The sequence below is a fragment of the Tamandua tetradactyla genome, chromosome 1 (genome assembly GCF_023851605.1).
Source record: "Tamandua tetradactyla isolate mTamTet1 chromosome 1, mTamTet1.pri, whole genome shotgun sequence".
Taxonomy (NCBI): Eukaryota; Metazoa; Chordata; class Mammalia; order Pilosa; family Myrmecophagidae; genus Tamandua; species Tamandua tetradactyla.
In genome coordinates this window covers 42,619,384-42,683,202 of record NC_135327.1, presented here as the reverse complement: position 1 = coordinate 42,683,202, position 63,819 = coordinate 42,619,384, and the positions used below count along the sequence as shown (strand labels likewise).

The 63,819-nt window shown below is 43.9% G+C and overlaps 1 protein-coding gene and 1 non-coding gene across 4 annotated transcripts; both read right to left on the bottom strand.

Moving 5' to 3' along the window:
- Positions 1 to 17,530: 17,530 nt before the first annotated feature.
- On the bottom strand, positions 17,531 to 40,238 carry OVOL2 (ovo like zinc finger 2). 3 transcript variants are annotated; one of them, XM_077114922.1, is made up of 6 exons: positions 39,844 to 40,238; positions 39,643 to 39,762; positions 38,949 to 39,341; positions 38,075 to 38,295; positions 27,290 to 27,479; positions 17,531 to 18,545 (listed from the first exon to the last, which is right to left on the bottom strand). In XM_077114922.1, the coding sequence occupies exons 3-6, from the start codon at positions 39,046 to 39,048 to the stop codon at positions 18,241 to 18,243; spliced, it is 816 nt and encodes a 271-aa protein (XP_076971037.1). In that variant the 5' UTR covers positions 39,049 to 39,341; positions 39,643 to 39,762; positions 39,844 to 40,238; the 3' UTR covers positions 17,531 to 18,240. The 3 variants fall into 3 exon arrangements, with proteins under 3 accessions (XP_076971037.1, XP_076971041.1, XP_076971049.1); XM_077114926.1 differs by lacking the exons at positions 39,643 to 39,762; positions 39,844 to 40,238 and having other exon boundaries at positions 38,949 to 39,496; XM_077114934.1 differs by lacking the exons at positions 39,643 to 39,762; positions 39,844 to 40,238 and having other exon boundaries at positions 38,075 to 38,272; positions 38,949 to 39,053.
- A 14,808-nt stretch (positions 40,239 to 55,046) lies between these two features.
- Positions 55,047 to 55,153, bottom strand: LOC143652813 (U6 spliceosomal RNA). The gene has a single exon (XR_013160874.1). It is a non-coding gene; the product is annotated as a U6 spliceosomal RNA (small nuclear RNA).
- Between the last annotated feature and the right edge of the window lie 8,666 nt (positions 55,154 to 63,819).

Sequence of the window (63,819 nt, the reverse complement as noted above, 5' to 3'; positions counted from 1 at the left end):
CAGAAATGAGAGTTAAAGCAAAGAAACTGGTTAGTCTACATCAGGGGTTGGCAAACTATGACCCCTGGACCAATTCCAACCTGCTGCCCATTTCTGTACAGCCTAACTTAGGTAAAAACCTAAGAACGGTTTTTACATTTTTTAAAATTAATTTTTAAATTAAAAAAATATACATATAACAACAAACAAATGCAAACATTCTTAACTTATGATCATTCTGTTCTACATATATAATCAGTAATTCACAATATCATCACATAGTTGCATATTCATCATTATGATAATTTCTTAGAACATTTGCATCAATTCAGAAAAAGAAATAAAAAGACAACAGAAAAAAATTCATACATACCCTACTCCTTACCCCTCCCTTTGTTTTTACATTTTTGAATGGTTGAAAAAACTCAAAAGTAGAATAATATTTTGCGACAAGTGAAAAATATAGGAAATTCAAATTTCAGTGTTCTTAAAGTTTTATTGGAACAGTCATGCCCATTTGTTTACACATTGTCAGTGGCTCCTTTCATGCTATTTATTGTCTATAACAAAGTTAAATATTTGCAACCCAGACTGCATGGCCTGTAAGAGCTAAAATATTTACTATCTGGACTTAACAGAAAAATTTGCTGACTCCTGGTCCAGAAGAGAGATGATGGTGGCTTGGATGAGAGGGATGACCCAGGAGCTGGGAAGGAGCCAAATTTGAGATGTGTTTTAGAAGCTTTATTAATTTCCTAGGGCTACCATAACAAAGTAGTACCACAAAGTGGGTAACTTAAAACCACAGAAATGTATTCTCTCCTAGTTCTGGAGCCTGGAAATCTAATGTAGTGTAGGGAAGGCCCATGCACCCTCTGATGCTCTAGGAAAGCATCCCTCCTTCCCTCTTCCCAGCTGAGGGGACCATGGAGACAACAGGCTCTGAGGTCAGCCCATGGTCAGCAGTTGGTCTGGGTCCCTCCGTGCAGTGGTAGTACTGGTCTCTGGAGCCGCAAAAGAACAAGCCCCAGTGCACAGGCCCTTTTCAAGCCTCTACTTGCATCGCGTTTACTGATGTCTGTTGGCCAAAGCCTCACACAGTGAAGGCGAGAATCAAGCCATAGAGAAATAAAGCCCACCTCCTGGTGGGAGAGTGGCAAGGTTGCACTGCACTGGTTGACCCAGCTAGTGGCATAGACGTCCCAGGTGCCATTCCCATACAGAAACTCTAAACACCTACCAAAAACTATCCGAGCCACCTTCCTCAAAGCTCCAAAAGACAGTTAAAGGGGTATAGTAACTGGACAAGTGCCAAATCAAGAAAACACAACCTAAAAATGAGGCAAAGTTCATGATACCTCTCAAGCCTCTTCCCCACTCCACCCCTAGCACATGTAAAGCCATCGTGTGCTCCCACTGTGGGTCCCTGGAACACCAGGGAAGCAAGGTGACACCAACGCACAGCCTGGCATGTCTGCAGATTGGCACTAATCTATCGAGGGGAAGCCCAAAAGACTGAACCAGACACTTGTCTCAGGCTCACACTTCCAGAATTTGTCCTTCAGGAAGAAGCTGCTTGCAGACAGCTATGGCAGAGTAAGATGTAATCCAGGCTGTAATGGTTCTGATTGCCCTGTTTTCTGTCTAGTTTATTGATTCTTTCTTCTGCTTGTTCAAATCTGCTTTTACATGCCTCTAGTGTATTTTAATCTCTACTACTGTGCCATTCATCTTTGTAATTTCTCTTATTTATCTTTTAATAGGTTCAAATTCTTCTTTATGCTGACACATTGTCTTCTTAATACCCTTCATCTCCTTGAATTGATTTAGGAGAGTTGTTTGAACTTCTTTGATTAGTTGTTTCAAATTCTGGGTCTCCTCTGAAGTTTTAATTTGTTCCATTGACTAAACCATATCTTCCTGTTCCTATAGCTTGTAATTTTTTGGTGACATCTAGGCATCCAACTATATCTTGAGAACTCCCTCTTGTCTAGGGTTTTACGGTTGATTGGCTTTGGGTTAAGGTTCTTCTATGACACTTAGTCCAACTTATTCTAGACGTTTAGAGTAGCTCGTGTTTAACTGAGCAGATTGCATCTGATTCTTGCCCTGAATATGTGGTACAATTTTAAGATTGTATTTTTTGTCTAAATGTTTCACTTCCAGGATGAAGCTTCCTTTCTCTGTTCCTTCTCCGGAACCCTTGATCTGTTTTGTGTGTGTGTGTGCAGGATTTTCTTTCCAGCTCTTAGGACCTGTTTAAATTCTCTCCCTCACTCTATGCACTATTTTTCTTACTCTTTTCAGTTGTGATGCCCTTCTGTCTTACAGAAGGGATTTATTTCAAAAGTGAACTGTATTTCACCTCTGTAAAGGAAAATGGCCATCTCTTGCCATGAATAGAGGACAGCTGGAAAGAAAGGAAGGGAGGAAGGGTGGGAAGAAGGAAACAAGCCAGTGCTATTAGTTCTAACTTGGACTCTTGCTTTCCAAGAGTATTAGAGGTAAAAGAAGGTATTAGAGGAGTTATACAGTGTTCTAGTTTGCTAGCTGCCAGAATGCAATATACCAGAAATGGAATGGCTTTTAAAAAGTGGAATTTAATAAGTTGCTAGTTTATGGTTCTAAGGCCAAGAAAATGTCCCAATTACAACAAGTCTACAGAAATGTCCAATCAAAGGCAAACAGGGAAAGATACCTTGGTTCAAGAAGGCCGATGAAATTCAGGGTTTCTCTCTCAAGTGGAAGGGCACATGGCAAACAGTCAGAGTTTCTCTCACATCTGGAAAGGCACATGGTGAACACAGTCAGGGTTCCTCTCTCATCTGGAAGGGCTCATGGCGAACATGGCATCATCTGCTAGCTTCTTCTCCTGGCTTCCTGTTTTCATGAAGCTCCCCGGAAGACATTTTCCTTCTTCATCTACAAAGGTCGCTGGCTGGTGGACTCTGCTTCTTGTGGCTATGTCATTCGGCTCTGCCCTTTCTGAATCACTTTCATTTTCCAAAGTGTTTCCTCTTTTATAGGACTTCAGAAACTAATCAAGACCCACCCAAATGGGTGGAGACATGCCTCCACCTAATGCAGCTTAACAACCACTCTTGATAAAATCACATCTCCAGGGAGATGATCTAATTACAGTTTGAAACATGCAATGCTGAATAGGGATTAGAAGAAATGGCTGCCTTTACAAAATGGAATTAGGATTAAAACATGGCTTTTCTAGGGTACATACATCATTTCAAACCAGCACATATGGATAAGGTCGGGTTTAATAAATGAGTATGATTGCTGAATCATTATATCGCTATTTCTTTTCATCTCCAATATCTTAGAACAGCTAGAAGAAAAAGCCTAAAATTGTGAAATTGTAACCCATACCAAACTCTGAAATCTGTTCTACAACTAATAGTTGCAGTGTATTTTGAAATTTATTGCTTTTTGGTATGTATGGTCTTTATCACAAAAAAGAAAAACAAAGAGAAGAAGGAGTGTAATAGAAAAGATAGGATTTAACAAATGAGTATGACTGCTGAATCATTATACTGATATTTCTTTTGGCCTCCAGTGTCTTGGAGCATCTAGAAGGAAAAATGAAAAATCATGAACTGTAACCCATACCAGACTTTAAAATCTGTTCTATAACTATTTGTTAAAATGTCGGTGGAAATTTATTGCTTTTTTTGATATATGTTATATTTCAGAATTTTAAAAAAATGTTAAAATATAAGAAACATTTAAAGATTAAAAAAATAAAAAGAGGGTATTAGTGAGAAAGACTGGTGCCAACACAGGTTTCCTTCTCAGCATCATTAGGCAGACAGAGAAAAGACTCATTTTTGCTGTGTGCTTCAGCGTTATCTAGAGCAATCTGTGTGCAGTATATGAAACTGTCAAGCGACCTAGGAGACACTGAGGTTAGCCAGAGGCAAGAGAGAGCAGTGCGGGCAGGTGACCACTTCCCACCACCGTGAGGGAAGAGCAGGGGATGCGGGACCTGAGCAAGTCCTAAGCCTGCCTCCTGGATCTGCCGTGGTGCAGCCTCTCACCGGGACATGGGGCCCGGGGGTCCTCGGCTGAGAAACGCAGCCCATTGCATCCTGCCGGCTCCCAGCGGCGACGCAAGGACCAGCCGTGAGGACAGAGAAGTGGGCTGCAGAGGCAAGGCCGTGGGAGCTCGGCTCCTGAGGGGCCTTGCACAGACAAGGGTGTTGGCCAGGCAGGGCCGTGGCAGCTCCAGCCCCACCTGGCTCCAGGCCCCTCTGAATTGTCACCCGGGCATGTCCGCCAGTCCTCCTGCCTGCCAGCCCCTCGGGTGTCACCCCAGGAAGTGACCAGAAGGTCTCCACTCATTTCTCCTGCTTCTTCCTTTTTAATATATTTTTAAAATAATTTTATTGTGGTAACATATCTGCCACATAAATTTTCCTATTTTAACCACTTTCAAAGATACAACTCAGTGGTATGATTACATCGACAAAGTTGTGCTACCCGCACCAACACCTGTTAACCAAATTTGCCATCACCCCAAGCAGAAAGTTTGTCCCCATTAAGCACTGACTCCCCACTTCCCACCCCATCCCACCCTCTGATCTCCTTTCCATCTCTGAACTGACATATTTCCACTCCCTTCCATGGGCGGCAGCATCTCAGCTAGTGAATCGCATGCCCGGGGGCCTCCCAGCTGCAGCCCTCTGCAGTGTGGAAAGGCTTTCTGAGATATGAACTACGCGTTTAACAGGGAGAAGGCCTCACTTCTGACCTCCAGATTCCTGCCCCAGGAAGCTTCCCATCCCTTGGGGCTGGTTTACCCAGCACCTGCCTCTGCCAATGGTACCTGCCACACGCATTTGCACTAGACCAGGAGCAGGGATCCAGCTGATATTCCTTCTGACCCCAGCGGCAGGCACCTGGGCCATGCCCGGCCCTGTCCTCATCCCCCCTCAGCCCTCGCTGTTCTGGAGGGTGGTTTTCACCAAGCACCTGAGACTTCTGCCAGAAGGTTTTCTCTGGCAGCCAAAGTCCCATGGAGTTAACACTCCTGGGAGAAACCCACGACCAGTGAAAAGTGGGAGCTGGTGGATAAATCTCCTGGCTTTCTTCTCTGTCCCTTGGGTGGGTCAACTGTGAGGCATCTTCTACATCATTGCCCCGAGTTACCCGCACAGTTACCTGCTCACTAACACACCTTGAATTGCATTTCTTTCTCCCCAGTTTTACTTCTCCACTTCTTATCATTCTTCCTGGGGTCACCCCCAAAGTCTTTTCTTGAGGTCTGCTTCTGGGGGCGCCCAAGGCAGTTGGTTAGTTGGTTAGTTGGTTGACTGGACATATGGATGCGTATGCCAAGCTGCAAAGAAAGACATGGAATCCAGCTTGCCGGCCATCCATTAGCTCATGCTGCTGCTTTCTCAGAGTCTAGACTGGGCTAGAGCACGTGCACAGCCAACACCTCCAGCACAGGAAAAAGCACTTCTCAAACTGTCCCCACCATCCTGCTATTTGTCATCCCATCCATCTGCTGTCCCCACGAAATACTCACCCACGTCAGCTAAAATGGTACACTGGGCTTGGAATCGACAGAGGAAATGTCAGGCCGATGGTACAGAGGAGAAAATGGAAATAGCAACTGTGTGGACCGTGGCAGCTGCACAAAGCTGCCCCTTTCATAGTAGGCAGGACTGAGCCCAGGAGGACTCTTGCTGGGGACTCACCTTTAAGGGGTACAGGCACTTGCCCTGGGAGTCAGGGCCCTCCTTCCATGTCCCACTTGGTACCCACTATTCTTTGCCCCCTCCTCCAAGAGTCTTTGCATGAGCCAATGGTTCTCGCCTCCTCAAGAGAACAAGAGAGGATTCCCCAGATACAGAACTAGGTTTTGTTTGCGGTCACTTATGGCTAATGAGCTTTTTGTTTTTGTGTTTACCTGTTAGTTTTCTAATCTTGTTTTCCATGGAGCAGGAGTTCAATGCCCAAGATCAGCTGCAGGATGTACTTGATGGAACAGTGTACCGTCATGAGCGGGCACTGGGCAGTTTCTCTCAGGGGAAAAGGGTCATTCTAAAACTAAGTCTATTTTGATCTTAGAAGATTGGCTACTTATATTTCATCTGGCCCACAAATATTCACTGAGGACCTGTTATATGCTAGGCACTGTTCTAAGCTTGGGGAATAAGGCAGTGAACCAAACAAAATACCCCACCTCATGGAAATTACAGTCTATTGGGAGAGATGGTCACTAAGTAATGCACATAGCCATGTTAGGACATTAAGAGTGCTGTGAAAAGACAACAAAGCAGAGCAGAGGCTGCGATTTGAATTGGGGTGGGCAGGGAAGGAGTTCTGGTTCTCAGTTCCAGCATGGTGAATCACACCAAAACTTAGTGGCTTAAAACAGCTGTTTATTATTTCTTCAGATTTTGTGAGCTTACTGGGCTCAGCGAGGTGGTTCTCTACTCCACGTGGATTTTCGCTGGACTTGCAGTCTCATCTGGGGCTTAGCTGGGCTGAACCATTCAGAACGGTTCACTCACATGTCCAGCGACTCGTAGGGACAGCTGGAAGGCTGGGTTCAGCTGGGATGTTGAGACAAGTGGGCCCCTCTCTCCATATAGTCTCAGAGCCTCAATGGCCTTTCTAGCCTCAGTAGCTGAGGCTGAGCTTCCTAAAGCTCCCAAAATACAAAAAGTGGGAACTGCCAGGCCATCCTAAAGCTGAGGCCAGAGCTGGCCCAGCCTTACTTCCACCATATCTGTTACACAATAAGAGTCCCCTGGCCAACTAGGGGTCAGGGTGGGAGAGGACTGTCCAAGTATGTGAACTCTGGGAGGTGTGGTTCTTCGGGGGCCGGCTCCCCAGAAGACCACCATGATTGCACAACTTTTAAGCAGAGACCAGAAAGCTATCCCCTGGGCCCCTGTGTATGCCCTGTCCACATTCCTGACCTATGGAAGTCATAGGTTTTGGCATAAAACCTACAGCCATAGTAGCTGGAACTCCTTATTTAATTTTGCACTATGGTGTCTAATATAGTATATACTTAATTGCTTATTCATTATCTTTTTCCCTAAAGAGAATGTGATCTCCTTGAGGGCAGGGACTTTATCTATTTTTCCTATCTCCAATATCTAGAAAGGCATCAGGCACTTGATAAACGCTTGTGAACAAATGGATCTTTGCTAATTAAAGCAAACAGCTCCTTACTATAATTCCCCGAACCTTCTGCCGAGGCATGTGACCTTCTCCTGGAGAAAGCGTTCTCTGGTGTATATTTTGGATCAGCTTTCTGCTAAAAAATATCTCTTGCCAGCCATCTGGAAAATGATAAAGTTGGATCCATACCTCCCACTGTGCACCAGGAAATAGTCCAAATGGATCAAAGATATCTATGTGATAAAACCTAAGTCCTAGAAAAAAGCATGGCAGAACTCTGATATAACCTTGGAGTGGGAAGGCCTTTCTGACTACAACTCAGTCTCCAGCAGTCATAAAAAATAAAAAGAAGAAGAAAAAGAAAAAGATTGATTAATTCAAACTATATAAAAATCAAATGCTTCTGTTTGGAAAGAAAAACAGCAGGAGCAAAATTAAATCGGGACAAACGGGGAGAATCAGTCACTCTATTACAAGGGGCTGAACTTCCTGGTTTGTTAGAATAATAATTTCTAGAAGTTGGGCCGAAAAGAAAGAATGACATGCCAGAAGGAAAACGGGCCTAGAGGCAGTTCACAAAAAGGGAACTATGAATGGCTTTTCATCATATGAAAAGATATTCGGCCTCTTTCATCTCTACCCATGATCAGAGGAAGGTAAAATAAAACTACACTGAGAAACTATTTTCCCCTATCAGATGAGCCCAAACCCCAAACCATGGCAATATGACTTGGCATGGGGGTGAGGAGCCAGGCACTCTCACTCTTTGCCAGTAGAACTGCAAACAAGTCTGATCCCTGTGTACAGGGCATTTGGGCCATAGCTACCAACATTACAAATGGATATGCCCTTGGACCGCTCAATTCCTTTTCTGGGAATTAATTCCAGATACATTTGCACATATGTGAAATGGCATCGGTATGAAGTTACTCATTGTAGCATGATACATATTAGGAAAACATTGGGAACAAGCCAGAAACGATGGGACAAATAGCGTAAGGCTCACTAATATAAAGTAACTATAATGAGAACATGCTGAGAATTGAATTTGGGAGCAAAGGTTATCAGGGAATAAAATGTGGGCAGAGATTGGGCAATCGATGATTAAGGAGTATAGAATGTTCAATAAGGCTTCTTGTAAAGGTTCCTAGATTGTAAGCTCTTACAGCAGTCACATCTATTCCTGAGTTGTAACTGTTATTTCTAAATTCCGAGATGCTGAGCCCTTTGTGTATAAGCCAATAAGTTCCTCGGAACTTTGGGAATCTCTGTGATACCTGAGACTCAGAGTTAGTGTTCTGCAGCTCTGAAAGTCAGCATTACTCCATACAGCAAGTGTTACAGGAGCTGAAACAGAGATCAGACTTTAACTAGAGATATGAATGAAACGGATTTGGTTAGGACTAAGGTAAATCAGAATACTGGGCAATGGATGATACTGATTATAGTTTAAAACTTCAACTTCTGTGAGAGACCAAAGAAAGAAAGGTTCATTTGATAGAAAATTTGTATTTTAACTGTAGCTCACTATCTAATTTACCCTGTATGGTCAGTTTATTTATATAACATAATTACATAGGAATGAGATCTTGTCATTCAGCACAGGTTAATGTAATATCCCAATACAACCCAGAGTATTTTGGACAGAAAATAAAAGCATTTGCAAAGGCTCCTTGAGATACTGGGGGAAAATATGGAAATATTAAACCTTCCCACCTCGGAAATCTCTGATATTGTCCCAATTTAATAAGTCAAGCCCTTGATCTTGAAGCTTGCTCTTATAAAGCTTATTTCTGTAGTGGAGAAGCTAAGCTTCCCCATAGTTATGCCTAAAAGTTACTTCCAGAAAACCTCTCTTGTTGCTCAGATGTGACCAGTCTCTCTCTCTCTCATTCCAAGTAAAATCATTGCCCTCCCCACGACATGGGATATGATGTCCAGGGGGGCAAAGTGGGACATGATTCCCAGGGATGAGCCTGGCCCTGGCATTGTGGGATTGAGAATGACCAAAAAGGGAAAAAGAAATGGAACAAAATAAGTTTAGTGGCTAAGGGATTTCAAATAGAGTTGAGAGGTCATTCTGGAGGTTACTCTTATGCAGGTTTTAGCCAGATATTTCAAACTACCACATTATGCCATGCCCTAACCAACAGTATTTTTGAAAACCCTAGGGAATGCCCTGGGCTCTATCTAAGTCTCTATAAAAGTCATTCTCAGTAAGTTTATTTTCTCAGAAAGTTAAGGCCTCCAGGTTGAGCCTAGGCCAGATAAGTCTTAAAACTTAGTCTCTCCAAAAACAACAACCAAGCTTATTCCTCTACCCCACAAGGTCAACACCTCTTTCCAGCAGGAAGAAGTTAAAATGGTTATTGCCAGATATCCCTGAAGACTGAGAGAATGATCAAATGAGAGGAAGGAGGTGTAACGGAGAGAGTAGGATTTAAGAAATGAATGTGACTATTGAGTCATTATATAGCTATTTCTTTTCAGAGTCTAGTATTTTTGAATAGTCAAAAGGAAACACCTGAAATTGTCGAACTATAATCCAGTAGCCCTGATCTTTGGGAATGACTGTAAAACTACGTTGTAAAAAAGAAGTCTGTCGCCCATGTTTGTATGATCTACATCTGGATGTTCTGTGTACACACACACACACACACACACATATATCTGTCACGACTACACTGTCTTAGTTAACCTACCTCTATCGTAAGTCTTAAAATTAGGTAGATTGCAATATTAGTGCTCAAAAGAGGAAAGGATAAGGTGTATGGAATGTATCGGGTTTTACTTTTTTCTCTGGAATAATACAAAGGTTCTAAAAATGATCACGATGATGAATATGCAACTAAGTGATGATAATGTGAACCACTGACTGTACAGTTTGGATGGATTGTATAGTGTGTGAAGATAGTTTAATGTAATGCCAGGATATATCTTAGTATAATATAGTAAGCAGATAATCAAAAAGTATTGGCAGGGCGGGCCGCGGTGGCTCAGCGGGCAAAGTGCTTGTCTGCTATGCCGGAGGACCTCGGTTCGATTCCTGGCCCCAGCCCATGTAACAAAAAACGGAAAAACAAAATACAATAAAACAAGAAAATGTTTAAAGATGTTTCCCTTTCTTCCTTCCTTCCTTCTCTCTGTCTTTCCTTTAAAAAAAAAAAAAAAAAAAAAAAAAAAAAAAAAAAAAAGTATTGGCAAAGTCCTTTGAGGGATGGGAGAAAAAATATGGAACTATTAAACTTTACCATCAGGGAATCCCCTGATACTGTGTCAAACATTAGGGACACCCCAAAAAATAGGCCAAGCCTTTGATCTTGAGGCTTGCTCTTGTTAAGCTTATATAGGTAGTGGAGAAGATTAGCCTGCTTCTTTTTTTTTTAAAAAAAAATAACTTTTATAGGCATGCATAAGAGTTACTTCTGGAGGACCACTTTTGTTGCTCAGATGTGGCCTCGCTCTCTCTAAGCTCAACTCTGCAAGTGAAATCATTGCCTTCCCCCCTACGGAAGATATGACATCCAGGGGAGAAAGTCTCCCTGGCGACATGGGAGATGACTCTCAGGGATGAGCCCAGCCCTGGCACCATGAGATCAGCAATTCCATCCTGACTAAAAGGGGGAAAAGAAGTGGCTGAGAGAGTTCAAATAGAATTCAGAGGCTACTCTGGAGGGCACTCCTATGCAAACTTCAGTTAGACATTGCTACCTAGCATAACTTGCTAAACCCCATCCAAAACCATTCCAGCCAATCCTAAAGAACACCTAGGGCAATATATAAAATTTTACAAAGGTTCCATTTGCTAGGTTAACTTTCCAGAAACCTACAACCTCCAGATGGGTCCCTGGACCAGATAAATCCTGAAACCTAGAGGGCCCAGCCAGCCTCTTCGGAGTTGTGGTAGTTCCATTTCTTTACCCATATTATTGACAGCCCCTTCCAATATAAAAAAGTTAGAACAGCCATAGTCCAAATATCCCCAAAAAGTGGGATAGAAAGATCAAGGCGATGGTGGAGTTATACAGAGAAGGTAGGGTTTAACAAGTTAATATGATGGCTGAATCATTTATTGATATGATTTTTAGTCTCCAGTATCTTAGAGCAGCTAGAAGTAAAACCTAAAATTGTGGAATTGTAACCCATACCAAACTCTGAAATCTGTTCTACAACTAATTGTTGTGCTGTGCTTTGAAATGTGTTGCTTTTTTGTATATATGTTATTTTCATAAAAAAGAAAAAAGTTGATTGTGATGATAAAAAAATATTTAAGCCTTCTAGCCTCCTATATTCTGAAGCAGCTAGAAGGAAAAATCTGAGCGGATGGTATAGTAACCCGTGACAAAATCTGGGATGTGTTCTGTAACTAATTGTTGAAGAGCTCTGAAAATTGCTTTTTTCTTTCTTTGCTTTATAGATATTTTATATTATTCAATTAAAAAAAGTTTAAAAAACACCATGGGAGCAACATAAATGTCCCTCAATACTCTTAACCTAATTACGGTATATTTACACAATGGATAGGTATAAAGAGAAATGAGAACAGATGTTAAGTATTATTGTGGAAAGAGCTCTAAGATGTATTATTAAAAGAAAAATGCATGGGACCAAATTGCAAAGTGTACTTACTGGCTAATTTTTTTAAGTGGGAAAAAAGAATGCATATGTTCCTATTTGCTTAGATAGGCATAAGAAACTTGGGAAAGTTGCACAAGAAACTAACAATTGTGGTTAATTATGATGTGAAAGGATGGGCTTGGCAGAAGGGGAACAGGTTTGGAAGGGAGACTTTTCCCTGTATTCCTTTTTTTAAAACTTTTTTTTGTTGTTAAATACAACACATATACAAAGCAAAGAAAGCGAAAAGCAACAATTTCAAAGCACATCTAAACAAGCAGCTGCAGAACAGATCCCAGAGTTTGTTATGGACTACCATTCCATCATCTCAGATTTTTCCTTCTAGCTGCTCCAAAACACTGGAGGCCTAAAGGAATATTAATAGGGTGATTCAGCAGCCATACTCATTTGTTAAATTCCATTTACTCTACTATACCTCCTCCTTTTCCATCAATCTCTCTCCCATTCTATAGGGATTGCTGGGGGATACCTGCTCCGACCCTTTCATGTTGAGAAGGGGTGTCCGCACTGAAGGATACGGGGATGCAGTCAATAGATAATCCTGGAGAGGCTGGTCCCTTCGGGTTTCAGGATTTATCTGACCTAGGAACCCTCTGGGAATTATATGTTCCAGGAATGCAAACCTAGTACAAGAAACCTTTACGAAGTCTCAGTTCAAGCCCTAGGTGTTCTTAAGAAACAACAAGAGTGATGTTGATTGGGGTTTAGCCACCTATGACCATTAGCACTATCTAACTGCCTATTAACTATTGGCCATAGCGTGCATTTTTAGTTTCTCCCCTCTATTCCTCTACCACTGACTCCTAGTCCACTATCGAACCATTGAAATAGTTCTTGTGAGAACTTATTTATAATCATAAATTTAATCACTGGGATACATGGTATTATATATCTCCTTTCAGTCATATTCACCTTCCATGTGGCATTGTTTCTTATAAACCTTCTAATGAGTTATAATCACTTCTATCCATTTCCTTGCATTTAGATTCAACTTCTTAGGGTAGCTTTTCCTCTGTCTCTAGTTTCTGTGTATATCTAGGTCTGCTATGTTCTATAGGGTAGCCTCTGAGCTTACCTTTAACAGAGTCATAACAAAACCATACAGTATCTGTCCTTTAGTGACTGACTTATTTCACTCAGCATTATGTCCTCAAGGTTCATCCATGTTGTTGTATGTTTTGGGGCATCATTTCATCTTACTGCAGCATAATATTCCATCGTATGTATATACCACATTTTATTTATCCACTTGTCTGTTGATGGGCACCTGGATTGTTTCCATCTCATGGCAATTGTGAATAGTGCCGCTATGAACATCAGTGTGCAAATGTGTTCATGTCACTGCTTCAGTTCTTCTGGGTATAATATACCGAGCATTGGTATTGCTGGGTCATAGGGCAACTCAATATTTAGGTTTTCTGAGGAATTGCCAAACAGCCTTCCACAGCAGCTGCACCATTATACATTCCCACAGTGAATAAGTGTTCCAGTTTCTCCACATCTTCTCCATTTGTAGTTTCCGGTTTCATGGCAGCCATTCATATAGATAGGTGTGAGGTGGTATCTCATTGTCGTCTTAATTTACATTTCCCATATAGCCAATGAAAATGAGCAGCTCCTCATGTGCTTTTTAGAGATCTGTATTTGCTCTTTAGAAAAGTGTCTACTTATATCCTCTGCTCATTTTAAAATTGGGTTGTTTTCTTTTGTTGTATAATTTCTTTATACAGGCACAGGATATCAAGCCTTTTTTCGATATGTGGTTTCCAAATTTTTTCTTCCAATGAGTTGGCTGCCTCTTCACCTTTTTAACGAAGTCCTTTGAGGTACAGAGGCTCTTGATGTTAAGGAGTTTCCATGTCTATTTTTTCTTTCACTGCTTGTGCTTTAGTTGTGAAGCTTAAGAAGCTACCTCCTATTACTAGATCTTAAAGATGTTTCCCTGCATTTTCTTCCAGAAATTTTATGGCACTGGCTCTTACATTTAGGTCTTTAATCCATTTTGAATTAATTTTTGTAAAGGGTATAAGGGAGGGTCCTCTTTCATTCTTTTGGCATTGAAATCCAGTTCTCCCATGCCCATTTATTGAAAAGACTATTCTATCCCAGTTCAGTGAATTTGGGGGCCTTATTGAAAATCAAATGTCAATTGTATTCCTTTTCATATTTATTTTTATTTCTCCCCAAAACGCATACTTTTTAACAAGTGAATCATTCCTTTGGCTCCACAGCAAGTCCTTTATTAAAATGCAGATACTCCAGGGAGAAGCAGCCAGATCCGGTGGACTTTTACCCACCTTGGAAACTTCAGATTTGATAAACTGTTGTCTGAAGTATTAAATCCTGTTGGTGCCAAGTGACTCAGCTCCCAGCTGCTAAACCGCTCCCAGCTGGTCTTGCTAAAAATGCCCAGGAGGTTATGTCTTTCTCCCTTGTATCCCGGGAGCAGTTCACAGCAGATGACTGGCCCCCTGCATCAAAGGGGGCAATTCTGTTGTGCCACTCACACTCCAGCGCTCCCCATGGGACCAGGTTGAAGCTAGACTCCAGCTGAGCCCACATCTTAATAACTTTTTCTAGTTCCAGACTCGGTCTTATCCTGCTTCCCTTGTCCTTACTGGCTTCACCTGGGAGCCCTTCCTTACTAAACCACTTACCCCAGAATCCCTGTCTCAGGCTCTGCTTCCAGAAATCCAAGCTAAGGTACTGACAAAAGAAGCCACACTGATCGAGACCATCCCTTTCTATCAGCGTTTCCACACTGTCTGACCCAACACCAACTGAAGGCAGAGACTCTGCACAGGTTGATGTAGTACAGGTTAATAAGAGGTTTCCAAGAAGGGAGATAAAATATTGACGATAGGCTCATGGATCTGCATCCCCGTCTCCTAATATCTAAGGCTCCAGGGCTCCCAGCCTGAGGACCAGTGCCCTGAACTGGGACACTTCGGTTGGATCTCCTGACCCTTGACTGAGAACAAGTAGGCAAACAGGGTTGGAGGGATGAGGAGGAGGTTAGAAGTGTGGACGGCAATTGGCTTTGTCTACTACGGTGAGACCACGAGATGTCCTCCATAACATTTCCCTCCATTCTTTCATCCTAAAGAAGGTGATACCTTCCAGCCCTCCAGGGAACATGGCTAAACCTTCCCATGGAAAGTAGGTGGAAGGGAAGGGCACCCCATCCAGGCTGGCAGCTTCGAGAGTGGGTGTGGCTCTTCCACACTTGCAGCCAGCCCTGACTCCCTGGTCTCCATGAGCAGGAGGCTGCTGTGACTCACCCCTGCGAATCGGCCCGAGGGTGTTTTCCTGGTCTGGGAAGCATAGTTGGCCAACGCACAAGGAGAGCTGGAAGGGCCCAGAAACTCATGCCCCTACTCCAGGACCTCAAGCAATGACAGCTGGGGAGTTAGTGGACAAATAGTTCTCCATGCCCTTCCAGTGGGCTAATGCTGAAGCATGTTCTAACCAGCTCTGAGAGGTCCTGGTGGGATTAAGCTCCAGCTGCCCTCAGTGGTGACTTCCATGATTGGATTCTTTCTTGGGTGTCTTCTCTATCCTGTCACATTTCTCCACTTCTCTGCGGCTGCTTCCTGGGATCCCCTCCTCAGCAATCTACTTCAACTTGGATCCCTGCCTCAGGATCTGCTTCTGGAGGAACCCAAACCAAGACAGCACTCACACATTGGCGGAAATTCAGGGAGACCCACAGTGACATGTGTAGACCATGTCATCTGAGGCAAGAAATCAGAGGCCCCGTGATGGTGGAACTCCCACACGAGAAAGGAACAACTTTCTCTCTTCTTTAGCCTCAGAATTTGTTGGGAATCTTTGTTACATTGGCTGCCTCTTATCTCGGCTAGCATACCCACCTAGCACCCATTCCCTTGTCTCATGATGGCACTCTGTTTTTGTGTTGGGAAACCACCTTCTTCCACTCCCAGCTCAGGGGCGTGACTGACCTGCTCCCCCAGCCTTGATTCAGGAGTAGCAGGAGCATATGGCCCAGGTCTGGGCTGACCTCACATCTTCTAGAGCACTGCCGGCCCAAGACCCAAATCAGGCCAATCAGGCAATCAGCCCAAGACCTTAGGTTGAAAGACACATCTGGAGTATCACCGTCTAGAGCTATGGATTGTCATCTTGCTTCTGCTTGAGCCTGCCCGAAATAGAAACCGCTTGGGGGAAAAACTGAATTATAATACAGAAAGATGAGAACTGCAGTGCGTCTATTTAAGTACCTAGATCGGGCTACACCTGAACGAACCCTTCAGCTGACACATTCCCTCTTCTGCTAAAGTCATTTTAACTGGGTTTCTGCCACTAGCAATCAAGAGTTCTCAATACAATTTGATCATGTGATTATGAAAACCCTGTGCCTGATGCTCCCTTTATCCAAGGTATGGGCAGATGACTAATAAATAAGTACAAAAGAACAAATAAATAATGGGGGGGGGGGTTGGGGGGAATAATGGGTAAAAAAAATTCATTAGATAAAAATACTAGTGGTCATTCAATTCCTGGCCTATGCATTTCCCAAAACAAACAAAAAAGAAACCAACGAAAGCAAGCAAGCAAACAAACAAAATTCAACAAATGGTGCTGCAATAATGAGACTCACATGGAAAAAGAATGAAATGTGACCCCACCCTACAGCATATAAATAAAAAAACTACCAGTGGTCAATGAGAGGGAGGAGTAAGGACTATGGGATGTGTAGGTTTTTTCTTTTTATTTATTTTTCTGGAGTGATGCAGATGTTCTAAAAATGATCATGGTGATATTGTGAGCCACTGATTGTATACTATGGATGAACTGTATGTGTGTGAAGATATCTCAATAAAAATATTAAAAAATAAAATAAAATTGAATCACACAAAAAAGGCCGGCCCTGAAGACAATGCCAGCAGTTCCCAGACTCCCCAGTGCCCGTCCCACCGGCCCTGGTGGCTCTCCTGCTTTAGGGTTGCTTCATCCGTTCATGGGATCAGCAACACCTCACTCAGGAGTGCGCTGAGGATTTCTCTGGAGAATGCCTGCCCAGTGAGCGGTGCCCACCTGGGTGCCCAACATGTCTTGGGTGCTCAATAAAAATGTTTGTTTTTCTCTAACAGAAAGGAAAGTGCTGATTCAGAAAAACGAAATGCTGACTCATGTTACAGGAAGTGCCGCTTACAATGTCAGATTTGGCACAATGCCTGGTTGAGAGCAGGGGAGGAACTGAGGAGAAAACGTGGAAGGGCAGGAGGAAGGGGAAAGGAAGGGAATGGGGAAGAAGGCCGGGTAGGAAAAGGGGACAGCAAACAGGGAGAAGGAATGAAATAAGAAAATGGCCTCATCTTCCAGACACGTCCCTAGGCCAAGGAGTGGCCCAGCCTTACAGCAAGATTTTCTTGATCTTCGAGGATGGAAATGAACCTGGGGCACTCAGCCAAGGGACAAGGGCAGGCAGTGAGCAGACAACGTAATGTAGCTGTCAGCTCTTCCTGTCCAACTCAGGTAGCTCCTCGTGGGACTCGTGTGAATACATCTCTCAAGGGATAACCCATCATGGTTTCAGGAAGGTTCTGGCCCCTTCCTGAGGCCTCTTCACCATCACATGAAAGGACAGTGGAAACCACCCCTCCCCACCCCCTATGGCGAATGTGCTCTGGTATTTGCCAGACACAAGGAAAGTCGCCTTCAACCAGCAAGTCCCAGCCTCAGAAAGCCACAGGCAGCTCTGTAGTAACTCCAGTGCCATAAAAGGACTCCAAAGAGCTTGGGATTCACCTGCCTTTATTTAAGAGTCCTGCCCTGCTGAGCCTGGCGCCTGTGCCCACTGGCCTCATAGGCAGGCTTTTAGTCCTATTTTTTTTTTCATCAGCCATTGTTCTTCTATCTACCATTCAAGATTAGCTTCTTCAGAGCTACACCCCTCAACCCAATACAAAATAATCAACCCCACAAATAATCTGAAGTCAAATGTCCTCCAGTGAGCCCTAAGCAGGGAGCTGTCCCTGAACACGCTCCTGCTTGGTTTAAGAAAAGTTACATAAGAACATTTTATTTATTAAAATAATTTCTGTAAACTCTTTCAGAACAGTAAAATTCATTTTCTTTGCTTGAGTAGCATTTCAAGCAGACGTAGTTTTATTTCAAGGCACCATAAACCGATGGCCTCTCGAAGAACCCTGTGTGTAAATCCTATAACAAAACCAAAAAATCCTGGAGGGCGCACACAGCCATCAGGAGAGTGGGAAACACCCTTGGCGACTTGGCTGTGTCCAGTAGGACACGTGGGGCAGGACCTGGCATGGCTATCACAATCGATGACCGCAGAAGGGACCCCGCTGGTGAGGTCCCCAAAGTCAGAGAGATGAATCAAATGAACACTTCCGATCAAGAGGCAGTGAGTGGGGCGGGAGGAGACCTGCAAAACCAAGACCATGGAAACCCGGCAATGCCAGCTTCCCTGCTCTCCTTCCCGCCTCACTTCTCCTCCTCGCTCAGGTTCCTCTGGAGTGAGGTCGTCAGCTTGCTCTGCAAAATAGCTGCCAGTTTTTTGGATGTCTTTTTGAGGAACGCGCTGCCCGGGTGGGCACTGTTCACGTGCAGGTACAGGTCCTCCTGGGTGGGGCCCGTGTAGCCGCAGTCCTCGCAGACATACAGCTTGTCCCGGCGTTGCTTATAGGCATACTGCTGCTGCACCCCGTGGATTTTCTTCAGGTGGGACTCCAAGGAGCAGCGCTGGGTGAAGGCCTTGTTGCAGACGTCACATTTGTAGGGGCGGATGCCTGCAGGGACGAGGGGGCAGACACGTCACTAGCTCATCACAAAGCCTGGCCAAAGCCCCCGAGTCATGCAGGAGGCCACCATAAATCATCCCCACCAGGGGTTCAGGGAAAATGATTAAAGAGGGAGACAAAACTGTCTACAAAGGATGCGAACATCAGGACTAGCAAGCAAGACAAAGATGGACGTAAAACGTAGCAAAACAAGACAAAAGAAAAAAGCGCTGCCTGTCTGGGGGGACTTTCCTTAGTCCCGCTTTTATGCCTCAATGTTTTAATTTTATAATAAGCAAATAAGCTTTTTTTTTTTTTTCTGTTTTTGTCTGGGTTTTTCCAAACATAGGCGGTGAGACAAGGGTGGCAGTGCGAGTAGCTTCTGTAAGAGGCGATCCCAGGAGGCAGTGGGGAATGAGGCAGGGAAGGGGAGGTACCGGACACGGGGTAGGAGGTGCGGGTATCAAGCCACTCGCCACTGCGGGCAATGGGAGCCCCATCCCATCAGGATGTCCCCCGCCCCTCCAGCAAGGAAATCCTCAGGCAGAGTTGCAGGGGTGCCCAGAAATGGCAAGGACCGAGGGCAGCAACAGGGTACTCACAATGAGCAGTTAAGAAAAGCATTTCCAAACTTGACCTCATGCTGGCTGTAGAATCTGGCTAATGTGAGTGGGCCTTGTCCTCTAGATGGACAGTCCATCTGTACTGTCCACACCATGGAGCTCAGCCTTATGGAACCTCATCATTTACAGACACACACCTCATTTCACTGTGTTTCACTTCATTGCACTTGGCAGATACTGTATTTTTTTGCAAACAAAAGGTTTGTGGCAAGCCTGTGTTAAGCAAGTCTATGGCACCATTTTCCAAAAGCAGGTGCTCATTTTGGGTCTCTGGGTCATATTTTAATCAAGGTATGTACATCGTTTTTTTAGACATAATGCTATTGTACCTTAAATAGACTACAGTATATGTAAACCTAACTTTTTAATATGTACTGGAAAACTGAAAAAATTCATCCCACTTGTTTTATTGCAGTAGAACAGAACCCGTGATATCTCTGGGGTGGTCTGGACTCACCAGGATCCTGTGAGGTCAGAAAGTCTGATAAAGAAATAAAAGTGCAGTCAGGGATGGGGTGGAGGGCGGTGGAAATGACTATTTTAGATGAGTTTGAACAAGGCTTTACAGATTTGCTAGTCATCAGAATCACCTGGATAGCGTGTTAAAATTTTAATTCATTTCTCCACAGATTGAGTCAGTGGGTCTGGGGCAGGCTAGGGGTTGGGAATCTGTATTTTTAACAAACACCCCTGGATATTCTAATGTTTGAACTGGCTTTGGGGAGCCACCAATTCAGGTTGAAAGATTCTGGCCCTGGGCTTGTCTGGGGTCAGGTAACTCAGGGGCAGGGCAGAGACCCCAGGCCACTCCCAACTCAGTGTCATCCACTGTGAAGGCCACAAGAGCCTTACAGTCAAAAGGACGGTGGAGGACCCAGGACAGAGAGAAGCCCATGAACCCAAAGCCTCACAGACAGATTCTAAGGAAATGCCACCTACAACTGATCAGCGAATTGTATCGAGCATTTGTTGAGGGGAGAGTAACATGCTCAGCATTGCAGAGAAAGAAATGAAATTTTAAAAAAAATCATCATTTCCCACTCACATACCTCCCCCTCCAAAAAAAAATTATTGTAGTGAGGCCTCACTTAAACTTGAAAGGAGGTTGCAGAGGGCTGCAGCAGGGCACAGAGCCGCAGAAGAAGAGGCTCGGGGGAGAATGCTGGAGGTACGAGGAGGTCAGGATAGTCCCTGCCTGGTGGAACCCCTAAAAGCCAGAGACCCTGGAGTGGGATTAAGAAGCTGCCATTTTATTTTTTCATTAAAAAAAATTAATTAGATGCTTAAATCTAAAAGTAATCTCAAATAAAACCACTGCACAGAGTTTAAGGTGAAAAATAAAAGATACCCCTTCATCCCCATGAATCTCCCATTTCCCTGACCCCACTGTCAATGGTTTCCTGTGAATTATTCAAGTTTTGTACAAATCACATATAAATATTAAAATCATATACTGAATTGCTCTGGGTGTGGCCTGAGCACTAGGGCTTTTAAAAAACTCCCTAAACAATCAATAGGCTGAGCCCTCGATCTTGGGGTTCACCCCTATGAAACTTATTCCTGCAAAGAATAAGCCAAGCGTATTTATAATTATGCCTAAGAGTCACCCCTAGAGAACCTCTTTTGTTGCTCAGATGTAGCCTCTCTCTCTCTAAGCCAACTAGGCAGGTGAACTCACTGCCCTCCCCACTATGTGGGACATGACTCCCAGGGGAGTAATTCTCCCTGGCAATGTGGAATAGAACTCCTGAGATGAGCCAGAACCCAGTATCATGGGATTGAGAAAGACTTGACCAAAGGGGGTTAGAGAAAAATGAGAGACAAAGTTTCAGTGACAGAGATTTCAAACAGAGTCAAGAGGTTATCCTAGAGGTTATTCTTACACATTATGTAGATATCCCTTTTTAGTTTATGATGTATTAGAAGGCTGGAGGGAAGATCTGAAACTGTTGAGCTGTGCTCCAGTAACCTTGATTCTTGAAGACAACTGTTTAACAATATAGCTTTTACAATGTGACTGTGTAATTATGAAAACCTTGTGTCTGATGCTACTTTCATACAGGGTATGGAGAGATGAGTAAAAAAAATATGGATAAAAAAATAAATAGGGGGCAGAAGGGCTAAAATTAACTGGGGAGATGGAAATACTAGAGGTTAATGAGAAGGAGGGGTAAGGGATATGAGATGTATGAGTTTTTTCTTTTCTCTTTTTCTTTTTTCTGAAGGGATGCACATGTTCTAAAAATGATCATGGTGATGAATACACAACTATGTAATGATATTGTGAACCATTGTTTGCACACCATGTATGGACTGTATGTGTATGAAGATTTCTTAATAAAAATATTTTTTAAAAAATTTCCCCAAGAAAGTCTCGTGCGCAACAAAGCATGAGAACTCCTGCCTGAAGCAGCAGGCACAGCTCTGATGGTATCTGCACAGACGTTTTTCCAAAAGCATAGACAAGAAGCTTTGGCGGGGTGGGATAGAAGTTCAGGCCAGGGGACTGGTTTCCAGGAGAGAGGGGCTGGTTCCCAAGCCTGTGCTGCAGAAAGGGGTCACCTGGCTGGCCCCCACTCCCACCCCGACACTCGGCAAGGATGAAGTGCCCAGAGCGGAGCCCAGAACAGGCCGAACTGACCTGTGGGCCTCACCTGGATACCCCCAAGCAAGGACCGACCTTGTCAGCGATGGGAACTGACCGTGCCCTGTGACCGTGCCAGACAGCACTGATCCGCGGATGCCCCAGGAACAGAGCCCAGGACCATTGCCAGACCAGGCATTGTACTTGCATACCTGATGAATCCACCAATATCACTACTCTTTTAAATCACATGCAAACACAGATCAAGGCTCTAGATACCTTCCCACCTACTTTTAATTTTTTTGATCTGCTTCATTGGTTACCTTCAGGAATCGGGTCTTGGTTTGGCAAAATTATTCAAACTGGACTAACTATGATAATTCTCAAACTTTAGAAGTGGCCTCCCGTATGTCATTTCAGCATCATGGATCCACCCTGTTAACTGAGACTATGGTCAAAATGCTTAACCTCTCTAAGCCTCAGTTTCCTCACTTGTAACAGGGGATAATGTTTGTAACCACCCCCCACCCCACCCCATCCCCACCATGACTGCTGAGGATCAATCAGGATTTCACCTGCAAAGGACCCAGAGAATAGTAAGAACTCAATGGGGACAGTTTCAAGAGCTTACAATTCAGGCAAAGAGAATGCTAATATGGTTTCTTCATAAGCTGGTCGGTGGGCACCTGCATATTTAGTATTTGTCTTTCAACTGTGCACATGTGTACTGCATTATTTATTTCACAATTGTTTTTAAAAAGGAATAGTTTGTTTTTTTAATGTGGTCACAGTAGGTATCTGCAGGAAAGAGCAGGAAACTTCCTTCACCATATTTTTGAATCATAAATCTGGATTACCCAGTCCAAAAAAATCTTGTTTATTGGGTTATCAGAAACAGTCTCTCCTTTTCAAATCTTCTATTCCTAATACCAACTCAAGCTTAGTAGCATACATGCCCAAAGAAAATTTTGCAATGGAGCTTTCTGCTTGTTTTCCTTGCCAAAGCTCAAGTCCTCTTTTATGGAGTTTTATCCCAATTTGAACTTCATCAAGAATCTGGATTTTTACAGGCAGGCCTACTGGTGAATGGATAGTTAGGGCAACCTCCTTGGAAGGCAATTTGGCACTACCCATGAAAAATTGTAAATGTTTACCCTCTAACCTAGCAATTCCACCTCAAGGAAAACGTGCAGATAGGCAAAGGGTATACAAGAATGTAAATAAAATGTGAAAAAGGAAAAAAAAAAAGCCCCAAATGGAAACAAGTGTCATCATCTGGGGAAGGGGGAAATGATGGTGTCTGCATATCTGAAATTTTACATTATGAGGTCATATGAGGAAATACTCTGACAACTACTGAGGAGAGTGAGATGTGTCTACCTCAGTTGATATGAAACAATTTCCTAGACATATATCATATGAAAAAAAGCAACATGCATTAAAAACTTCAAGAAAAAAAATTTTTAATGGTGCTTTGCACTGGGGCTTGGAGTAAGGAGGGAGACTTAGTGTGTTTTTCTTTTCTTGTTTCCACATCTTACCTCTACAGTGAAAAATAAGTTTAAATAAAATTATCAAAGTGAAATAAAAGTGAGGAAAGACTGATAACTGAAAAGTCACAGGTGTTGACAAGAGTGTCTCCATCTGCTAGGGGCGGGGTTACCTGATTCTCCTTTCCCCACCAGCCCGGCTCCCAAATCCACCCCAACCTCCATTTTCCCCAATCCAGTCAATCCTTCTCTTTAGCCTCCAGACAAAGCCATCATTGTTCTCTCCTCTCCAATCAAGAAGGAATTTGTTTGCCTTCTCATCCCTCTCCCTAGCACCCCTAGACAGAGATAAGGCAAGGGGGCACCCCAGGGGGTGGGGCCAAGGACACCCTGCTGGCCTGCATAGCCCCCCACCCCCGCCGCCTCTGGCCCCTCCAGCCCCCTCCCGCTCCCCTGACCTCGCCTGATCCAAATTCCTCAGCGTTTCTCTTTGTAGCTCAGGAATGTCATGTGCCGTGAACCGCCTCCTTTATTCCAGGCTGAGGGTGTAAAGTTATAACCCAGCACCGGTCAGCTACCTCCCTGGGCCGCGCCCCCGGCCCTCCCCAAGCCCGGAGCCGGGAACCCCACAGATGTGTTGTCGGGGTGCCTCTAGGTGGCTTACTTACACTTTCTTCTCTATAGCTTTGTATATTGGCTAGAATCTTAACAGAATTTATTGTCACTGGGCAATAGAGAAAGATAAAATGTTTTCAGCAAAGGCTACACTTGAGCAATGAGCCGGCTTGACGTGTCAGGGCTGAGAAAGGTGACCCATGGACCGCACTCCAAGCAGCGAGAGTATAAAGCACCCAGTTATCATTTTTACTTTAAAAATGCAGATCCCCCCCCCCAAAAAAATATCAAATAATTCATATCAAATTACTATGTGTCATGGCGCTTTCTCTCTTCTAATCTTCAATAAGACATCATTTGACTAAGACACCCCCCCCACACATATACACACACCTCTGTTTTACTCTTTTCTTAGGTGAAAGTCATATCTGAAAAAGAAGTCCTGTTCTTTTTTTTTCTGCTCTGACATTAAAGTAAGACATTTCCAGGCCCTGGCTTCCCTGGATCTTTTTGAGAGGCTTTCCTGGGTGGTGAGTCCCGCCTTAGGTGCCCAGTTCCCCCATAGGTGCAGGGGATGGAGGGAGACAGGAGGGTCTCCCTGGCTCCTGGCCCACTGCCTTTGCCTACTCCTCATTATATAACATCACTGCGATTCTCAAACTAAGGGCCCTGGGATCCCAGAGGGGTTTTTAGGTTGGCCGTGGGCTCACTGGGCTGTAAGCAAACATCACCCCTCATGCAGCTAGCTGTCTGCGGTGTTTGTGTTCACAGTGTCTATGTCTTTGTTTCTGGCCCAAATACAACATTTACTTGTGATGGTCAATAGCAAAAATTCAATATTCGCATCTCAATCAAAAGCAAGACTGCACCAGCCTTCCCATCCAATTCTTGGTAAAGGCTTTTGGAGCTAGTGAGGGCGGCTCATATGAACTAAAGAAATGTCTGTGGACCCCAAACTTGGGGGACCCCAAACTTTTATATGAAGCTCAACAGGTGGTAGGGCAGGCCTATCAAGCCAGGAGGCCAGGCCTGTTCCCCATCTCAGACCCAGGAGCAGGGGTCCCTTTTGTGCATGTGACCAGGTAATTTGTCAGTAAGCTCCTCTGGCTGGTACATGTTTGCATGGAAGCAGCTCGCCACCAGAAAACCAATCAGGTACCAGGAAAAGTTACCAATTATTACAACTTTTACTGTTAATAGTACTTCATATTTATTAAGCACTTACAATGTGTGAAAAACTTTACAAGCTTTTCTTTGCTCTGAAATCTCACTAGCACTACTTACGTGGTAGGTACTAAAATCTATTTTAAAGATGGAAAAAACTAAGGCCAAAGGATAATTAATTTAGCTAAGGTCACACAGTCACCTAACTGAACAGTCAGTCCCTAATACTACCTGGTTAATTCTCCATTCTCAATCACAGCTGAGACAACTGCAGCAGCTCAATGTTCACTGCAGCTGAAGGTATATGATAGTTAGCAATGCTCCCTGAACCCCCACTGCATTGTCCTGGGGGTCAGGGTTGAGGGAGTGACCAGGGATCCTGCCTGGTACAAGTTGAAGATAAAGTCCATGGCTTCTAGGACATCCTTGGACAGAGATGAAAACCTGGGCTGCTCTCCAGGGCAACAAATGAGAAAATGATCGAATGAGTGGTCCCCAATTTGCCCCAGACCCTTGGGTCTGTTGCCTGCATCCAGCTTCCCGACCTACCAATGGGTTTATCCACAGCCCTCAGGACCCTACACCACTCTCCATTCTCCAAGCGACCTAAGGGCAAACCCACCCATTCACTGGGGCTAGAGACTAAAAAGGAAGCCTATTAACCACACCCAAAGGCGTACACACACTCTAGGATTCCATTTAAACTAAGTTAAAAAACAGGCGACAGTCATTTATTCTGTTACAAATCATCATTGGTGGTTTCCCTTGGAGGGAGGAGGGAAGGACTTGGGGGCAGTGCAAGAAGCCTCCCTTGGGGGGAGGCGTCTGAGGGCTGCAAATATCCCATTTCTTGAGCTGGGTGCTAGTTACACGGCTGTGTTCCCTTTAGAGGAATTCATAAATTTTTCAAGTATGCACTTATGATTTGCGTGCTTTTCTGGATGTATGTTATACTTGGATGAAAATTTCACCTCAGACAGTTTTTTAAAAGGAAAAAAGAAAAGAAACTTTTAGGATCCCAGCCTACTTCTTAAGGTGGAGGACACTCATCATGCCATGGCCAACACTCAGATTAGGAACAACAAATCTGAACACAGAGGATCCAAGAAGGGCTCTGTGGTGAAAGGGGGGTGGGAGGTGTTAGGAGCTGAGGTCCCCAATTGCTTAGGAGCAGTTTCCCACCCCTACCTAAACCCCAGGGGAAACCCTAAACTCTGAAAAGTCTTAAGGGGTCAGGGGAATTATAATAAATTTTATGAATCGACAGGAGGGATAGGAGGTAGCCTGTATGGGATTGAATGGGTTTGGATGGGATAGGATGGGATGGATTGGGATGGGTGGGATGGGATAGGGTGGATAGGAATGAGATGGGATGGGTTGGGAGAAGATGAGATGGCAGGGGATGGGGGTTTGAAGATGGGATTTAAGGGCTTTACATGAAGCCCATCAAGGTGAGAAGTTTAGATTTCATCCTGCTCAGAGTAGGAGATTTAAGCATGGAAGTGTCATTCGTAGATTTTTCCTCAAGGGATCACTTTAGCAAAGATGTAGAATGTAGGACTTAAGAATCCTGCAGGCTAAATGTTTCTGAGATAAAACTAATGAGGCTTGTGACTAATCAGAAGGGCCTAGATAAAGGTCAAAGGGCACCCCTAGGACTCTCTGTGAAATGGAGCCAGTCAGGACCCAAATCCATACTTTAAAAGTAGAGAAACTGGGGAAGGTTCAAGGGTGTGGAAAGGTTTGCCCTCCAGGTTCAAGTTGAGGTCTGGGATCAGGTGCAGGGGAGCAGAGCATTTTCTCTTCTCCTTTTGATCGCTCAGCAGGAATGTGATACTGTTCTAAGCCAGGCACACTTCTCAAGAAAGGAGCATAACATATTATCAGTGGGAAACACAAGAAGCACCTCCTCCCAGTCAGCCAGGACCGAGGGGGCTGAATTATGACACCACCTGGCATCTGTCTCATGCAAGTCACAATTCCCAGAATACTTCCAGCTACTGATCTGTTTTGAGCCTCACTAGAACTTCTGTTATTATCCCCATTTTACTGGGGTGAAGACTGAGGCTGAGAGAGGCGGCTTGCCTGGCCTAACATGACACAGCTGGCAGGTGGCAGAGTTAGGAGATGAACCCAGATGAGCTGGCCCCATACACCCTGCTCTGGATCTTTCCAGAAACACTATACTGTTCCACGCTCCTGATACGGTCCCATGGCTGGAAAGGAGCAGGAACTCTTGGCCACAACCAAATGCAAAGCACGCACGCCCCTCCTCACCTGTGTGTGTGCGGACGTGCCTCTTCAGGTCAAAGGTGTCATTGAAGCCCTTGCCGCAGAAGGTGCACAGATGCCTCTTTACCTGGCTGTGGCACTTGAGATGGCGGTTGAGCATGCGCTGCAGACGGAAGCCCTTGCCGCAGAGGTCGCAGCTGTGAACCACTGAGTCACTGCATGTGCCCGTGGTGAACTGGAAGATAGAGAGAGGCCTTGAGCAGGCAGGGGACAGGACCATCTCCCTGTGCAACTTGGCTGTGGCTTCTGCCCCCCCACCCCAACCCCCAAATTCCAAGAAGGTGTTGGCTTTGGGGAACTGAAGCAATGGTTAGCAGTTCCTCCTGATTTTCATCCTCCCCTTCTTCCTTATAACAGTCCTTGGATATTTAGCACATGGCCTGCAGTGACCTGCCATGTGACTCCACCTGGCCAATGAGACACAAATCTCCTTAAGGGTGAGGAATGGAGCCCTCCCTTCCTCCTGTACTCTTCCCTGCTGGCTGGAGCTCCAACAGCCATTGTGGACCAGGATGGAAGAACAGAAAGAAAACAGAGTCTGGGTCCTGGTGACTTCACAGAGCCTGATGTAGACAGCCCCCAAAAGGAATCAGAAGAAATTCCTGTCTCCTTGTACCAGCCTGCTGCTCCAGGAGTTAGAGACTGTGTCCTCTCCATCTTGACTCTGGGCAGGACTTGGGACTGCTTGGACCAAGAGCAGCAGGGAGGTACCAGTTGCAGGACTAAGCAGCTTCCACCTCCTCCCTCTTGGAAGCCAGCTGCCAAGGAGAAGGCTACAACCCTGAGACCACCATGCTGCCCAGAAGCCCAAGCGAGCCATGTGCAGAGACGGAGGCCACATGCAAGGTTACTGGGGTACAGATATAGGAGTAAAACCTCACTGGACCTTCCAGCCCAGCCCAGTGCTGCCGCCAGCAGACAAGTCACCCCAGCCAATGCCAACCAGAGCAGAAGAACTGTCTAGCCGAGCCGTGCCCCAGTTCTTGACCCATAAAATCACAAACAAGTAAAACAGTTATTTTCTTGAAAAGCTCTTGGCCAGGATTGCATAGCTTCATTTTCAGCAAAACCATAACCAAACCCCAGTCTCTGGACTATGCAGGCGAGTGCTGTCAACCATATCTTTGGCCTCTGAGGAAGAAAATGGAAACTCTAACTCTGTGACGAAAAAACACCAGATCTGATATATTTAAAGGTTTCCTAGTTAAAAAACTGATCCCATTGCTTAGCCAAAATTCTTTACATTTAAAGGCCAAAATAAAGCATTTTCCTACAAACATCATTCTAAGATGACTTGGTCCTTTCCTGGTTCAAGCACTGTCCAAGCCTCCAATACCTACCCCTCCTTTCACCCACCTTGGGTTTTTCCTTCCTCGGAGTCTATCCAATGGCTCCCTCCCTGATGCAGCCTTCTCTAAAGACTGCAGCCCAGGCCCTAATTGCTCTCTGTGCCCCTTAGGTCAGTGCCTATCAAACTCAAATATGCATACGAATCATCCTGCTAAATATAAAACCTGATTTGGGAGGGTTGGGGTGAGGCCAGAAAGTCTGCATTTCTAGCAAGCTCCCAGGTGATGCCTTCGCGACTGTCCCACAGACCTCACCTTGAGACACGATGCTTGAGAGCACTCGCTTTCACATAGTTCAACAGTTTATTGCATCTCATTCCAGGAGGTCCCACCACACACAAACGTTTCCTAAGAGTCATCTCCTCTCCCAACTAAACCGCTTGAGGGCAGTCAGCATGCGTGAATTCCCGTTCTACCTCCCTACCCCCATATGCCCTAAGCCTACGGGCTTTTAATTGGTGGTTGGATGGTTGGTTGATTGCAGGTAGCAAAATGCAAAGAGACTCAAGACTCCAAAAAGGAGAGAAAAAAGTCAATTTCCTTTCCCAGGGTGACCTTTCCTCTGGTCTTCTTAGAGAAAAAGTAGAAATTCTTCAAATATCCCTCCACAGAGGCAGCTTTTCCATTTCTCCATGTTCACAGACATCCCCATTTCACAGCATGAAAAACTGAGCTACCCAAAAGTGGCTCATTTGGGAAATTCACCCCATGGTGCACCCTCCCAATCCATCCCTCCTAGAACCAATCCAGCCACAAGACTTTAATAAATAATATTAGAAACCAGCCAAATTGTTGAGAGAAGATATGAAGCTCATTAAGTGGCTGAAAGTCAGAGCTAATGAAGATAGCTTCTGCCAGACTATCGCTCATCTCAGGAAGGAAGGAATTCATGCAGGGTAAACTCCCAAACATGACATTTACCCCCCAGAGGAAATCTCAGGTTTTTTGAAACCTGCTCTGTAAGAGCAAGTCTGGAAATGATTATATTCATCAATAAGGATTCATTGCATCATTTGCCAGCCACAAGAAATGAGCCACTCTGGACATCCAGCCTACTCAAGCCCCCAAAAGGCTCCAGCCTCAGCTTCCATCTGACTGCAACCCCATGCAAGAACCACCCAGCTGAGCTCAATCCATCCACAGCACTGGAAGATGAACATGATAAACTATTCCAAATTGGGAATGGTTTGTAAAGCAGCAAGAGATAAACAGAACAGTAATAGACACATCCCATCTGTCATTCTCTCCAGAACACCAGGTCTTCCACATTTCTGAACGTTCTTTTCCAGGATGGGCTGCCTGATATGGAAAACAAGTCTCCAATTCCTGGAACGATATCTTGTGGGCCAAAAGATGGACTTTTCCTGTTCAGGTTACATGGCTGCTCTCTGAGACATTTTTATTATGTTTACACATAAAGATTCAATATAAGGTTAATAATCTTACCTTTTTAATCTACTCTGAGTGGTAGATCAAACTGAGTCATAGTTCACTTAGTTATGGTAGCACAATATTGTAAATGTAATGCCACAAATTGGACACTTAAAAATGATTAAAATGGCAAGTTCACATTATGTATATATGCTACCGCAATAAATTACTTTTTAAATCAGTCATCCTAGTTGAAAAATGGTAGTGGCATAGAGAGACAAACAAGAAATGGTGAAGGATCAAATAAAAATCTAGACCTGACTAATTATCTGACATGAGATGTCATTTAACATCCCTGGACCACAATTTCCCCACATGTAAAACAATAAAATGGTATTCAATGAGCTCTTCAGCAATATTAGAAGCTACGAGCAGGGATATGTTTGCAAACTTCCTAAATTCAAATCCTGCTCTATCACTTACAAGCTATGTAAAATAGGCAAGTTACTTTCCCTCTCTAAGCCTTAATTTCATCATCTGCAAGATGTGGATAATATTTGCCTCTTAGGGTTAAGGAATTAAATAAGCAAAGCTACATAATAAATCCTAATTATTATAGCTAAACCAGCTCCAAAAGAGAGAGAGAGAATTATTCATAATCCCTGGATTCTCAATTTAGCTTTTGAATTTTAACTCTCTGATGGAAGAAAAAAAGAACGAACTTTCAGTGTGAGCCACCTTTCTTTTAATCACAACTCTGAAATCCAAAAAAAATCTCTGAAAACAAAATTTTCTCCTATCTCACTTGGTGGCAGAACCTAACCTGAGCTAATGTGAAGACTCTATCCCACTTAGCTTAAATGTTCATCCATCTTGATTCAGAAATTATCGATGTGTTTGATTATAGGATACCTCTGCAGACCTGCTGGGAATGATATTTGCACCATGCCACCTTCTGAAAAAATTTTAATAATTTGAACTTGAATTGGAAATGAACAGTTTTCAAAAGGATTGGTAATGAAGTAGGGAAACTACCACGGATGGGTGATGACACCTGCCTGGAGATTGATTCAGGGCAAGAAAGAGAAAGAGTGAGCAGTTCTCCAACCCCAGGGCTTGACGCTTTTCTGCTCGCCTACTCAGCTGTCCTGTTTTCTGCAGGATCTCAGCTTTCATTTAAATGAACCCTGCAAAGCCCTCCTCTAGCTCTTCTTCTAAAAGCAGGCCTCTGCAGAAAAAACAAACCAATCATTGTGTCAGGGTGGCTGAAAACTTCAGGTGTGTGCAGGGGGGGCGGGGACTTCAGCTGGCCCTCCGACCAACTTCAAAGCTGGCTCAGGTCACTTACCTGTCAAGCTTCTTAAGGAAAAACAGCAACAAAAACCCTTCCTGTTCTGTTGAAGTGCCCACTAGACAAGTTCATTAAATTAACAGTCGCATTTCCTGTGGAAGGATACTGCGAGTCCAAAGCTGCACTCTGGAGGCTCCTGGGACCACATGTCCTCTGAGACATTTACCATGCACGAGTGCTCAAAACCTGCTAAAGCATATTTCCCCAATTCCTCTGGGATTCAGATCCCCCTCAGTGTCAAATACCATTTCGGCAGTGTGGAGAACCTTCTCTAACGCGAAGATGATGAATGGGATATATCCTTACAACCCAGAAGAAACGGAGGCTCAGAGCAATGCAACCTGCCCAGGGTCACATGATTTGTAGAAGGTCATACTAAGATTTTGAATGTAGTCTGTTGTTTGCAAAATTTGTGCCTATATTTTTCATTAAGTGGGTCCCCAGGGCCTGGGCATATGTGACTCTGTTGTCTGTCTCATATCTCTAGCTTCAAGCTCCTTCACGTCATAGTCAAGGAGAGAGTGTCCAAGACACCTCTCACAACGCAATACAACAATGTCAGAAGAATAAGGATCCGGGGTTGGGCTTGACCACCAAAATATGTGAGGAAGTCAAGGACATCTCCCCTGGGCTCTGTCTTTCTCACCTGGACAATGAAAAGAGTGAGCCAATAAGCTTTGGCGTCCTGTAGAGACACCAAGGGACAGACACCTTGGCATCTGTTCCTGGGCCTTCAGGTGGACCTCCCTGTACCACACAGGCTAGAAAGCTGGAAACTACATTTCCCAGAACCCCTAGCAGTTGGGGTTTAGGATGTGAGGTAGGTTCCACCAATTGCATGTAATCTCAGGAGATTTGAATTAGAGTTAATTGGGCAAAGGTGGGTGAGAGGCAGTTGCTTTGCAGTGTGCTTTATGGCGGAAGCATCGATATGCAGGAGCAAGCAGCCATGGAGGCAGCAGCTTCCCGACTGGGCAGAAGCCCTAGGTGGTTTGGATCTGCAGCAGGGCTTTTGGAGTCATCCTGGAAGCTCAGCTGGTCTTTCTTTAGCCCTGTACCCAACCCTCTTCTGCTTAAACTAGCCACAATGGATCCTGTTGTCTACACTAAACCATCTTCCAACAATAAAAACCAACTTCACCAATATTCAAACTAAAAACCGGTGCAGGTAACACTTACGTGGTTCCCCTATTTCTCCTTCCCCCGACCCCCCTTAATTAATGTAAACTTTACGGAGCATCCATTCCAAGCATTTTTCCAGATCTCCGTTTTCTTCTCACTTCCCATTTTCCTCCAAATGCTGTCACTTATATCTGTTGTGACAGGACTGTTGACTCCTTCCTCCCTGCCTGTATTTTCTTTTTTCTTTCATGAAAACTTGTTCAGCAATTTTTTAAAAAACATTAACATATATAATCAGTAATTCACAATATCATCACTTAGTTGCATAATCATCATTTCTTAGAACATTTGCATCAATTCAGAAAAAGAAATAAAAAGACAACAGAAAAAGAAATAAAACGAAAACAGAAAAAAACAAACAAAAAAAGATTATACATACCATACCTCTTACCCCTCGCTTTCATTAGCATTTCATACTAAATTTATTTTAACATTTGTTCCCCCTATTATTTCTTTTTATTCCATATGTTCTACTCGTCTGTTGACAAGGTAGATAAAAGGAGCATCAGACACAAGGTTTTCACAATCACACAGTCACATTGTGAAAGCTATATCATTATTCAATCATCCTCAAGAAATCCCTGCCTGTATTTTTGTTCTATGTAACTTACGTTCTTCTATGAGTCAGGCACCATGGAGCTGGGTGCTAGGGATATAAGCCCATTTGGAAGTGCTCCCTGGGTTTGGTGGGTCTAGAGTAGAGGAGTCTGCCAGCCAAACATGCAGCCAGGAAGATGGCCAGCAAGTTAACTGTGGGAGTTGGGGAGGGGCATCGGATTCTGTCTAGGGGGAGAAGATGAGAGGCAAGGAGTTAGGCATTTTGGAGCATCTCTTCTAAGTGTTAAATGGATGGGTTTTTAAAAAACTACAGATATCCACATCCATAATTCACAGTGAAGCTTAAATGGTTATCACTGGAGAATCCCAGCAAACTGAATATGTTGAAAGCCGGATAAATAAAAGGCATGGATTAAGCATTACTCTGCCTTTCCTAAATGCACTGTCCCAAAGGGAAACCAAATAGCAGACAAGGGTAAGTGTCTCTATATAGATGTCAGCTAAAAAGTGAGTATCACTGATTAGGATATCACTGTTTCCCAACTTCCAAAAATCCAAAATATTTTGGTACTGAGCATAGAACTGCTAATATCACAAAAAGAGAGACAACCAAACATCACATGCCTCTTGACAGCACCACCTGTGACACAGTCCAGCTAAAAATAAAAATAAAATAAATCTCTTCATGTATCTAGAGCACCATGTCCAAAAGAACTTGCAGCGATTCTAGAAATGTCTTCTGTGCTATCCAATGCAGTAGCCACCAGTCAGCCACATCTGGCTATTGAGCACTTGAAAGGTGGCTAGTGTGAGAAGGGGCTTAAGTTCTACTTAATTGCAATTAATTTAAATAGTCACATGTGACTCGTAGCTACCAGATTTACCATATAAGACAATGCAGTTATACGTCCAACTACTCAATTAGAGAAAACATGGGAATAGGTGGGCGGGGGGCGGGAGAATAAGGAACCCTAAATACCACAGTGATGCAATCAGCAAAATCCAGACTTTTGGAAATTCTACAAGACAAACTACCGCCGTCTCCAACAAATAAATTGTAAAGACATTAAAAAAAAAATGACACAGAGGGAAAGTATATAAATTAAGAGACCTGAAAGAAACATCAACCAATTACCATGTGTAGACATTATGTGAACATGATTAAGCAAACTGGAAAAAGATACATGGGGCAATCAGCAATTTGAACACAATTGGTGATGTGGGTGTATGATTGTGGATGGTGGTCCTTATCTTTTGCAGGCACATTGTGAGATACTGATGGACAAAAGAGTAAGATGGCTGAGATTTGCTTCAAAATCCCATGTGGAGGGTGCGGGTAGAACAGAACCAGCCATGAGCTGATGGTTGTCGGGGCTGGTGATTGGCACGTACTTCTCTGCCTTCTAAATTCTCCATAATAAAAAGTTATGGGGGGGGTGGCGGTGGGGAGAGACTATTCTAGCTTTGTACATCTGTACCACACGGGAAGACTCAGGCTAGAGAGCCAGGTAAGAGGCCAAAAATGCTTTTGCGTTATTCTAGACTCAATCCCTTTTGGAACAGGATGGGTGAGAAAACAGATTATCATCCTGCTTAGTCCCATCAGCCGTTCTGAGTCGAGAATGGATCAATTCTCAGTCAACTAACTCATTTAACTTCAGCATTCCTTTGTTTCTGATGAACCTTCCAGAGATAGCGGCCCATCAGTGTTTCTAGTGTTTATCTATTCCACAGCTGGGAGCCTGCAAATGGGTCCAGCATTCTTTATTATAAAGTGACTTAAAATGAACTGGCACCAATACTTTCTGGGACGCACATAATCTCATCCCAATCTGTTTTGTAAATTATACAATTCTGAACAGTTAAGAATCCACAACCTGCCCCCAAGTGCAATACGGCAGATAACCTGGAAAAGCCACATTTCCTAATCTGCACCTCTGACCCACTACAAGGCACTCTATTGTGCACTTCTATAGGCAGGCAACAAAGGTTGAACATTAACGGAACTTGCTATGGGTCACTGTCAGCTAATTTCCTATTGGGCAGTTTACACATGCACAAAAGTGCTGAACATTTTGCATTCATTATCTCATTTAATTTGCACAATACTTCTGAGAGACCAATTCTGTTATTTCCCCATTTTACAGATCAGGGAATTGGGGCTCAGAGCAGAAACTGTACCAATGACCACAGCTGGTAAAATGGACCCAACTGAGGTTTACCTTCTCAAAAACCTTTTGGACCCCTCCGCCCACACTGGAGCAATCAACACTTCTCTGCTTGTCCCTCTACCATTTGACCCTGTCCAGCCCATATCTTCTAGCTCTTAGCCTCAGACTCCCTCCCTGATCTATGATACCAGAACTCCCAGTTCTTTCCACATTCAAACAGTGGGCTCAGCCCAGAAAGCCCTAAGACTAGCCCTTACCCCCTTCTCCATAGCCTTCAAATCCACATCTTTAAAACAGCGCCCCACCCCCTCCATTTACATCTTTGCTTTTACTTCTGTTTTAGCATTCATTTCCCTGTTACAGTCATTCATATTTGTGTCTCCCTACCAACCCAATAATTATAGCTACTGGGCACATCCCATCCTTATCTCGTTTATCCTCACAGCTCAGCATAGGTATCCTTATTATCCCCATTTTAAAGATAAGGAAATCCAGGCCCAAGGGTTTAGCAACTTGCCCAAGGCCACACAGCTAAGAAGTGATAAAGCCAGAGTTTAGATGTTTAACCACTACAACCAGAGGGTTCCTTCAGGAATGCCAGGGTGGGACTGCTTGCATCTCCCAGCTGCCTTGCACACAATGTCTTGCACACAGCTAGAACAGCGTAATGCTAGGTGGGATGTTGTCCTCAGCAGGACGCCAGCCCAAACCTGCCCTTCCTCTGGTTCTAAAAGTCAACTAACTGCCCACAAAGTTGTCTTCCAGTTATTCAAAATAAGTCATTAAAGCAATGCATATGTATGGTCCTCATCCTTAAATTGTATTCCCCATCTTCTGGTTAAGAAACTCATGGTGAATTCAACAAGCTTTTCAATCAACTCCAGGGTTACAGAACGTGCTAAATCACAGGTAATTTGGCCAGTCATTTGAAAAACGGTCACTGCCATGAAGGCAGAAGTGGGGAAATGTTCTGGTAGGGTCACAGGTTTGGGGCATCTTGATGTCAAGATGTCTTATACTTGTGGGAGGAGGTGGTGATGGAGTAGGAATCTGAACACCCTCAGTAAACAGACACTCGTGGGAAAATCAGAGAGAAGATGCCTTGTTAATGGTTCAGGAGCAAATTCCGAACCCCATCCCTCACCTCTGCAAGGCAGCAAATAGGCAAATGATCATGAATGTAAAACCGGTTTATTTATTCCCTTAATCCTGGGCTCCAAAGGCATTATTTGCCTGGGAAAGGAGATCTCCCCAAAAAGTTGGTTTATGGGGGCTGGACCTTTCTCCTCTGCCACTTTCTCTCTAGGGAAATCTGGGAAATTGGGGGAAAGGGGCAAACTGGCTACAGTTGCACCCAAAACAACGTTGCAATTGTCCTTCCAGCTGGTGATAAATACGCAAGTGGAACACTTAGTAGAATTTCCTGGAGGGCAGAGCTGTCAGCCCCAGGCAAACTGTCTCTCCAACTTAACCCCACCTGGCCCAGAAACTCCTCAGACTGGCCGACTTTAAAGCTCAGCCACGCACTTAACACTGAGCAGCACCGAGTCGGCAGCACCTTTTTAAGCCGTCTTTCCTTTTCCAACCTCTAGCCTCAATTCACAACCAAATGCACCCCAGCCCACCCGCCACCCTCCCCAACCACTCCCCAGCCCCGCCGGCCCCGGGAAGCCGGAACTCGGGAACATGCACAGGGGAGGTATGGCCTCTGCTAGGAAAAGTACCGGCGGCTTTCCCAATGCAAGACAAACGCTCGAGTTCCCCCGACCTGGGCACCGCCCTGGAACGCGCAAGAGTTATCGCCCTCGCAGGCGCCCTTGATTGCGCACTGTGGTGCCAAGGCCCACCAGGCTAGGAACTGGGGCCACATGACTCATAAAACACTATCCGCTGGCTACGACTGGTTCTGAGTCAGAGAGAAGAGGGGTTCCTTAATCTTGGGGTGGGGGTTGGGGGTTGGGGGTTGGGAATAGCGGATGCCTCACAGCAGGCGATCGGGGAAGTTCTAACCCGGAAGATGCAGACTCGTGCGCGCGTTGGGAAAAGATGTTGCCTACAATTCTAGAGGACTCGGGGTGGGGTGGGGGGCGAAGCGCGACAATAGAGAGGCACTGCCACTCCAACCCACTGCGGGGAGTGGGGGTAAACCAATTTGTAGCTGAACCCTTTTATCCATCGATTTAATCCAAAAGATTTAGGAAGAAATGACAAACTGGAAGTGCCCAACACAGGCCTCCCGTCTAACGAGCACTCCAAAACTGGCACTCGGAATAGCTATTTGTGTAAAAGAGGCCCACTGTGTGCCAAGCTGCCGCAGGAAAGGGGGGATGGTGTGTGTGTGTGCGTGTGAAATCCTGAATTCACCTGGCGCTAGGAACTGCGTCCTATAGAGTGGAATTTCTGAGAAGCCTGGATTCCTCCTTTCTGAACCCAGACAACCTGGCTGTTCATCAGACCTTGCACATAAAATTAACTGCTGGATTAGAGGATCCTGATTTAGGCAGCTCCAGTGGCCACACTGAACGTCCGGGGGCCATCCCGGCGGCCCGCCCAGGAGCTCAGAGCCAGCGGCCCGGCGCAGCAGCGCGGGCGGCTCCCGGGAGGGAGGGAGCACGCGCCAGGCGCTCTGGCTGCTGCCCAGGGGCAGGTGCAGGAGCCGCACAGCGGACCTGCTCAGGGCGCGGGGGCCCCGGTGCGCAGGCGGGTGCTACAGGGAGGGGCGCCGACCGGGGTTGCCCGACGCCAGGGCGTGGTGCAGGTGGCGGCGAGAGCTGAGTCGACACCGTACCTTGATTTTCGACCTGGCAGCCGGGCGCTGCTTCACCGCCAGGTGTCCACCAGGGCTCTCGGTGTCGCCGAGCTCGGGGGCTTCGCGCTCGGGGGCGCGCGGGGACAAGCTGCTCTCGGCGCCTCCCGGCTCCCCAGCAATGCTGCTGCCACCGCCGCTGCTGCTCCCGCCATCACTACGACAGTCCTCGGGGGGTTCCTGGAGCAGACAGCCCAGGCCCACTGCGGAAGGAGACACACACACACACACACACGCGCGCGCGCGGCGTCAGGCCCGTGCGCTGGCGGCAGTCTGACCTGGGGCGGTGCCACCACCGCCGCCTCGCCCCTGACCTGGCACCTCGCCAAGTGGGCAATGCCGCGGGGGTGGGCGAGCGAGTCCCCGCTCAGCCTCCTGAGCGCGCTCCGCGTGACAGGGCACCATCCCCCGCGCCCTTGAGGAATTGGGGGCTATACGCAGGGGACCCCACCCGCCAAGTTTCCTTTCCCCGGAGGAGAGGGTCCGACCTCTCCTCACCTAGTTCCAGAGGGGATGAGGGTACTTAAGCAACCCAATAAGGAAGTGGGGGTGGGGGTAGCCCCTTCTGGTCTTCACTACCGCCTCCCGAGCCACCTCTGCCCACCCTGCAGTCAACGGTCCCGCCGCCGGGCAATTAGGGGGGAAGGGGACGCCCGGCGTTCCCGACTTCCTAGCTTCTCGCTCGCCTCCCCGAAATGGGTCTGCGTCCTCCCCCGCCCGAAGACCCCCGCAGCCCCTCCCTACAACCGGGGGTTGGGGGACAGCCGCGCCCCCGCCGAGGAGCCGAGGGGAGCGGGTCCCCCTCCCCCCACCTGGGAGCCCCCGCGCCCAGGCCGGGCCCCCGCGCGGCGCTCACCTGGGATGTAAGTGTCTGCCCTTTCCTCATCCGGGAGCTCATCCCAGCTGCGGACCGAGACCCCCGGGCTCCTCCTCTTCACCAGGAAGACTTTGGGCATGGTGGGGCCCGGCTCCCCGACCGCGGCCCCCTCCTCCCCGCGGCTCCCCGCTAGGGGCGGCGGCCGCTCGGATCCCGACTCCCGGCGGCCGGAGCCCACCTTCCCGCCTTGCCCACCCTCTCCCTCCGCTCCCGCCGCCGCGCGGCTCCCTACTCTCTCCCGCACGCGCGGCGACTGCGAGCTTCCAGACTCGGCGACACCTGGGCGTTAAATCGCGGGTGAGACCTCGGCGGGGAAAAGTTTCATACGGTGGAATAGAAAAGGACCAGGAAACTTGGGAGCGAGCATGCGCCCTGCAACATAACGGTGTCAACAAGCTCACTACCTGTCCGACCGGTTCCGGCGGCCGGGGCTGCCTGTTCCAGCCCTTCCTTAGGCATGAATGTTTGCAAAAGAATTTAACGTCTGATTCTTCCCCCCTCCCCTTTTTAAAAAAGGAAGAACATTTTTTAATCAAGCCCCCGGCCCATTCCCCATCACTCGCCCAATCAGGGCAAACTCCTTGACGCAAACCCCAGAACCGCTCCCCAGGGTACCAGTCAGCCCACCCCTACCCCCCTCTCAAGAGTTGGGGCCCCCGAATGGATTTATCACCAACAAGCTCGCCAGAAAATGGCTCTGTTCCTTTAGACATTACGGATCGTTCCCGGGGCTTCTTGAAATCTCTATGGCTAGAAGCGGGAAGCGGCGGGGCGACTACACCTGGACTCTGATCTGGGGGAGGAAGGCCCAAGGGCTTAACTCCCCCGTTATTTGCAACAGCCCGCCCCCCCCCCAAATACACAGTAACAATACCTGTAAAAATGTAGCCTCTTCAGAACACTTTGACGTGTGTAATTCAGTTTAAGGAAGTCGGCTTGCTCCTCCAAAGCAGCTCCCACCCCAAAATCTTGCACCCTAAGAATCCCCTCACGCCAAATTAATAATACACAATGGAACAAAAGACAACTGCGTGCTGTGCAAACTCAGCTTTGAAACTGGTCCCCTCTCACCCCGATTATTGACTCCCCTAACTGCCGTTCTCCAAATTCTGAGGCTGGGAAATGATCTTCTCAGGAAACCTGTAAAGTAAAGGTTGACTAATTCCCCTCGGCGCCCCTATAAGGGAGGTGGCCGGGCAGCTTAGTATTTATTTATTATTTTATTTTTTTATCTAACCCTTGTACCTGGACGGGGACGTGGGCAGGGGTGAAAAGAAAGGGAGGTTGGTAAAAGAAAGCCGCCAAGTTTCTGAGAGCAACTGTGCCCACGCTGGGGAGCGCGCAGCTTTCCCAGAACCCCCGGCCACCGCCCCTGCTCCGCGCGCGCAGGAACGCCCGGCACAGCCTCCCCGGCTGCTGCGGGCGGGTGACCCCCTCCAGGGGGTGCTCAGATGTGTGCCAGCTGCCAGGGACCGCGGGGGCGCGTCTGGCCAGGGGTGCCTTGGCGCCCGCAGTTCGACGATCGGCCGGCTTCACCTGTCTGTAACCCGACCCGCTGCGCGCCCAGCCCACAAGCCCCGGGAATCAACACAGCGGTTTTCCCAGTCCTCTTCCGCCCTGGAATGGCCCTTGGGGACACAGCAGCCTGGTAACGGATTTCTCGGTGTAGCTGGCGTGCTCCCGCGGCGCGCGGGGTGGGGGCGCCGCTCTCCCGGGGTTACGAAGGGGACAGGCGCGCCATGTCTCCCTGTCTGCCCCTTAAGAAATTACCCTCTCTGGGTTGAACCCGGTCCGGATCCCAGATTGTCGTTAAAAAAAAAAAGAACAGTTAAGAATGAGAAAGACTTTGATCCGCCAGAGGCGGAAGAAGACATTTCTGCAGTCGCACAAGAAAACGTGGTTTCTTCCTTGTGTACAAGGCGAGGCTGCAGCTTCTTCTGGGAGACTACAGATGAATTTTTATCTGCCAGCAAACTGCAGAGTGTTAGAAGGTTGAATTAAAGAGTAAAAATGAAGCAAAAACATGAAATCACTAAAAAATACAAAATATGAAAAAATTGAATACATGAAAAAAAGTCATGAAATCATTATTTACTACCTCTAAAAAATCTTCAAAAGACAATTTCATTCACAATTCCTTGTTTTACAAAGGAGGCAGTTAACCCCATTACTAAAAGCCTTTTTAAAGAAAAAAATCTGACTGTTTCAACGAATTCTAAAGCGCCTGAACCATATTGTTTCCTGCTGGTTAAGATAATATAGGAAGGTAGGATTCAGTGCTAGAAGCCTCAAAAAGCAACACAACATTTAGGGGACTGGGAGCAAAGAATAAAGATTGATAATTACAGTTTTATTCAGGGATTGTTGGATTCATATTTACTATGCTTGCTTTGTTTGTGGGAGCCAAAGGCATTGTAAACTGTGTTTTCTATTTTTTTTTCTTGATCTATCTTTTTAGGGGCTTACCAATAATATTAACTTTCCAAAGAATCAATTAGTTTTTCACATTTATAAGGTCATTTTTCTAAGTATCGTGAGAGGGGTTTATAGAATATTCCCTAAAATGTGATAAGAAATGAACTCTTTAAAAATCTCAAAGCTTAGACTTGGAAGGACAAGAGACATTCTGTGGTCCAAACCCAGCCAATATTGGTAAGTGGGGGCTGCATCCTGACTAGTGTCCTCAACAGGTGTGTATCCAGCCCAGCTTGAATACTTCTCAATTTGGGGGAGCTCACTAGCTCAAAAACAGCCTATTCTATGGTTAGAAAATAACTGTTAGAAAAACTTTTCCATCTGCTCTGTGGAACTCAGCTTCCCTGTACTTCCATCCCTCCTCCCTATTCTGCCCTCAGGGGCTGTTATGACTCTACTTCTGTGCCCCCACCCAAGGGCAGTTTTTACATTTGTGAAAGCAGCCTTGGGTCCTCATTTCAGACTTCTTTTCTCCAGTAATGGACAGTCAGGTTGGAAACAGACAGGTACAAACCTGCTCAGGGGACTTCTCAGAGCATACACTTAGTATAAGGAGAGGTTAAGATGTTGGGGAAATATTCCTAAACTCTTTTTTTTTTTTTTTTTTTAGTTTTAATTGAAATAAAATATTAGGAAACTGTACGAATCATAATGAATCATAAGTATACAACTTCATAAATTTTTGCAAACTGAGTTCACCTGTGGAACCAACACTCTAGACCAAGACAAAGATGGCTGCTATCACTACTCCATTCAATACTAGGCTGGCTTCCTTGCAAGTACAAGACAAAAGGAAGAAGTAAAGGTATAAAGGGATTATAGCAGGGAAAAAACTTATTATCTGTAACTGGCATGATGGTCTATGTGTAAAACACAGAATAACCTACAGTTTAGCCAGGTTGCCGGATGGAAAGTTGATTTGCCTGAGTGTGTGTGCACCAACTGCATCCTGTGTGCCAGAAAAGGTCAGAAAAATAAAAGGTCTAATGAAGAAAGTGACCTAAAAACAGCACAAATATACAAAGTGCCTTGAAATAATTTTTTTAAATAATTGTGCAAGCTCTTTATGGATAAAACCAGAAAACTTTTTATTGGAAGAGATCAAAGAAGACACTACTAAACAGAAAGATTTACCATAATAATGGGCTGGAAAACTGAGAACCCAAAATATTTTTATAAAAATCCCAAATTTGACTACAGGCTTATTACAATTCTTAAAAATTCTTAGAAAAAAAAGATTTTTTTTATGGACCCTTACAAACTTGCTATAAAATTTATTTGAAAGAACAGTCTGGATACCCCTGAAGAAGAAACAGTAATTAAAATAGTGTGACACTGGTGCAGGGGTACAGACCAGAGAGATCAGAAACACCCTCACACGTGGAAACCTGATTTATGATAGAGGACACTCTAGAACAAAGGGGAAAGATGTACAATATGTAACACTGGAACAATTAGTTACCCATTGAGGAGGGGTAAGGAAATTGGATATGCACACATGTATCAATTTCTGATGTAATAAACATTTAGATGCGAACAAAAGTATTGTGTATATATATTAGGTACCTATATTTGTGTATATAATAAGCTCGTGTGTATATATGTGGTATGTAAATCTATCTCTCTATATAAAATGTAAAAGACTATCTTTATGACCATAGGATGAGGAAGAATTGCTTTAAAAAGACACAAAAAGCGTAAATCACAAAGAAAAAGGTTTGATGATGAATCTGATTGCAGACAAATTAAGAATGACTGTTGTTTATCAAAAAGACACAATAAGGAGAATGCTAATCAACAAAGTAAGAGAACTTTTTGCAATACATTCGTCTAAGGAACAACTGGAACAGAGCATATAAAGAGCTCTTACGAATCTATAAGAAAAAGATATGAACAAGCATTTCCTAGAAAAGAAAACACTATATATAGCATATAAAAAATACCCAATCCCATTAATAAATAGGAAAATAGAAACTAGTGACAATGAAATCCTATTTCATGCATAGCAAACTGATAAAGTTTGACAATACCAAGTGTTGATGAGGATATGGAGCAACAAGTCCACTTGTACATTGCCCAGGGAAGTGCAGACTGATTCTGGAAAAGAGTTTGACTTTATTTAGTAAATTTCAGCATACATGTATTAAATGAGGCAGGAATTCCACTCCAAGTTTTGAAATCTAGAATAAGTCTTGCTCAGAGTTATGGACAAATATATTCATTGCCGCATCATTCATCATTCTGAAAAAATGAAAACCTGGACATAACCCAAATGCTTATCAATTACTGAATGGTGAATTAACTGTGATAAATCCATACAATGAAAATGAATGTTCCACAGCCATACACATCAACAACAGTAAATCGCAAAAAACATATTGTTGAATGAAAAAAAGCAAGTTATAGAACTATGTATATATATTGTCCATGGCTACTTTCTTGCTAGGTTACAGAAGAATTGTGCTCTAAGATTCAAATTATTTTTAAAACAGATAAAGAATATCTTAATATTTAAACATACAAGCATATGTCTTAAAACCAATTGGCATAAAAAAACCAATTGGCAAAGCAAGTAAATAATTAATACAAAAGTCAGGTTATCAGTGGACACTGGGGGAAAGGAAAGGTATAAAATAAGGAGGGACAAATGGGGCAGGGGATTTGATGTACTGGTAATGCTGTATTTCTTAACCTGGAGATTAGGAATAATTTATTATTTAAACATGCATACATATGATATATACTCATGCCTGTACAATATGTTTCATAACTTTTTGTTAGATAACTTGTAGCTATACAGAAAAATTATACAAAAAGTACAGAGTTCACATATAACCCCCCCCACAGTTTTATTATTAACACTTTGCATTAGTGTGGTATCTTTGCTACACATTGACAAAACAATATAATTACATTATATGCCATAGAATAGTTTATAGTTTACATTAGAGTTCACTCTTTGTGTTGTATAGTACTATGTATGTTTTCTTTTAATTTTAGTAACATATATACAACCTAAACTTTTCCTTTTTAACCACATTCAAATGTACAATGCAGTGGTGTTAATTGCATTCACAATGTTGTGTTACCACCACCACATCCATTACCAAAACTTTTCCATCACCCCAGAATCTGTACCATGTAGTGGACACATATCAGGCTGAGGAAACCCACTACCTTTTGCATACTTGTATCTTTGGGCAATCTGCTATTTAGAAGTCTCACTTCTTCAAAACTGAAGCTAAAAAATCCCTTCTCAGACTTTCTTGCAGCTGGGTGCAAGCACACTACCTGGGATCTACCACTGGGATATATCCCTGGATTTCCATTTGGAAATGGCAATATTTGCTCTGGTAAGAGTGATCCAGAGACATCCAAGGTCCACAGGGTGCTGTGTTCAGGGTCCTGCGGTCATCTCCTATGTGCAACAAGGATGGTCAGAGCTGACATGTTCTAGCCCGAGGTGGTAACCATAGAAACCCTACTGGAGCAATCAGGCGCTGTCACTGGAACATTGTTTCAGGCTGTTTCCTTCTGAGACTGGTTCTCTGGTCTCCTGAAGATGCCATGAGCTACCTAACACCCTTTAATAAATTCCTTTTCTAAATTAAACTAGCTAGAGTGGGTTTTGTTGACACACCTGGATCATCTATTCTGTGTCCCCAGTACTACTTAAGACCTTCAGTTTTCTCCTTGTCACATGGCAAGGCATATAGTGGCATCTCCCGATCTCTCCCTTCTGTTCTGGGTTCCACTGATATTCGGCTTCTGGCTGCTCCCATCTGTGGTTTTCTTTCTTTCTGTCTGAATTTCATTCTGCTTATAAAGGACTCCAGGATTAAGATCCATCCTGACTGGACTGGGCCACAGTTTAACTGAAGTAACCTCCTTGAAAGGTCCTACTTAAAATGGGTTCACATCCACAGGAATGGATTAAATTTAAGTACATGTGTCTCTGAGGTACATACAGTTTCAACCCCCTACAATACCTCATTAATAATTTTGTACATTGGTTACATGTTGAAATGAAATATTCTGAATATATGGGGTTAAATAAAATGGATTAAAGTCAATTTCCACGTGAAAAGATGCTCAACATCATTACTCATTAGGGAAATGCCAATCAAATCCACAATGAGATACCATAGCACACCTACTAGGGTGGCTATCATAATAGTAATTGCTGTTGTTTTTAATAGTAATTTTAAAGAGGAAAATAAGTGTTGGAAAAAATGTGGAGCTCTCATACAGTGTGGAATGGTAAATGCTTTTAGTCGTTGTGGAAACAGTTCCTCAAAAAGTTAAACAGAATTACCATATGAACCTGCAAGTCCACTCCAAGGTGTACATACCCAAAATAATTGAAAACATGGATTCAAACAGATATTTGTACACCAGTGTTCATAGCAGCATTATTCACAATGAATACAACCCAAGTGTCCATCAACAGATGAACAGATAAACAAAATGTGGTAATATGGACTATTATGCAGCCTTTAAAGAAATAAAGTTCGGATACATGCTGTATGGATCAACCTTGAAGACATTATGCTGAACAAAACACTTCAGACACAAAAGGACAAATATTGTAAGATTACACTCATATAAAATATCTAGAATAGGGAAATTAATAGAGAAAGAAAGAAGATTAGAGGTTACCAGGGGTAGGGGGTGGGGAGTAGGAGGAGAATGGAGAGTTATTGTTTCAGTGGTATCAAGTTTTTATTTGGGCTGAACAAAAAGTTTTGGAAATAGTGATGATGGTAGCATGACACTACAAACATAATTAACACCACTGAATTATACACTTAAAATGGTTAAAATGGAAAATTCTGTATATATATATATATTTTTTTCTTTTTTAGCATGGGCATGCACTGAAAATTGAAACCAGGTCTCCAGCATGGCAGACGAGAACTCTGCCTGCTGAGCCATCATGCATATGTATTTTAACTGTTATATATATTTTACTATAATAAAAAAAATTTCACTAGTTTTCTTGTTTGTTTCTTGTTTGTACTTTTTAAATGTGATAACAGGAAATTTAACCTTACACGTGTGACTTGTGCTGTATATCTATTGGACTGTGCTGGTCCAGAGTATTGTTGACTGGCTCAAAGACTCTGTTCTGGAAGAACTGCTCTTAGGCATCCCTAGATGTTCCTGGTCAGTGTCATGTTTTGGGAGTGGCACAGCAGTAGCACTGAGGAGCCTGTGACTTGGCTTTGAATCCTAGCTCTGCCAGCGACAAGCTCTAGTGCCAAAGAGAAATCATTTAAACTCTGAACCACAGTGTCTCTGTCCCTAAAATGGGGCAATAATGTACGTCCGACCCACCTTATAGGGTGACTATGAGAATCAAATGGGATCCTACTTGTAAAGGTGTTTGTAGAAAGCATTATCTTTAGGTTCAAATAACAATGTTTGATGTTAACTAAGAGCCTTCTGTGATCTACACACTGGGTCTGGACATGCTGTTTCACGAAGCAGCCCTTTGTAGGAAGATAAATACTCTTTTTCTACCCAACTCACAAGTGAGAGAACAAAGACTTAGGAAGGTGAAGACGCCCTGCTCTTAAACCCCTCATTATGGAAGCACCACTGGAAAGTGTGTATCCTGAGCTCAGGAGGAACTGACCACCATGTCCTTAGGGAACTACCAGTTTGCCTGTGATGTGCCAAGTTGGGGATCCCCTCCTCCTGAGGTTTACTGAGTCTGTAAGCACACTCAGAATTTTCTAAGAACAAAATCTTCATTGTCTCCTCCCATACCATTGAGCTTTGCTCTCCCAGGGCTCACCTGTGTGGGAGGGGAGGGTGGGGGGAGGAGGAGCCTACTGGCTTGGAGTCTACCACAGTGGACATCTGTGTTTTCACCTGCACTCCAGCATCCATTCCTCCATCTTTCAGCAACTGAACCCTCATTTCCCTTGGTAAACTACTCCTTTCCTCCTCTTGGCTCACATCATTCTGGACAGGCTGACTCCATTCTCTCCTGGTAGGGGTGGGCACATATCTCAGGCCTGGATAATTAGAGTTTGCATCTCCTCAGCCACTGTGATTAGTTCAAGGACAACGAAAGACCCCAAACAGAACCAGCACTTTAGAGAAGCTGCTGCTGAGACTTCCCTTTCTCCTGAGGTTGAGGAGAGGATGTCATTCAAGCCTGGAACAGGCAGCCACTGTCTGCACCAGAAGCTACCTGAGAATGATGCCAACAAAGAAGAAAGCAAGGCTAAGAGATGGAAAAAGACAACGTCCTCATGATGGTCCTGGATCCAGTATATCTGAAGCAAACTACCCACGGGAGTGGCTGAATAAATCCCTCCCCCAACACCCCCCCCCTTTTTTTTTAACTCTACCAAGAGTTTCAACAAAATGACTATTAAAATGACACTTGCTTACTTTTCTGTTCCCCCAATGATTCAATGGAAAGCTAGTGCGTACTTCTCCAACGAACTACAAAGGCCACCAGACCACACTAACATTTTAGTCTCCTTTCATAAATTAGAGAACTTGATTCTGTGAATTAAGGACATATATGAGAAACAGTAAATTTCCATTACTTTGGATAACATAAAATATAGAGTTAACAGATGATTAGATAGATATCTGGTTGGCTTGGGAATGAGTTAATTATCATTACAAGAATCACTGATCCTCTGATACTCTCATCCATAAAGGTGAATATGAATCCAAATCCACAAACTCGGGTGGGAAGACACCACCACAAGCTTTTCTTTTCTTTCATCTGACTCCAAGGTTCCATCCTAATATGGGTTTCCATGCTGCCACCTGGTCCTCCACCCCTCTGGTTCCTGCTCCCAGAGAGAGGCAGGAGGGTCCTCACTGCACCCTGGACCTTGGACCCTGGGATCTGTGCCACTCCCCAGTTTGAGTCTCCACTCTTCCCAGTTTGAGTCACCACTCTTTTCTCCTTGCATGCTCCTGCATCCACACCTCATTCTGCCTACTCATGGGTTTAGGCTTTCTTCAAAATCTGCAAGAGAGGGTGCCTTCAAAAGACTTTGCTCTCTTAACAGAGACCTCCCTGAAGACAAGAAAGCATGTCCTTAATTGGTACTGATGGAAGAAAAACTACCATTAAAAGAAAATACAAATAATATTTCAATGATTTTCCTACTCCAAGGTTTCCCCAGCATCTAACTCATCCATTGCCTGTCAACCATGTCCATGAGGTGCTTTCTGAGAGGTGTTTACTGGTCTGGAGTAAACATTCACATTGAAGTCCCAAATGAAAAAGATATTCTCTTTTCAATTATCTTTTGATCCTTCTGGATTGGATTCAGGAGAAACTCTTAGCTTGGGGCTAATAGGTCTTTAACACCTTGCTCACACTAGCTAAATGCCCTTAAAGAGCAAGCTAGCCTCAGACTTAAGAGCCTCTGGCAGTCAAGCAATAGTATATGGTTAGAATTTAATAATTTGTTCTGTTATTATATACACACACACACACACACATACATATATATATTTGCAGGTTGCTCTCTATTCAGATTGCTATTTATGGAAAATAATACTGGCTTTTCATTTCTAATAGTGATATAAAATTTCCTTCTTAAATTCATTTATTTAATAATGGGCTGATTTAAGTAGATGATATACTTAAGATGATTTAAGTAGATGTTGTCTATGAAACAGATGCTAAGAAGGGATTACATGTGCAAGGAACTTAATAGGGGCAATGCCTATGAGAGAAACTGGAGTAGAAGTCTGGGGAGGTTTGGAGAGCTGTCAAATCAGGACAGACTTCTGAGCCCACTGAAGCAGAACAGGAAGGAGCGGATAGACGTCGGGCAGAAGAATTCTAGACTGCCGGGCAGTTTTAAGGCTCAGCATGGCTTTCAGAGCGGTCCATGTGAAGTATAGCCTTGGCACCAATGCCATAGTGGGCTTCATAGGACACCAGCCAAGACCCAGGGCCAATTACACAACCTGGGTCAGAGGTCCAAGTGGGACATTCTCCTGGCTGCCATATGGTACAATGGATGGTGCATAGACAGGGATAAAATCCTACAGGTGTAGTTCAAGGATTTGGGACAATGCTGCTCTAAAGGGAGATGAACTTTCAAGTGCAGGAGGCTGACACATCCATTATCTCCTTCCTCACCCCATTGTAATAGGCTAAAAGTGGCCCCCCAAAACACATCCACATCATAATCCCTAGGACATGTAAATTCTACCTTATTTGGAAAACGGGTCTTTGTGGATTAAGTTAAGGATAATTTTGAATTGGAGTTCATCCGGGATTACATGGATGGGCCCTAAATGCAGTCACAAACATCAGTATGAGAGAGACTGAAGATGACAGTCAGAAGAGGAGGTCATGGGATCACGGAGACAGAGACTGGAGTGATGTTGGCTACAAGTCAAAGAATGCTGGCAGCCACCAGGAGTCACCAGAAGAGGCAAGGACCAGATTTTCCCCTACAGCCTCTGTAGGAAATTCCTGCAGATACCTGATTTTAGTCCTGGGATACTGATTTCAGACTTCATACCTTCAGAACCGTGAGAATAAATTTCTCATTTTAAACCATTCAAGAAATTAATGTATTCTCTTTCTCTACTTCTTCTCTTTTCTCTTCTCTTCTTTTTGTGCTTCCCAGTCTTTTCCATTCTTTTTAATCATCTACATATTTTTCTCTCTTCTTTACTGAATAAGTAAATGTAACTTTACTTGCTACCCAGTGCCCCTCATATCCCTATTTTTCAAAATAATTTTGAAGTTGGTCCTGAATGTTTCTTCAGATATGTTCCCTCTTTTTCTGTCTTCCCTCACTTTTCCTCTGTAGATCTGCTCTTTCCCTAAACCTGTAACTCAATAACACATTAATTTCTCCAAACAGTATTATTATTTTATTTCTCCAAACAGTAGTATTAATTTCCCCATTAACAGTATAATGGGGATCCAAAGATGAACAAAATTTAGCTCCTGATCTCAAAGGGACACAATCTGAAGGAGGCAGAAGGCAAATTTAAATGAGCCCTAAAGTCTTCCAAATGCTTTGATAGAGGTCTGTACTGATAACTGTTGGGCCAAGGACAAAGTTTTTAATTCCACTGCAGGTTATCTGCTAGTTTCCTTAGAGGAAGTGACCTTTGAGTTATGACTTCCCAGTTAGCAATGGCTGCCATTCATGACATATGTATTACATGTCTACTATGTACTAAGCACTGAGCAATGAGCTACATACACAAGCATGGGCTGGAAAAATGTGAACAATAGTTTTCTGTCTATTAAATATCCATTCTTATTTTTTTTCCTTGATAACAAAACCCCAATTTCATTTGGGATAGTAATGTACCCATCTCAATTAACTCTTTCTTAGCCTCCCTAGCTTTTTATTACTCCCTAGCTTTTTTATTACAGTTGAATGATTTTGAGACTCTCCTTTGTATTTTACTCAATGAGTGAGAGATGGGACTATGTCCACTCCTCTTGATTTCTGGCAGGCTCTGTGGGAACTTTGACCAGTAGAATATGGCAGAAGCAATTCTGTGCTAAGTTTGAGGATACAATAGAAGTTTCCACTTCTGTCTCTTCAAATGCTCATTCTGGGGGAAGCCGGTTGTCACCTGACAGGAAGCCCAAGCTACTTATAGAGAAAAGCCACATGGAGAGAGAGATGTCTGACCAGCTCGGGCTGCTCAGCCGGACCAGTCTAGGGCCAGGCAGGTAAGTGAAGGCAACCCAAGCCTCAGGCACCATCTGACTGTAAAGACATGTAAGACCCCGTAACAACCCACTGTCTGAGACCATCAACCTCAGCACCCAAGAGATAATAGAAAATGCTTCAAAGTTTGGGGGTAGATTGTTACCCAGGAATAGGTAACTGAAACAGGTAGACACCATTATTTTCATCATTGTAGAGCTGGGGAGAAGGAGGCTTAGAGAGATTCTCCCATAAGGCCATCACCCAGGATGTGGCCAGCCTGCATTTTAGCCTTTGTCATCTAACCCCAGTTGTCCTGGTTTGGGGAGAGAGCTTGAAAAGGAGGGTGTGGGCAACAGCACTGAAGGAGTCTAGGACAGAAAAGTATCCTCGGTTGTGGAATTCCTAGGGACTTTAGTCTAAACAGATTTGGGGGAGGAGTACCGGCAGACAGCAGTAGCCTGTGGAATGAATGACAAGGAAGGATGTGGAAACATGGTAGAGGTTAAATCCTTCAAGAAGTCTGGCTATGAAAGGAAGGGGAGAGGCAGACTCATTTCTGGAAAGAGCATCCAGTGTAGGAAAGATTATTTATTTTCTTATTGTGGTAACGTGCATATTACATAAAATTTCCCATTTTAACCATTTTTATGGTGCAATTCAGTAGCATTAATTACTTTTACAATGCTACCATTACCACTAGGGAGGGTTATTTTAATTTAACCTTTTTTAATGGAAAATTTAAAATAAACATAAAGGAGAAAGAATAGTATAATGAAGCCCTAGCTACCCATTACCTGATATGGTAATTATCAAATGGCCCCCTCCTCTTTCTTTTATGCCCCTCCATAGGGATTATTTTGAAATAAGTCCTGATATATAATTTCATCTGTTAACATTTCAGCATGCATTCCTAAAATATAAGGACACTTACAATACGTCCCCACAATAACATTATTGCTCATGTGTCTCATAAATCACTTTTAGGTTCTCCCAACATCTTTTTTTTTTTCTTGCAATTTACCTGCTGAAGAAACCAGGTTGTTATCCAGTAGAATTTCCCACAATTTGGATTTTACTGATTCTGTCCCCCTGGTGCTAACATGTTCCTTTATCTCTTGTATTTTCTATAAATTGGTTGTTAGATCTAGAAGCTCAATGAAGTTCACGTTGATTCTTTGGCAAGTATACACTAGGTTCTTTATCAAGAGGCACAAAGTGTCTGGCTTCTTTTTATGATACTATTTCCAATATCATTCTTTTATTAGGGATTTTACAAACGGTTGATGCTCCAGTTCTTTCACTTCTGCTTCAGTAGCTGGAATACTTACATTAAAAAAAAAAAAACTTCTCATCAACTATTTAATTCCTGAGATAGAACTTATAGAAAAGGTAAGATAAATGATTTATTTTGGATAGGTCATTTTCCCAGTGGGACACACTTGAGACCCCTCTTGGTCTCACTGCTCCTCTTGGCCAGCTTACACTCTGCAGCATTATAATTCTTCCTGCTCCAATACCTGGATGCTCTGTCCTTCTTTCCCTTTGACCTACTCGTCTGGCAAATCCCACCCTGAAGGGACTGTGTCATTCACCTTCTCTGAGCCCATTAATGAGCAGGTGAGTATTGCCTGAGAAAAATTACAAATCAAGGCTGACTGATTTCAAGAACCTCAAATACATTTTCGACACAGCTCCATGGCCCAGCTACGTTTCTCCAAGAGGGTGCTACTGAGTATGTAAGATGCAACCAGTAAGACTGCAAATATAAACTCCTTTTATTTCATTTGACAGCACAGATTATAGAACATTTCCATGATTAGAAAAATTTCTGTTCGATTGGTCTACAAAATTTGCCTTCCTGCTCCCCAAGACAACTTGTTCATGGCTCTTCCCCTTCTTCAAACATTCCTCATCATTTTCTTCACCCTCTTTTCATTTTTCTTCTTTTTAAAAAAAAATTTTGTGTGTGTGTGTGTATATATATATATATATATAAACTACATATAAGGCGGTCAATGGTGGTTCCAGATGGGAAATGTTGACACAGTAGCAGAGTTCTCACCAGCCATGCCGAAGACCCAAGTTCGATTCCCAGTGCCTGTCCATGCAAATAAAAAGAATAAAATAAAAATAAAAAATATATATATATACACACACACAGACATATGTATAATTTTTCCTTTTAACCACTGTCATTATACAATTCAGTGATATTAATTACATTCAGTGTTGTGCTACCATTGCCACCATCCATCACCAAAACTTTTCCATTGCCACAAACACAAACTCTGTACCCATTAAGCATTAATGCTTTCATTCTTTTTTGGGAATGCAGAACATAGAAGCGTCCAGATGACCACTTCATTCTTTACTGAGAACACAGACATTCCCTGATGCAAACTTGCTCAATCTCCCACCTCCAATCCTCTCGCCCTATGCACACTTGCCTTCATGGAGGAAATGTCCATTTTTCTATCAGAGGCCGAAACTACATGATGCTGCACATCCAGCCCCTTCAGTTATCACCTTCTCTCCTGCATCCTCAATCTCTCCCTCTCTACTGGATGGCTTCCATCAGCAAGCACACATGCCCTGTTACCTTCCAATTAAAGCTCCTCCTTCATTGCCCTCCTCCAGATCTCTGAGCACCCTCCCATGCATAACCAAGCACATTGAAAGTTTCCATTCTAACAGTGGTTCTCATTGTGCAAATAGCATCAGCATCATCTGGAAATCTGTTAGAAATGCAAATTCTTGGGCCCCACACCAGACCTGCTGAGTCAGAAACTCTAGGGGAAAGACCAGAGACCACCAGGAGATTGAAGTTTGAGAACCACAGCTCCACTTTTTCACTTAGCGTTCCTTCTTCAGATGAAACCCCCTCCAGTCTGGCTCTCCTTCTCAACTCTTCTTCAAGGCTTGATCCTCGCCTTTTATCATATCTGTCTGCATTTACTACCAAGGGGATCTTATCCAGTCCCTTAGCTTCAAATTCCATGACCTTCACATTCATCCCTGCAACCCATACCTTTCTTAGAGTTCAGGTTCCCCTGGATCCAAAATTTGCATCAAAGGTCTCATAAACATCTGGTAAGTCTGAAAAAGTCCTAATTTCCATCTCTGAAATCTCTCCTTCTCTATGTCACTCCTCCAGTCTTCCACATTTCAGTAAATGACATTCATTCAGCAGCTGTGGTGTTTTGAAGCTGGTTATTTACCGCAAAAAAAACAACAACAACAAAAAAAAACCATGTTCTTAAACTTAATCCATTCCTGTGGGTGTGAACCAATTTTAAGCAGGACCTTTTGATGAGGCTTGCTTCAGTTATCCCACCTCAATCAGGATGGGCCTTAATCCTATTACTGGAATCCTTTATAAGGGAAATGAAATCAGACTTGAGAGAGAGAAAGCCACAGGAAGAAGCTGACATCACTGAAACCGAGAAGAGGAAGAGACCAAGAGACACTGTCATGTGCCTTGCCTAGTGCCAAACAATGGATTGCTGCAAACAACCCCAGACATCAGTCTTAGGAAAGAAAGTGCCACCTTGATGATGACTTGATAAGGACTTTCTTCTAGCCTCAAACCGTGAGCCAATAAATTCCCATTGTTTAAGTCAGTCCATTGTATGGTATTTGCTTTAAGGCCCAAGGACACTGAAACAGGGCACAGGGGACTTCTGGGATACAGGATATTTTCTATTTCTTGTCTGCGGGCTGGCTATATGGCTGTGTTCACTTTGAGAAAATTCAGAGCAATGCACCTTTATGTACTTTTCTGTATATATGTTGGTAGCTTTCTAGAACTGCTGTAACAATTTATTACTAACTCGGTGGCTATTTCAGTTTGGTAATGCTACAAGAATGCAATATACCAGAAATGGATTGGCTTTTCTTTTTTGTTTCTTTTCTTTTCTTTCTTTTAAAAAATATGGAATGCTTCACAAATTTGGGTGTCACCCTTGCACAGGGGCCATGCTAATATACTCTGTATCGTTCCAATTTTAGTATATGTACTGCCAAAGCAAGCACTGGATTGGTTTTTATAAAGGAGATTTATTAAGTTACAAGTTACAATTCTAAGGCCATGAAAATGTCCAAATTAAGGCATCCACAAGAGGATACCTTCACTCAAGAAAGGCCAATCATGCCTGGGGTTTCACTGCCACAAGGGAAGGCATATAGTGACGTCTGCTGGCCCTTTGCTCCAGGTTTCGTTGCTTTCAGCTGCTGGTTCCAGTGGCCTCCTCTCTGAACTCTAAACGTCTGTGTTTGTTCTCTTAAAGGAATCCAGTAAGCTGGTTAAGACCCACCCAAAATGGGCATGGTCACATCTCCATGGAAAGAACCTAATCAAAAGGTCCCACCCACAATAAATTTGCACCCACCTGACTGGATTAAAAGAACATGGCTTTTCTGGGATACACAACAGCTTAGAACAGAAATTTATTCTCTCATTGCTCTGGATGCCCCAGAAGTCCAAAATCAAGGTGTCAGTAGGACCACACTCCCTCCAAAGGCTGTGAGAAAGATCCTTCTTTGCCTCTTCCAGTTTCTGGTGGCTTCTGGTGTACCTCGACTTCTAGACACATCACTCCAGTCTCTACCTCTGCCTTCACACTGTCTTCTCTTCTTAAAAGCACACAAGTTATTGGATTTAGGGCTCACCCTAATTCTAGCTGATTTCATCTTGAGATCCATAACTAATTATGTCTGCTAAGATCCTACTTCCAAATAAGGTCATATACTGAAGTTCCAGGTGAATTTTCAGAGGACATTAGTCAACCCACTATAATACAATAATATTTATTGTATTAATAATAAAACAATAAAACTTTTTTAAAAGCAAAACCTTAAAATGAATCTCTGCTCCTTCAACCTGGGTCCTAATGTGAAGACAACATCAACATGGAAAAAGCCTGCAGTTTACATGAGATGGACATGCAGCATGAGAAAGAACTAAGCTTTTGCCTTCTTAAGTCATTAGAAAATAATGCAGTCTGCTAGTTGTCCTACAAAACTATTCTCCAACTTCCTGGATATGTGGCTACCTAACTAGAGACACATTGCCCAGCCTCAAATATCAGGCTAATGGGAAGTAGGGAGAAGTGAATGATATGAGAAATTTTCAGTTTTACTCCACCTTCCCAACAAACCACTTGCCATGGACTTTTACCCTTTCTCAAGGGCTGGAATGTGGACATGGTTTGAACCCAATTTCAACCATGAAAACAAGACTAACATCCAAGGGGATGGCAGAGCCAGAAAACAGAAAGAAACTGCATGTCCAGATGACCAAGCATCTCAGAACTGCCCTGTCATCCTAGTTCAGCTGCCAGGGTGACACGAGAGCAACAATGTGTTTCTGATTTCAGCTACATTTTTGGGGTCTTTATTACAGCAGATAAGTCTTAATCTCACACACACTTTCCTGGTGCGTGCTGTTGCCACACACCCACTAACAGTAGGGACCTGGCAGCTCCTGGGCTGCAGCTGTGAAATTGTTAAATGGGCTGAAGCAGTCACAATTGCCATGTGGTCTTGAATCTTAGCAGTTTTCCTTAACTGGAAAATGGTGCTCTGGAAAAAAAGCATTTTAAGAATTGATATGATGGGTGGGCCATGGTGGCTCAGTGGCAGAGTTCTTGCCTGCCATGCTGCAGACCCGGGTTTAATTCCTGGTGCCTGCCCATGCAAAAAAAAAAGAATTGATATGATGAGGGTTAGAGCTGCAGTTCTCAAAGTGTACTCTCCAGAACAGGAGCATCAGCCTCATCTGGGCACCTGCTGGAGATGTAAATTCTTGGGCCCCAACCAGACTAAAGGAATCAGACTAAGGATAGGACTCAGGAATCTGTGTGATAACAAGTCCCCCAGAGGATGCTAATGTGTGCTCAAATTTGAAAAAAGCAAAAAATAAATGTTTCCATTAAAAAAAAAAACAGACTTTTCCTGACAGGGATAGAGAGCAAATATTTTAAGCTCTGCTGGTCTTAGAGTCTCTGTCTCACTACTCAGTTCTGCCACTGGAGTGCAAAAACAGTCACAGAGAATATGTAAATGAATCCACATGCCTGGATTTGGCCTAAGGTAGGCTTTAGACAATAAGGTAAATGCTCAGAACATAAAACAATTGCCAGGCAAGACAATTTTCCAGTTTTTTTTTTTATAAGAAAATGCCCCCTGAGCCTCTCCCTTCCTTCTAGACAGTCTTTGAGCCTCTGAACACTCTGGATCCTTCCCCCTCTGGGGCTGAGTCCCTCTCCCAGGTTCTTGCCTCTTACCCCAACCCCTGCAAAACCTGCCATCAGTGAAATTTTATGATAAATAACCCTAGCTTAGGCACTAAAGTCTGAAAACAGCTCGTAATGCCACTTGTCCTAAAGGCTTTGCATTTTAATTCTGGACAATATTCCGTGGAGGAAGAATATGCCCCAATATTGGCATGGACCAATCTGTGCATAGGTGTTCGCCCACGAGTAGGGAAAGGCATCCTGTTCCACCCAAATCACCTGTGGGCAGTTGACGAATCTGCTACGTTCCTGCAAATCCTTATTCGCCTGTTTGGGGCTCAGATGTTTCCCGAAGAAAAGCAGGGAACCCCTGTCTTTTGACCCTCCCTGGGTCTGGACTGCAGTGTTCCTCGGGAGCTGTTGGTACTTGCTCTGTTCTGGGTACAGAGGGCTTCGGGCTATATCCCCAGCTGACCACTGCTGCCAACCCTCCGTCCCCCAGGCCTGCCTACCTGGGCAGGGGGCTCCTGGCCACTCCGGAACCAGAGACACCCTCTGGGGTTTTCCCTCATGTGTATGCTGAAAACACATCCATGTCTCTCTATGCACCTGCGTTGGCACAGAGCCAAGGCAGCCAAATATCTCTCCCAGTCAGAAGGGAGACTCAGGGGAAGGCCCCTTTCCCTCCCATTTGTAACCATTTAGGAATCCCACTTGCAACTTCACACTGGGTTCAAATTAAAGAAAGAATTACTTGGCTCACTTAACTGAAACATCTAGGGATAATTCTGGCTCGAGGCATAGCTCCATTCAGGCCCTCAAACACCTCTGGTTCCCCACTCGTCATGCTGCTGCTGTCGCTTGGCTCCATTTTTCAAACAGGCTGGCAAGATGGCAGAGCCCAGCTGCCATCCTCCCCAGCTTAGAGTGAGAAGAGCCATCAACTTCTCTCCCGGTGAAGCTCTCGTCACATCTTATTGGCTCTGAATGGGTCACATGCTGCCCTTGAGCCAATCCCTTTGCCCAGAGAAAGAGCAAGGCTGATTGGCTAGTTCTGATCCACCTGCCCTGTTACCTTCATGCCACGCTAGGACGGAGCCACTATGGAAGCGTGAGGGAGGGGCATGTAAAGAAGATCAAAACAAAGGGGTGCTTTCAGTGGGAGAGCAAGACTGGATGTATCTCAGCGTAGGTTTCCCCAGAAGCCGAGCCTGAGTAGAATATTCAAATGAAAGTAGTTTATTTGGGATGTGAATTCCAGGGAGTTGAGAAGCAAGGTAAGGAGGGGAAGAGAGCCAATATAGGCTCTAGTTATCAAGCATATTTCTTGGGCATCTGAAGCCTAAATCCCGCTGCAGTACTCTGGGAGATGGTGTGGAAAATGCTTGAGATATCCCAACAAAGGGGCAAGGAAGCCTCCAACTACTCATCTATCTCTGTTTTAGAGCTGTTTCCAGGGCCATTAATTTCTCCAGAACTTTGGGTTTGCTCCAAGCCTGCTCTTGTGGCCAGAAAAAAAAAAAAAAAAAAAAGGCCCCCAGGCAAAGAATTTGGAGGTGTTCGCAGTAAGGAACCCTCAGTGCATGGAGGCAAATGCCTGAGAAATGTGTGTGGCGCCAAGTATCTGCCACAGGGCACCAGGGATCTTCAACCCCTCCCCCACCGCACAGACCACAGCAGGGGCTAGGACCTTCTGTCGCCTTTCTACGCAAGAAATCATTCACCTTTCTAATAAATAAAAGAGCGCATCAAGCCTAGAACACAGAAATAGGATAGAACTCAGAGCTTCCCTTAACACTAAACACACTCTATTTCATTGGTACTGCCTCTGCAAATGTAAGGTTTGCAGGCACTGGGCCACAGGCGAAAGCTCTTGCAACTACGTGGTTTAATCAGTGGGTAGGGACAGATGAGCCAAGACAGACGGCTCTGCCTGGGCCACACGGACCGGGACTGGGTGGGGGGGGGGGGTTACATCCAAACAGAACTCAGCACTGTTACGGGAAGTGGGGTAGAATGAATGTCAGACCCCCAAAATCCACACGGCTGCTGACTACAGGGTAACTTTTCTATTTCTTGAGATATCAAATTGGGCGACAACTGTCAGTTTCCCAACATGAACATGACAATTTAGCACTTTATATACCCTGCTTCTTCACTTCCTTCCTCCCACTATCTTATTTTTACATTCTTCTGTTAGTTATCTTGGTAACTTTAAAAGGAGGACTTAGGGCCACGGTGGCTCAATAGACAGAGTTCTCACCTGCCATGCCTGAGACCCGGGTTCGCTTCCCAGTGCCTACCCTGCAAAAAAAAAAAAAAGAAGGACTTATACTTCTTCTTTATTCGTTAACTATGGTGTTTGGGTTTATTTTTTGTTTTTCTTTTGGGGTACATGGTCTGGGAATTGAACCTGGGTCTCCTGCATAGAAGGCGAGAATTCTCCAATAAACCACCCATGCACCTGTGGGTTTATTTTTAAGTATTCTACTGTGGTCTTTTTGCTTTGTTATTTTTTCCTCTTTAACATTTTGTGTTGTGAAATATAACATATATACACAAAAACAATGCTTTTTTTTTTTTTTTTTTTTTTTTTTTTTTTGCATGGGCAGGCACCAGTAATTGAACCCAGACCTCAGGCATAGCAGGGGAGAACTCTGCCTGCTGAGCCACCATGGCTCACCCAAAAACAGTACATTCTTAAGTATATGATAAATAGTTCTAGAACAGATTTCAGAGTTTAGTATCTGGTATGGTTCCACAATTTCAGGTTTTTCCTTCTAGCTGCCCCAAGACCCTGGAGATTAAAAGAAATAATAATTTGATGATCCAGCAGTCATACTCATTTGTTAACCTGTCTTCTCTGTTATAGTTCCTCCTTCTCTTTTGATCCATCTCCCTGTTTTTAGGGGTATTGGGGCTATGTCCATTCTAATATTTTCATGTTGGAAATGGGTGTTGGTAATATGGGTTAGGGGGTCTTGGAGAGGCTGGCCCCTCCAGGTTTTAGGACTTATCTGGCCTAGGAACCCATCTGGAGATTGTAAGTTTCTGGAAAGAAATCTTAGTGTATAGAATTTTTGTAGACTCTCAGATAAAGCCCTAGGAGTTCTTTAACATTTTGTGTTGTGAAATATAACATATATACAAAAAACAATACTTTTTTTTTTGGTTTTGGTTGGGGCCTGGCAAATGGTTTTGGTTGGGGCCTGGCAAACCACAGTAATTAGCAATATCTAATGAAGCTTGCATAAGAGTAGCCTCCAGAATAGCCTTTCTACTCTATCTGAACTCCCTTAGCCACTGATACCTTATTTTGTTACATTTCTTTTCCCTTTGTTAGTCAGGAAGGCACTGTCGATCCCACGGTGCCAGGCCTGATTCCCTGGGAGTCATATCTCATGTTGCTAGGGAGACTTTCACCCCTGGATGTCATGTCCCATTTAGCGGGGAGGGTAACGATTTTACTTGCAGAATTGGGCTTAGAGAGAGAGAGAGTCCACATCTGAGCAACAAAGGAGGTCCTCTGGAAATAGTTCTTAGGCATAGCTATAAGATAAGCTATAGGCTGAGTTTCTCCACTACATAGATAAGTTCACAAGAACAAGCCTCAGTATTAGTGGCTTGGCCTATTGACTTCAGAGGCACTAATGTTTGGGCAATATCAGGGTTTCTCCGGTGGTAAAGCTTAATAGTTCCTATTTTTCTCTCCCATCCCTTGAAGGGATTTTGCCAAGACTTTTTTTTTTTTTTTTTGCATGGGCAGGCGACAGGAATGTCTCTGGCATGGCAGGTGAGAATTCTGCAACTGAGCCATTGTCACACCGCCCAATACTTTTAAATTATCTGCTCAACATACTTTGGGATGTGTCTGGGTATTACCTTAAGCTATACAGAATTACAAGCCCTCATTGCCATTGTGGGCTCTGTGTGTTTGGGTTGTTTAAATCAGCTATCCAGATAAATTGAGTTAGATTATGTGCTACAGAAAACTTAGGTTTTGGACAAAATAAACCTCACTTCCCTGGTCAGATACAGTAGGTAAAGTTCTAAAATACAAAGTCCTCTTTTTCCCTGTATTCTGATTTACCTTAGTTCTGACCCAGTCAGCTTCATTGTTAACTCTAATTGAAGCCTTATCTCTTTCTCGGTTTCTTTAACAGTTGATGTATGTAGCAATTCTGACTTTCAGAGATGCAGAACTCCAACTCTGAGTCTTAGGTGTCACATAGGTAGCTAAAGTTCCAGGGAGATACCAGTTATACATGCATAACACAACATCTCAAAATCTAGAAATAATATTTACAGTTCTGGATTAAATGTGACTGCTATAAAAGCATACAATCTAGAACTGTATGAGTCTTAAAATGTCCACCAGGTTCATTCAACAAGTTGTGTGCCTCATGACTTCATTTCTTTCTGTAGCTGCACAATATTCAATCATATGTATATAACACAGTTCGCCGTTCTACTTCTCAATGTATCCTTCAGCCACCTCCATCCATTGGGCATCATGTATAATGTCCAAAGTCAACAATCCGTGTCTCATATTATCCTCACTTAGTTATACAATCATCAACATCCTCAATTTTAGACAATTTTCATTGCTCCAAAGAGAAAAATAACCAATAAACACACCCTCACCAAATAAAATATCCACCCCCTCAACTCTTTTCCTTCCCACCAATTATTTATCTCTGGTATTGCGGTTCTCCTGTTGATGTCTTTCAGTTGAACGTAGCCCATAGCCTGCAATAATAGTTTTCCCCTTATACCCCTCTATTATTTACTCTTTGTATATGATTTAGAATTTTGAAGTAGTTTGTGCAAGAACTCATTTAAATTTGTAGTGTTAATCAGTGGGATACATGGCTCTGTACAATTGCTTTCAACCATGTTCACCTTCAATATGGCAATATTACTTATAGACCCAGTAATGAATTCCCTTCACTTCTATCCATTCCCTTACATTAAGTTCAACCTTATTACCTGTTCTAGTTTGCTAGCTGCTAGAATGCTGTATACCAGAAACAGAATGGCTTTTAAAAAGGAGAATTTAATAAGTTGCTAGTTTATAGTTCTAAGGCTGAGAAAATGTCCCGATTAAAGCAAGTCTGTAGAAATGTCCAATCTAAAGCATCCAGTGAAAGATACCTTGGTTCAAGAAGGCCGATGAAGTTCAGGGTTTCTTTTTCAAGTGGAGGTTCACATGGTGAACACAGAGTTCCTCTCTCATCTGGAAGGGCGCATGGCAAACACGGCATCACCTGCTACCTTCTTCTCCTGGCTTCCTGTTTCATGAAGCTCCCCGGGAGGCATTTTCTTTCTTCATCTCCAAAGGTCACTGACTGGTGAACTGTGCTTCTCGTGGCTATGTCATTCTGCCCTGCTATCTCTGAATCGCCCTCATTCTCCAAAATGTTTCCTCTTTTATAGGACTTCAGAAACTAATCAAGACCTACCCGAATGGGTGGAGACATGTTGTCATCCATTAATCCAGTTTAACAACCTCTCTTGATTAAATCACATCTCCAGGGAGATGATCTAATTACAGTTTCAAACATATGGTATTGAATAGGGATTAGAAGAAATGGCTGCCTTTACAAAATGGGATTAGGATTAAAATATGGCTTTTCTAGTGTACATACATCATTTCAATGCAGCATATTATCCTTCACCCATCTCTTGCTTCTATTTTCTCTCGGTCCCCTATATTCTATTTTATAAGCCACTGAGTTTACTTTCACCAAGGTCATAATAGCAAAAACCACACAATATCCTTTTCTATTTGGCTTATTTTATGCAGCATTATGTCCTCAAGGTTCATCTATGTTGTCATATGCTTCAGGACATCATTTCATCTTACTGCTGCATAATATCATATGTATTTACTACATATTGTTTATCCACTCGTCTATTGATGGGCTCTTGTTTTTTTCCATCTTTTGGCAATTGTGAATAATGCTGCTATGAACATTTATGTGCAAATATCTGTTTGTATCACTGCTTTCTGCTTTTCTGGTTATGTACTGAGTAGTGCTGTATTGCCGGGTCATAGGGAAAATCAACATTTAGTTTCCTAAGAAACTGCCAAACTGTCTTCCATAGCAGCTGTACCATTTACATTCCCACCAGTAGTGCATAAGTGTTCCAATTTTTCCACATTCTCTCCAACATTTATAGTTTCCTGTTTGTTTAATAGCAGCCATTCTTTAATGTGTGAGGTGATATCTCATTGTAGTCTTGATCTGCATTTCTCTTATAGCTAATGAAAATGAGCATGACTTCATATGTTTTTTAGCTATCTGTATTTGCTCTTTGGAAAAATATCTATTCATATGTGCCAGTTTGAAAGGATGTATGGTACCCTAGAAAAGCCATGTTTTAATCCTAATTCCATTTTGTAAAGGTAGCCATTCCTTCTAATCCCTATTCAGTATTCTATGTTTGAAACTTTAATTAAAT

Coding starts and splice junctions, on each gene's coding strand:
- OVOL2 (XM_077114922.1), bottom strand. CDS start 39,048: ATGCCCAAAGTCTTCCTGGTGAAGAGGAGGAGCCCGGGGGTCTCGGTC. Junction 27,480..38,074: donor CTGCCAGGTCGAAAATCAAG/GTACGGTGTCGA, acceptor TCTATCTTCCAG/TTCACCACGGGCACATGCAG. Junction 18,546..27,289: donor GCACGTCCGCACACACACAG/GTGAGGAGGGGC, acceptor TCGTCCCTGCAG/GCATCCGCCCCTACAAATGT.